The sequence below is a fragment of the Leptodactylus fuscus genome, chromosome 3 (assembly GCF_031893055.1).
Source record: "Leptodactylus fuscus isolate aLepFus1 chromosome 3, aLepFus1.hap2, whole genome shotgun sequence".
Classification (NCBI taxonomy): Eukaryota; Metazoa; Chordata; class Amphibia; order Anura; family Leptodactylidae; genus Leptodactylus; species Leptodactylus fuscus.
Genome location: NC_134267.1, coordinates 201,845,446 through 201,917,534, shown reverse-complemented (window position 1 = coordinate 201,917,534; position 72,089 = coordinate 201,845,446). Strand labels below are relative to the sequence as shown.

General features: G+C 45.1%; 1 protein-coding gene across 1 annotated transcript; it reads left to right on the top strand.

The window, feature by feature from the left end:
* Positions 1–39,779: 39,779 nt before the first annotated feature.
* LOC142196810 (alpha-1,4-N-acetylglucosaminyltransferase-like) lies at positions 39,780–57,359 on the top strand. Its single transcript, XM_075266789.1, has 2 exons — positions 39,780–40,259; positions 56,772–57,359. Exons 1-2 carry the CDS (start codon positions 39,780–39,782, stop codon positions 57,357–57,359), a joined length of 1,068 nt encoding a protein of 355 aa, XP_075122890.1.
* The last annotated feature ends 14,730 nt before the right edge of the window (positions 57,360–72,089 follow it).

Sequence of the window (72,089 nt, the reverse complement as noted above, 5' to 3'; positions counted from 1 at the left end):
CATATACCTGCACATTATAAGACTGTGAAAGCAATTCATCAATCAATCCTATTCAGGCTAAAGACTAAGGGTATGTTCACACATCAGTATGCCATCCGTCCGTTTGAATTCAGTTTGACACTTTAAAACGGACTGATGCACATACTAATTGCATACTGACATCTTTTTATGATGATAGCAAACGCTCTCATCCCCTAGAGGGCAGATAAGGGGATTACAAGTAGCAATTGTAAACAGAGTAGAGATAAGGAATAGAGATGAGCGAACACTAAAATGTTCGAGGTTCGAAATTCGATTCGAACAGCCGCTCAATGTTCGTGTGTTCGAACGGGTTTCGAACCCCATTATAGTCTATGGGGAACAGATACTCGTTAAGGGGGAAACCCAAATCCGTGTCTGGAGGGTCACCAAGTCCACTATGACACCCCAGGAAATGATGCCAACACCTCTGGAATGACACTGGGACAGCAGGGGAAGCATGTCTGGGGGCATCTAACACACCAAAGACCCTCTATTACCCCAACATCACAGCCTAACAACTACACACTTTACACACTCAATACCACCTCTCTGACAGTAGGAAAACACCTTGAAACATGTGTATTTGGCACTTGCAGTGAGGAGAGCTTGTCACCAGCAGTGAATTTGGCCCTTGTAGTAAGTTGAGGTTGGCACCAACATTTGTTTTGAAAATCAGGGTGGATTGAGCCTCTAACCAGCAGAGTTTGGGCAAATTCATGGTGGAGGGAGCCTCTAAACACCCCAGTTTGGGCAAATTCATGGTGGAGGGAGCCTCTAAAAACCCCAGTTTGGACCAATTCATGGTGGAGGGAGCCTCTAACCAGCCCAGTTTGGGCAAATTCATGGTGGAGGGAGCCTCTAAAAAACCCAGTTTGGACCAATTCATGGTGGAGGGAGCCTCTAACCAGCCCAGTTTGGGCAAATTCATGGTGGAGGGAGCCTCTAACCAGCCCAGTTTGGACCAATTAATGGTGGAGGGAGCCTCTAACCAGCCCAGTTTGGACCAATTAATGGTGGAGGGAGCCTCTAACCAGCCCAGTTTGGACCAATTCATGGTGGAGGGAGCCTCTAAACAGCCCAGTTTGGGCAAATTCATGGTGGAGGGAGCCTCTAAAAAACCCAGTTTGGACCAATTCATGGTGGAGGGAGCCTCTAACCAGCCCAGTTTGGACCAATTAATGGTGGAGGGAGCCTCTAACCAGCCCAGTTTGGACCAATTCATGGTGGAGGGAGCCTCTAAACAGCCAAGTTTTGGGAAATTCATGGTGGAGGGAGCCTCTAACCAGCCCAGTTTGGACCAATTCATGGTGGAGGGAGCCTCTAAACAGCCAAGTTTTGGGAAATTCATGGTGGAGGGAGCCTCTAACCAGCCCAGTTTGGACCAATTCATGGTGGAGGGAGCCTCTAAAAAACCCAGTTTGGACCAATTCATGGTGGAGGGAGCCTCTAAACAGCCCAGTTTGGGCAAATTCATGGTGGAGGGAGCCTCTAACCAGCCCAGTTTGGACCAATTAATGGTGGAGGGAGCCTCTAAACAGCCCAGTTTGGGCAAATTCATGGTGGAGGGAGCCTCTAACCAGCCCAGTTTGGACCAATTCATGGTGGAGGGAGCCTCTAACCAGCCCAGTTTGGACCAATTAATGGTGGAGGGAGCCTCTAACCAGCCCAGTTTGGACCAATTCATGGTGGAGGGAGCCTCTAAACAGCCCAGTTTGGGCAAATTCATGGTGGAGGGAGCCTCTAAAAAACCCAGTTTGGACCAATTCATGGTGGAGGGAGCCTCTAACCAGCCCAGTTTGGACCAATTAATGGTGGAGGGAGCCTCTAACCAGCCCAGTTTGGACCAATTCATGGTGGAGGGAGCCTCTAACCAGCCCAGTTTGGACCAATTCATGGTGGAGGGAGCCTCTAAAAAACCCAGTTTGGACCAATTCATGGTGGAGGGAGCCTCTAAACAGCCAAGTTTTGGGAAATTCATGGTGGAGGGAGCCTCTAACCAGCCCAGTTTGGACCAATTCATGGTGGAGGGAGCCTCTAAACAGCCAAGTTTTGGGAAATTCATGGTGGAGGGAGCCTCTAACCAGCCCAGTTTGGACCAATTCATGGTGGAGGGAGCCTCTAAACAGCCAAGTTTTGGGAAATTCATGGTGGAGGGAGCCTCTAACCAGCCCAGTTTGGACCAATTCATGGTGGAGGGAGCCTCTAAACAGCCAAGTTTTGGGAAATTCATGGTGGAGGGAGCCTCTAACCAGCCCAGTTTGGACCAATTCATGGTGGAGGGAGCCTCTAAACAGCCAAGTTTTGGGAAATTCATGGTGGAGGGAGCCTCTAACCAGCCCAGTTTGGACCAATTCATGGTGGAGGGAGCCTCTAAACAGCCAAGTTTTGGGAAATTCATGGTGGAGGGAGCCTCTAACCAGCCCAGTTTGGACCAATTAATGGTGGAGGGAGCCTCTAAACAGCCCAGTTTGGGCAAATTCATGGTGGAGGGAGCCTCTAACCAGCCCAGTTTGGACCAATTCATGGTGGAGGGAGCCTCTAACCAGCCCAGTTTGGGCAAATTCATGGTGGAGGGAGCCTCTAAAAAACCCAGCTTGGACCAATTCATGGTGGAGGGAGCCTCTAACCAGCCCAGTTTGGGCAAATTCATGGTGGAGGGAGCCTCTAAAAAACCCAGTTTGGACCAATTCATGGTGGAGGGAGCCTCTAAACAGCCCAGTTTGGGCAAATTCATGGTGGAGGGAGCCTCTAACCAGCCCAGTTTGGACCAATTAATGGTGGAGGGAGCCTCTAAACAGCCCAGTTTGGACCAATTAATGGTGGAGGGAGCCTCGAACCAGCCCAGTTTGGACCAATTAATGGTGGAGGGAGCCTCTAACCAGCCCAGTTTGGACCAATTAATGGTGGAGGGAGCCTCTAACCACCCCAGTTTGGACCAATTAATGGTGGAGGGAGCCTCTAACCAGCCCAGTTTGGACCAATTCATGGTGGAGGGAGCCTCTAAAAAACCCAGTTTGGACCAATTCATGGTGGAGGGAGCCTCTAAACAGCCCAGTTTGGGCAAATTCATGGTGGAGGGAGCCTCTAAACAGCCCAGTTTGGGCAAATTCATGGTGGAGGGAGCCTCTAACCAGCCCAGTTTGGACCAATTAATGGTGGAGGGAGCCTCTAACCAGCCCAGTTTGGACCAATTCATGGTGGAGGGAGCCTCTAAACAGCCAAGTTTGGACCAATTCATGGTGGAGGGAGCCTCTAAAAAACCCAGTTTGGACCAATTCATGGTGGAGGGAGCCTCTAACCAGCCCAGTTTGGACCAATTAATGGTGGAGGGAGCCTCTAACCAGCCCAGTTTGGACCAATTAATGGTGGAGGGAGCCTCTAACCAGCCCAGTTTGGACCAATTCATGGTGGAGGGAGCCTCTAAACAGCCCAGTTTGGGCAAATTCATGGTGGAGGGAGCCTCTAACCAGCCCAGTTTGGACCAATTCATGGTGGAGGGAGCCTCTAAAAAACCCAGTTTGGACCAATTCATGGTGGAGGGAGCCTCTAAACAGCCCAGTTTGGGCAAATTCATGGTGGAGGGAGCCTCTAAACAGCCCAGTTTGGGCAAATTCATGGTGGAGGGAGCCTCTAACCAGCAGAGTTGGTGGAAATCAGGGTGGAGGGAGCCTCTAACCAGCAGAGTTGGGGGAAATCAGGGTGGAGGGAGCCTAGTATTAGCAGAATTGTGCAACGCTTATGGTGGATGAGTATGAGGATGCGGAGGAATTGGAGAGGTTGAGTACAGACATGGAGTTTCATGTTGGGGTGCTTTACACAGGTGGGCACAAAAATGACGGCTCTACCCAGTGGTGGTTCATTTTTATCAAAGTGAGCCGGTCGGCACTCTCAGCTGACAGACGGGTGCGCTTGTCAGTGATGATGCCACCGGCTGCACTGAACACCCTCTCAGATAGGACGCTGGCGGCAGGACAGGACAGCACCTCCAAGGCATATAGGGCAAGTTCAAGCCACAGGTCCAACTTCGACACCCAATACGTGTAGGGCGCAGAGGGGTCGGAGAGGACAGGGCTGTGGTCGGAAAGGTATTCCCGCAACATGCGCCTATACTTCTCACGCCTGGTGACACTAGGACCCTCCGTGGCGGCACTTTGGCGAGGGGGTGCCATCAAGGTGTCCCAGACCTTAGACAGTGTGCCCCTCGTTTGTGTGGACCGGTGAGAACTTGGTTGCCTACTGGAGGAACTGCCCTCCCTGCCGCCAACGTCACATGCTGGAAACATCTCCATCATATTCTGCACCAATTGCCTGTGGCAAGCATTGATGCGATTGGCCCTCCCCTCTACCGGAATAAAAGACGAGATGTTGTTTTTATACCGGGGGTCAAGGATAGCAAAGATCCAGTACTGGTTGTCCTCCATGATTTTGACAATACGCTTGTCGGTTGTAAAGCACCCCAACATGAACTCAGCCATGTCTGCCACAGTGTTAGTTGGCATGACTCCTCTGGCCCCACCGGAAAGTTCAATCTCCATTTCCTCCTCATCCTCCATGTCTACCCATCCGCGCTGCAACAATGGGACGATTCGAAGTTGCCCGGAAGCCTCCTGTATCACCATCACATCATCGGACAACTCTTCTTCCTCCTCCTCCTCCTCCTCCTCCTCCATTAAACGCAGTGAAGCGGACAGATGTGTGGACCTACTCTCCAGCTGTGACGGATCGGATGCTATCCCTAACTCCTCTGTGTGATCTGAGTTATCCCTGATGTCAATCAGGGATTCTCTCAGAACACACAAGAGCGGGATTGTAAGGCTCACCATCGCATCCTCAGAGCTCACCCTCCTTGTGGACTCCTCAAAGACCCGTAGGATGTCACAAAGGTCTCTCATCCATGGCCACTCATGGATGTGAAACTGAGGCAGCTGACTTTGTGGCACCCTAGGGTTTTGTAGCTGGTATTCCATCAAAGGTCTCTGCTGCTCAACCACTCTATTCAACATCTGAAACGTTGAGTTCCAGCGTGTGGGGACGTCGCACAAAAGCCGGTGTTGTGGCACATGCAGGCGTTGCTGGAGAGATTTTAAGCTAGCAGCGGCTACTGTCGACTTGCGAAAGTGGGCGCACATGCGCCGCACTTTCACCAGTAGCTCTGGAACATTGGGGTAGCTCTTTAGGAAACGTTGCACCACTAGGTTGAAGACGTGGGCCAGGCATGGAACATGTTGGAGTCCGGCAAGCTCCAGAGCTGCTACCAGGTTCCGGCCGTTATCACAAACGACCATGCCTGGGCCCAGGTGCAGCGGCTCAAACCATATTGCCGTCTCATCGAGGAGGGCATCCCTCACCTCGGAGGCAGTGTGCTGTCTGTCCCCCAAGCTGATCAGCTTCAGCACAGCCTGCTGACGTCTACCAACGCCAGTGCTGCAACGTTTCCAACTCGTAGCTGGGGTCAATCTAACAGCGGAGGAGGAGGCGGTGGCGGAGGAGGAGGCGGTGGCGGAGGAGGAGGCGGTAGAGGAGGAGGAGGAGGGGGGTGTTCTTCTCGTGTCCCTGCCAGGAATGTTAGGCGGGGAGACGAGGTACACCGGGCCAGTTTGGGAAGCAGTCCCAGCCTCAACTACATTCACCCAGTGTGCCGTCAGTGAAATGTAGCGTCCCTGTCCGCATGCACTTGTCCACGCGTCGGTGGTCAAGTGGACCTTTGTGCAAAGCGCGGAACTAAGGGCCCGCCTGATGTTGAGTGACACGTGCTGGTGCAAGGCGGGGACGGCACACCGGGAGAAGTAGTGACGGCTAGGGACGGCATAGCGAGGTGCCGCAGTTGCCATCAGGTCCAGGAAGGCGGGAGTTTCAACAAGCCGGAACGCCAACATCTCCTGGGCCAGCAGTTTAGCGATGTTGGCGTTCAAGGCTTGCGCGTGTGGGTGGTTAGCAGTGTATTTCTGCCGCCGCTCCAATGTCTGAGAGATGGTGGGTTGTTGTAAAGAAACGCCTGATGGTGCCTTTGATGGTGCAGGAGAAGGAGATAAGACAGGACCAGGGGAGGATGAGGTAGAAGTCAACAAAGTGGCGGAGGCAGATGAAGTGGTGTCCTGGCTCGTCCTCTGGAGTGCATCGCCAGCACAGTCAGCAGTGGCAGTGGCAGAGGCAGTGGCAGAGGCAGTGGCAGTGGCGTGAACGGCAGGCGGCCTTTGTCCTGCCGTTGCTGCCTGCCACTGATTCCAGTGCTTGGATTCCAAATGACGGCGCATTGAAGTGGTGGACAGGTTGCTCTTCTCAGAGCCCCTAATCAATTTCGAGAGGCAAATTGTGCAGACAACACTATATCTGTCCTCGGCGCATTCCTTGAAAAAACTCCACACCTTCGAGAAACGTGCCCTCGAGGTGGGAGTTTTTCGGGGCTGGGTACGAACTGGAACATCTTGGGAGATTCCGGGTGTGGCCTGGCTTCGCCTAAGCTGCTGACCTCTGCCTCTGCCTCTAGCTACCCTTTTTGGTGCTGCACCTGCCTCAACATCCACACTACTTTCCCCGCTTGACATCCCCCCTGTCCAGGTCGGGTCAGTGTCCTCATCATCCACCACTTCCTCTTCCAACTCCTGTCTCATCTCCTCCTCCCGCACAATGCGCCGGTCAACTGGATGCCCTGACGGCAACTGCGTCACATCATCGTCGATGAGGGTGGGTTGCTGGTCATCCACCACCAAATCGAACGGAGATGGAGGAGACTCTAGTGTTTGAGCATCTGGACACAGATGCTCCTCTGTTAGGTTCGTGGAATCGTGACGTGGAGAGGCAGGTTGAGGGACAATGAAAGGAGCGGAGAACAGCTCTGGGGAGCAGGGACAGTTTGGGTTATTGTTCTGTAAAGCTTCGGAATTTTGGGAGGAAGGAAGACAAGACTGTTGGGTAATAGGAGGAGAGGAGGCAGAGTCTGACTGGCTGCTGGACAATGTGCTGTAAGCGTTCTCTGACAGCCATTGCAAGACCTGTTCCTGGTTCTCGGGCCTACTAAGGTTTGTACCCTGCAGTTTAGTTAATGTGGCAAGCAACCCTGGCACTGTGGAGTGGCGCAATGCTTGCTGCCCCACAGGAGTAGGCACGGGACGCCCTGTGGCTTCACTGCTACCTTGCTCCCCAGAACCATTCCCCCGACCTCGCCCACGGCCTCGTCCACGTCCCTTTCCGGGAGCCTTGCGCATTTTGAATTCCTAGTTAGAAATTGGCACTGTATACCAGTAGTAAAAATTGTGGGTGCACGTAACCCCAATATATTCTTTGAATTCCCAGTCAGACACTGGCACTATATGGCAGTAGCAAGAAATGAGGGTATTTGTATTCCCAATATACTCTTTGAATTCCCAGTCAGACAATGGCACTGTATACCAGTAGTAAAAATTGTGGGTGCACGTAACCCCAATATATTCTTTGAATTCCCAGTCAGAAACTGGCACTATATGGCAGTAGCAAGAAATGAGGGTATTTGTATTCCCAATATACTCTTTGAATTCCCAGTCAGACAATGGCACTGTATACCAGTAGTAAAAATTGTGGGTGCACGTAACCCCAATATATTCTTTGAATTCCCAGTCAGAAACTGGCACTATATGGCAGTAGCAAGAAATGAGGGTATTTGTATTCCCAATATACTCTTTGAATTCCCAGTCAGACAATGGCACTGTATACCAGTAGTAAAAATTGTGGGTGCACGTAACCCCAATATATTCTTTGAATTACCAGTCAGAAACTGGCACTATATGGCAGTAGCAAGAAATGAGGGTATTTATAACCCCAATATATTCTTTGAATTCCCAGTCAGACAATGGCACTGTATACCAGTAGTAAAAATTGTGGGTGCACGTAACCCCAATATATTCTTTGAATTCCCAGTCAGACAATGGCACTGTATACCAGTAGTAAAAATTGTGGGTGCACGTAACCCCAATATATTCTTTGAATTACCAGTCAGAAACTGGCACTATATGGCAGTAGCAAGAAATGAGGGTATTTATAACCCCAATATATTCTTTGAATTCCCAGTCAGACAATGGCACTGTATACCAGTAGTAAAAATTGTGGGTGCACGTAACCCCAATATATTCTTTGAATTACCAGTCAGAAACTGGCACTATATGGCAGTAGCAAGAAATGAGGGTATTTGTATTCCCAATATACTCTTTGAATTCCCAGTCAGACAATGGCACTGTATACCAGTAGTAAAAATTGTGGGTGCACGTAACCCCAATATATTCTTTGAATTCCCAGTCAGACAATGGCACTGTATACCAGTAGTAAAAATTGTGGGTGCACGTAACCCCAATATATTCTTTGAATTCCCAGTCAGAAACTGGCACTATATGGCAGTAGCAAGAAATGAGGGTATTTGTATTCCCAATATACTCTTTGAATTCCCAGTCAGACAATGGCACTGTATACCAGTAGTAAAAATTGTGGGTGCACGTAACCCCAATATATTCTTTGAATTACCAGTCAGAAACTGGCACTATATGGCAGTAGCAAGAAATGAGGGTATTTATAACCCCAATATATTCTTTGAATTCCCAGTCAGACAATGGCACTGTATACCAGTAGTAAAAATTGTGGGTGCACGTAACCCCAATATATTCTTTGAATTACCAGTCAGAAACTGGCACTATATGGCAGTAGCAAGAAATGAGGGTATTTGTATTCCCAATATACTCTTTGAATTCCCAGTCAGACAATGGCACTGTATACCAGTAGTAAAAATTGTGGGTGCACGTAACCCCAATATATTCTTTGAATTCCCAGTCAGACACTGGCACTATATGGCAGTAGCAAGAAATGAGGGTATTTGTATTCCCAATATATTCTTTGAATTCCCAGTCAGACAATGGCACTGTATACCAGTAGTAAAAATTGTGGGTGCACGTAACCCCAATATATTCTTTGAATTCCCAGTCAGACACTGGCACTATATGGCAGTAGCAAGAAATGAGGGTATTTGTATTCCCAATATATTCTTTGAATTCCCAGTCAGACAATGGCACTGTATACCAGTAGTAAAAATTGTGGGTGTATATAGCCCCAATTCTATTGCTAGGGGACTTGCAGGGTATTTCTGGGGTGAAGGTGGGGGGGCACACCGTTGGAACGGGTATCGGGGTATATATCGGGTATACGGGAATACACTGACAGTGTATTCCATTCAGGATCCTGGGAAAGCTGGGTTGCGGCGATTGAGCCCGTCAGTGCCACGTTACACTGACAAGCTTCTCCCTGGAATTTAGCTCTTATAAGAGCTGTTGTGGTTGTCTTCTCCTTCCTATCCTAGCCTGTCCCTGCCTACCCAGAATCTAAGCCCTAGCTAGCTGGACGGAAACCTCCGTCCTCGGTGAATTGCAAGCTCAGAATGACGCGAAGCTGGGCGTCGCTGTTCTTTTAAATTAGAGGTCACATGTTTTCGGCAGCCAATGGGTTTTGCCTACTTTTTTCAACGTCACCGGTGTCGTAGTTCCTGTCCCACCTACCCTGCGCTGTTATTGGAGCAAAAAAGGCGCCAGGGAAGGTGGGAGGGGAATCGAGTAATGGCGCACTTTACCACGCGGTGTTCGATTAGATTCGAACATGCCGAACAGCCTAATATCCGATCGAACATGAGTTCGATAGAACACTGTTCGCTCATCTCTAATAAGGAAGACATAGGGACATTTATTATATCTCCTTATCTCTACTCTGTTTACAAGTGCTACTTGTAATCTCCTTATCTGCCCTCTAGGGGATGAGAGCTTTTGCTATCAGCATAAGAAGGTGTCAGTATACATTCAGTATGTGTATCAGTCCGTTTTAAAGTGTCAAACTGAATTCAAATGGACGGATGGCTGATACACATACACATACTGATGTGTGACCATACCTTAAGGCCTCATGTTGCTGAAACGCAGCTTTTTTTATTGCATATTTTGTTGTGGTTTTTTGAACCAAAGCCAAGAATGGCTATACAACAAATCAGAAATATATAGAAAGATCATATACTTCTATCTTCTGCTCAATCTAGTCCTGGCTTTGGCTCAAAAACCGCAAAAAAAAAAAAAGCTGTATTTCCGCAATGTGAGGCCTTGGCCTAAGACCCCACATTGCAAATTTTTTGTGACAGATTTTGCTGCGGTTTTTTTTAGCCAAAATTAAGAGTTGATTTACCAGAAGATAAACGTCTTGGACCCTCCTTTATATTTCCATTCCTATTCAAGCTACTCCTTACCTTGACTTAAAAAAAAAAAAAAAAAAAAAAAAAAAAACAGCAAAATCTGCGACAAAAAAACACGACGTTTCCTGGAGCCTTAGCCTAAATCTGTTATGTAATGAACTTTGACAAGTGTTTTACTATTATAATTTATTAACAATTTGTGAATCTTATAAGTTTGCTTTTCACTGTTAGGGCCTGTGCACACTGAGTTTATGTGCGCGCATTTTAGCATAATACATGTGTATAGAATACACGTGTAAAAATAGCAGTCCCATTGACTTCAATGGAATATTTTACATGTGTAAAAAACGCATCACGTTTTTTGACGCGTTTTTTACATGTGTAAAAATTTCCGTTGAAGTCAACGTAAACTCCGTGTGCATGGGCCCTTACAATGTTCTATATCAGGGGTAGGGAACCCTCAGCACTCCAGCTGTTGTGAAACTTCAACTCCCAGCCTACATACTTGCTCTGCTGTTCTTGGAACACCCATGGAAGTGAATGATGCATGTGATAATAATAATAAGAATTAATAATAATGATAATATTTTTTAACCCTTAAATACTATCATGGTGTCTATCATATACCACTACTATAGACATATCATTATGATAGAAACCATGATAGTACTTAAGGGTTAATGATAATCATTATGTTACTATTCACACAATATTTTAATTATGGTAAAAAAAAAAAAAAAAAAAAAGTTTTACCTGGTTTAGGATCTGGTAGTTTTTTTTATATGGACATCAGAACTTTTCACATGCTTTGTGCTTATTTATTCAAACAATTCTTTCCATCTTGTTTTCTGATAAATAAGGGTTCATGTTTGTGCTGTGTGTAATACGTATCTGCTTTATCAGCATTGTGTGGATCCACAGAAGCAAAGTAACCCTTTTATGATTGCATCTAGGTTAAAGTGTGCGTGGTGAGTAAAGTGTATGGATAACCCAACAAATTGGTATACAGTGAGTGGATATTTAATGGCTGACTCCAATCTGTGACATGATGATAACACATGTTCAGCTTGCCTGCTCCCAGCTTCCATTTATCCACTTCCAGTGGATACATCTCATTCATGTGATGGACACAGTTGCATTGCTCTTATTACTGTGCAGTTGCTGTGCACTTGTATGTCCATCACTTGACCATGGACTGTCTATCACATAAACATATCTTCAGATTGCCTTCACTTAGCCAAAACTAAATGTACTTTGTTTCAGTACAACAGTTCATCAGATATTTCTATAAAAGATTGTTTCTATGGCTGTGCAAGGTTAAAGAGAAGCCAGCCCTAAAAGGGTCGTATGTTCTCAGCAAATAAATGCTATGGTTGGAATAATAAAAAGTTAGACGATCTTCCAATATACTTTCTATGTCAGTTCCTAATGGCTTTGTAGATCTCTGCTTGCTGGGATTAATTGTTTACTTCCAGTGAATAAATCTCAGTCCATGGTCATGTGATCTACAGTCTATGGTACACAGCTTGTTACCAGGTAGATCAGATTACTATGCAGTGACTGAAACGAGCTGTGCACCCGTGTGTACATCAGATGACCATGGACTGTAGATCACATGACCATGGATCGTACATCACATGACCATGGACTGTATATAACATGACCATGGACTGTACATCACATGACCACGGACTGTACATCACATGACCATGGACCAGGGGTAAACCTACCTTTTTTGCCGCCCGAGGAGGACGACAGAAAGCCACCCCCCCCCTCCTCCGGGAGGGGGCGGAGCGAAGGGGGGCATGGTGGAGCGAAGGGGGGCGTGGCAGAGCGGCGTTAGCAGGCAGAGAGCAGGCAGGGAAAGGACCTGCTCTCTGCCTGAGCGTGAGGGGAGGCCGCTGAAGCAGCGCTGCATCCACAGGGCCTCCCCAATCCACCGCTCGGTGACGATGACGCTAAGTCAGTCCAGGACAGCTTGTCCTGGACTGGCTTAGGTAAGCAAAAATGCCGTTCCCCCCCCCCCCCCCCCCCCCGCCATGGACCATATATCACATGACCATGGATTAAGATTTATCCACTGGAAGTAAACAAAGAATGACAGCAAGCAGAGATCTACAAAATCATGAGGAATTGATACAGAAAGTCTATTGGAAAACTGTATAAGTTTTCATTATAGTAACAATAACATTTATTTGCTGAAACTGGACATCCTGTTTAAAGAGGACCTGTCACCATGTACATGATGTTAAATGACATTCCCTGGAAAAAAAAAGTCATAATACTGTGTGCAGCGTCCACTATGGGACATAATACTGTATGTGCACAGGCCACTATGGGGCATAATACTGTTTTCAGGGGCCACTATGGGGCATAATACTGTGTTCAGGGGCCACTATGGGGGATAATACTGTGTGCAGGGGACACTATGGGGGATAATACTGTGTGCAGGGATCACTATGGGACATAATACTGTATGTGCACAGGCCACTATGGGGCATAATACTGTATGTGCAGGGGGCACTATGGGGCATAATACTGTGTGCAGCATCCACTATGGAGCATAATACTGTATGTGCACAGGCCACTATGGGGCATAATACTGTATGTGCAGGGGGCACTATGGGGCATAATACTGTGTGAAGGGGCCACTATGGGGCATAATACTGTGTTCAGGGGTCACTATAGGGCATAATACTGTGTGCAGCGTCCACTATGGAGCATAATCCTGTATGTGCACAGGCCACTATGGGGCATAATACTGTATGTGCAGGGGGCACTATGGGGCATAATACTGTGTGCAGCGCCCACTATGGGGTATAATACTGTATGTGCAGGGGGCACTATGGAGCATAATACTGTATGAGCAGGGGCCACTATGGGGCATAATACTGTGTGCAGGGGCCACTATGGGGGATAATACTGTGTGCAGGGGCCACTATGGAGCATAATACTGTGTGCAGGGGCCACTATGGGGCATAATACTGTGTACAGGGTCCACTATGGGGTATAATACTGTATGTGCAGGGGGCACTATGGAGCATAATACTGTATGTGCAGCGCCCACTATGGGGTATAATACTGTATGTGCAGGGGGCACTATGGAGCATAATACTGTATGAGCAGGGGCCACTATGGGGCATAATACTGTGTGCAGGGGCCACTATGGGGCACAATACTGTGTGCAGGGGCCACTATGGGGCATAATACTGTGTACAGGGTCCACTGTGGGGCATAATAGTATGTGCAAGAAAGCGGGGGGGGGGGGGGGGAGAGGTCGGTCGGTTGGGGTCTTCCACATTGGTCAGGGGGGCCCCATGTCAAAAGTTCATTCCTAGTTACTCTACACACATGTTTGGCATGGTATTGTTTGACATTGCAGACCTTGTGTAATGCTCTTTCAACTGAGCAGAAGAAAATAGATATACACACACACACACACACACACACACACACACACACACACACACACACCACCAGCTAATGCTGTGTCCTTTTTAGATTGCATATCAGATCTACACAATATGAAGCCACTGAGGTAAATATTTTAGGACTGGTCTTCATAATCCCTTCTCTGGAGGAGGATGCACCTGACTATTGATGACGGGCCCACTACTGATACTGAAGGCTAACCTGACTATGAGGATATATGCACATGCATCAGATTTGTTGCCGTATTTCATATGAATGGATTTGCAGAAATTCTTGACTTTCACGCCCAATAGTCCAACCCACTATAATAAATTTGTCAGGAGTCGTGACTGATCCTTTTAAAACAGTCTTTCCACCTTTGCATTCATAATTTTTAGAGATGAGCGAACACTAAAATGTTCGAGGTTCGAAATTCGATTCGAACAGCCGCTCAATGTTCGTGTGTTCGAATGGGTTTCGAACCCCATTATAGTCTATGGGGAACAGATACTCGTTAAGGGGGAAACCCAAATCCGTGTCTGGAGGGTCACCAAGTCCACTATGACACCCCAGGAAATGATGCCAACACCTCTGGAATGACACTGGGACAGCAGGGGAAGCATGTCTGGGGGCATCTAACACACCAAAGACCCTCTATTACCCCAACATCACTGCCTAACAACTACACACTTTCCACATTCAAAAAAACCTCTATCAAAGTGGGAAAATACCTGGAAACCTTCTTTACTCCCCAAATGGATGGACACAAACCCCAATTTAAGCTCAACAAACAGTAACAACCTCCCCTTTAAATCACGTTCCCCATGACAACCACAAATGGAATAGGCAATGGGAATTCCAAAAGCCCTCACCCTTAACTGTCATTTTGAGTGTGTGTGTGTGTGTGTGTGTGTGTGTGTGTGTGATGTGGTAAGACCTTCCAAAATTCACTTTTCTAGCCCTTAACATGAGCCCTTCCAAACAAAGTTACATGACCTTAAGCTGAGCTACCAGCAGAGATTGAGGCCCTTGGCATGAGTAGAGCCTTGCACCAGCAGTGTTTTTGGCACTTAGGGTGAGTTGAGCCTTGTACCAGCGTGTGTCCCTTAACATCAGGCGGGCCCTAAGTTCTGCGCTTTGCACAAAAGTTCCACATTAACTAGGCTGAATGGTACAAAGATTAGTAGGCCCGAGAACCAGGAACAGGTCTTGCAATGGCTGTCAGATAACGCTTAAAGCACATTGTCCACCAGCCAGGCAGCCTCTACCTCCTCTTACCCAACAGTCTTGTCCTCCTTCCACCCAAAATTCCCAATCTTCCCAGAACAATAACCCCAACTGTCCCTGCTCCCCAGAGCTGTTCTCCCTTCCTTTGACTGTACCGCAACCTGCCCCTCCATTTCGCGATTCCACGGACCTAACAGACGAGTATCTGTGTCCAGATGCTCAAACACTAGAGTCTCCTCCATTCCATCTCCGGTCGATTTGGTGGCGGATGACCAGCAACCCACCCTCATCGACGACGATGAGACGCAGTTGCTGTCAGGGCAGCCAGTTGACATGCGCATTGTGCAGGAGGAGGAGGCGAGACAGGAGTTGGAAGAGGAGGTGGTGGACGACGAGGACACCGACCCCACCTGGACAAGGCAGATGTCAAGCTGGGAAAGTAGTGTGGATGTTGAGGCAGGTGCAGCACCAAAAAGGGTAGCTAGAGGCAGAGACATGTCCAGAGGCAGAGGTCAGCTGCTTTGCCGAAGCCAGGCCAGACCCGGAATGTCCGAAGATGTTCCCTTTTGTACCCAGCCCAGAAAAACTCCCCCATCGAGGGCACGTTTCTTGAAGGTGTAGAGTTTTTTCAAGGAATGCGCCGAGGACAGATATAGTGTCGTCTACACAATTTGCCTCTCGAAATCGAGTAGGGGCCCTGAGAAGAGCAACCTGTCCACCACTTCAATGCACCGTCATTTGGAATCCAAGCAATGGAATCAGTGGCAGGCAGCAACGGCAGGACAAACGTCGCCCGCCGTTCATGCCACTGCCTCTGCTCACAGTGCTGGCGATGCACTCCAGAGGACGAGCCAGGACATCACTTCATCTGCCTCCGTCACTTTGTTGACTTCTCCCTCATCCTCCCCTGTTTCTGTCTTATCTCCTTCTCCTGCACCATCAAAGGCACCATCAGGCGCTTCTTTACAACAACCCACCATCTCTCAGACATTGGAGCGCTGGCAGAAATACACCGCTAACCACCCACCCACGCAAGCCTAGAACGCCAACATCGCTAAACTGCTGGCCCAGGAGAGGTTGGCGTTCCGGCTTGTTGAAACTCCCGCCTTCCCGGACCTGATGGCAACTGTGGCACCTCACTATGCCGTCCCTAGCCATCTCAACTTCTCCCGGTGTGGCGTCCCCGCCTTGCACCAGCACGTGTCACTCAACATCAGGTGGGCCCTTAGTTCCGCGCTTTGCTGCAAGGTCCACTTGACCACCGACACTTGGACAAGCGCCTGTGGTCAGGGATGCTGCAGTGCTTATCTTTAATGACAGGCAGGGTGAATGTGGTGGAGTCTGTTCCCCGGGTGCAAACTGGGGTGGCCTATCTCCTCTCCCAGGCCAAAATTCATGGCAGGAGTAGACTGAAACCCTACGACGCTGCAACCTCCACCACAGCTACTAGCGGCAAACGCTAAAACACTGGTGTGGGGAGACGTCAGCAGGCGGTGCTGAAGCTCATCAGCTTGGGGGACAGACAGCACAGTGCCTCCGAGGTCAGGGATGCCATCCTGGCTGAGATGGCATTTTTTTTTCCCTGCTACACCTGGGGCCTGGCATTTTTACGCCTGTGATAATGGCTGGAACCTGGTAGCGGCTCTGGAGCTTGCCAGCCTCCAACACGTTCCATGTTTGGCCCACGTCTAACCTAGTGGTGCAAAGTTTTTTAAAAACATACCCAAATGTACCGAAGCTACTGTTGAAAATGCGGCGCTTGTGCGCCCACTTTTGCAAGTGCACAGGAGTCGCTGCTAGCCTAAAAACACTCTAGCAAGGCCTACATCTGTCCAAACACAGGCTGTTGTCCGTCATTCACACACGCTGAAACCCTACAATACCATATCTTGAGCAGGGTGTGTGAGCTGCACAGACCTTTGATGGAGTTCCATCTACAAAACCCAAGGGTTCCTCAAAGTCAGCAACCAAAGTTTCTGCACCATGAGTTTCCAGGGGTGGCAGAGTTATGGCTAGGGGAAGAGGCATGGATAGGGATGATGTCTAGGGGCAAAAGCAGTGTGGATGTGGAGGCAAGCTAAGCAGGAAAAACTGGGGGTACAAGCTAAGGCATGGACTGGGGTGATGTCTAGGGGCAAAAGCAGTGTGGATGTGGAGGCAAGCTAAGCAGGAAAAACTGGGGGTACAAGCTAAGGCATGGACTGGGGTGATGTCTAGGGGCAAAAGCAGTGTGGATGTGGAGGCAAGCAAAGCAGGGAAAATGGTGGCTAGAGGCAAAGGGATGTCCATAGGCAGCAAGGGCAAAGATGCAAAACTCTCCCGTTTCAAGAATTTTCCTGACTTGTTTCCCCACAAAACATTCCTGGGAGGAGGGCTGAAACACCACCCTCCTCCTCCTCCGCTGTTAGATTGACCCCAGGTACGAGCTGAAAACGCTGCAACACTGGTGTGGGGAGACGTCAGCAGGCTGGGCTGAAGCTCATCAGCTTGGGAGACGGACAGCACACTGCCTCTGAGGTCAGGGATGCCATCCTGGATGAGATGGCAATTTGTTTATCCCCGCTGCCCCTGGGGCCAGGTTTTTTAGCTTGTTGGAGGACTCTGGAGCTTGCCAGCCTCCAACACGTTCCATGCCTGGCCCACATGTTCAATGTAGTGGTGCAATGATTTTTAAAAACATACCCCAAATTAGCTGAGCTAAGGGTGAAAGTGCGGCACTTGGACACCCACTTTCCCAAGTCTACAGTACCTGGAGCTAGCCGCAATACACTCCAGCAAGGCCTACATCTGCCTGAAGCACCTACTGTTGTGCGAGGTCACCACACGCTCTAACCCTAGATACCGTATGTTCAGCAGGGTGTGTGAGCAGCAGAGACCTTTGATGGAGTACCAGCTACAAAACCCAAGGGTTCCTCAGAGTCAGCTCCCTCACTTTCTGCACCATGAGTTTCCATGGGTGGCAGACTTATGGCTAGAGGCACAGGCATGGATAGGGGTGATGTGTAGGGGCAAAAGCAGTGTGGATGTGGAGGCAAGCTAAGCAGCAAAAACTGGGGGTACAAGCAGCCGGTGACATCATCACTGACAAGCACAGCTGTCTGTCAGCTGACAGGCTGACTTTCACCAAAATGAACAGACAATGGATAGACTCATCATATACATGTCAGTTACATGACAAATTTAGTGCAATTTGCAAGTCCAAGATGGTTTGGAGATCTGTGGAGAGGAATCTCACCACCTCTTGCGGGTGCCATCATTTGGAAGGCAAGCCCTGGGCTCAGTGGGTGAGAGCAAGCGCAGGATAATCGTCGTTTGGCCTGGCGGCCACTGCCTCTTCCACTGTTGACAGGGCTGGCGCTGCAGTCCAGACCAGGAGCCAGGACACCTCCACATCTGCCTCTGACACTTTGGGGAGTTCACCCTTATCCTCACCTTTTCCTGCCATTTCTCCTTTTGCCCGCGCCATCATGCGCCTCTTCCCAGCAACTCCCCATCTCCCAAGCCTTTCATTTCATGCTAAAGTACAGCGCAACCCACCCACATGCCAAAGGCTTCAACGGCCTCATCTCAAGAAATCTGGCCCAGGAGATGTTGGAATCCTGGCTGGGGGACACTCTGCCCTTTTTGGGCAGAGTGTCTACTGCGCCACCGCACTGTGCCGTCCACACCAGCACTTTCCCCCAAACATGAGGCGGTCCCTAAATTCAGCGCTTAGCCCTAAAGTTCCATGTGACCAGTTACGAATGGACAAGTGCATGCGGACAGGGACGCTACCTTTCAATTTGGGCACAGTGGTTGAATGTAGTTGAGGCGTGGACCGGGTCGCAAAATGTGGTGGCCTGACTTGTCTCCCCACACAACATTCCTGGGAGGAGGGCTGAAACACCACCCTCCTCCGCTGTTAAATTGACCCCAGCTACGAGCTGGAAACGCTGCAACACTGGTGTGGGGAGACGTCAGTGGGCCGTGCTGAAGCTCATCAGCTTGGGGGCCAGACAGCACACTGCCTACAAAGTGAGTCATGCCATCCTCGATGAGACGGCAATGTGGTTTTTGCCACTGCACCTGGGCCCAGGCATGTTGTCATGTGTGATAATGGCCGTAACCTGGGATTGGCTCTGTAGCTTGGCAGCCTGCAACATATTCCATGCCTGGGCCACGTTTTTAACTCATTGCTGCTAATCTTTTGAAAAAGGTACCCCAATGTTCCTGAGCTACTGGTGAAAGTGTGGCGCTTGTGCGGATAGTTTTTAAAGTGTATAGTTGCCGCTGCTAGCCTCTATGCACTCCTACAACGCCTGTACCTGCTGGAACAACGGCTGTTGTGCGACGTCTCCACACTGCTGGCACTAAACATATCATGTGTTGAGCAGAGTGTGTGAGCAGCGCAGACCTTTGATGTAGTTCCAACTCCAAAACCCTCGGGTTCGTCAAAGTCAACTCCCTCAGTTGCTCAACCATGAGTGGCCATGGGTGGCAGACTTATGTGAAATCCCATCCCATCCATTGCACTGGACACGAAACATTAGCATGCGCTCAGCACAACTTCGGATATGGCAGATGCGTTAAGCAGGGTGCAGGGTACAACACAGACCAGGCCCGAGCACCAGGAACAGGTGTTAGAAATACTGCAGCATCTGCCATTTCCTTCCAATTTTGGGGTTTTGGACCCGCCACCGACTTGTCTGGACCTAAGTGGGGATCATGAGACACAGTTGCCATCAAGGCAAGCTGTGGTCATGTGCGGTTTGCAGTAAGGGGGCAGTGCGCAATTGGAAGAGGAGTTGGTGGATGACGAGGCCACCGACCCCACATGGACAGGGGTGATGTCTAGGGGCTAAAGCAGTGTAGATGTAAAGGGAAGCTAAATCAACAAAAAACCTGGGTAGAAGCAAAGGCATAAACTGGGGTGATGTTTAGGGGTGAAAGCAGAGTAGATGTGGAGGGAAGCTAAGCAGCAAAAACAGTGGGTAGAAGCAAAGGCATGCAAAACTCTACCCTGTTGGAAGACTTATTCCTAGGTCTGGAACACGTTAATGGCCCCCCTGGACAAATTACTGCCACTCAGGGGCCTAGTGTCACCAGGAGGGACAAGTATAGGCGCATGTTGTGGGAATACCTGGCCGACACCAGCTCTGTCCTCTCCGATCCCTCTGTGCTCTACAGCCTAAACTTATTTTCTCATCTTTTTTTCTGAACTGCACATCTCTTGCCTGCTTCCTTTGGGATCTTAGAAATGGTGGTCCACTTCCACAGATGGTAACTTCAATAGACAGTGTAACGGGAGTAGCTGAGGGATCGCTGTCTTAACCACTTTTTGGCACAAAATTAACTTCCAAAGCCAAATATGGTGCAAGTATATGATGCAAGGACACCTACACACCTATCTCTGACACATTGGGGAGTTCACCCTCATGCGCCCTTTTGGCCTGCACCATCATGCGCCTCTTCCCAGCCACTCCACATTTCCCAAGCTTTTCATTGCAGGCAGAAGTACAATACAACCCACCCCCATGCCCAAGCCTGTAACAGCCTCATCGATAAACTGCTGGCCCTGGAGATGTTGGTGTTTGTTTATGCTTCTGGAGACCCAGACCTTCCGTCAGCAGATGGCAGCTGGGGCACCTCCCTATGCTGGGCCTAGCCGTTACTACTTCTCTTGGTGTGCTGTCTCTGCCTTGCGCCTGCATGTGTCCCATAACATCAGTCGGGCCCAGAGCTCTGCGCTTTGCTGCAAGGTCCACTTGACCACCGACACATGGACAAGCGCCTGTGGTCAGGGATGCTGCAGTGCTTATCTTTAATGACAGGCAGGGTGAATGTGGTGGAGTCTGTTCCCCGGGTGCAAACTGGGGTGGCCTATCTCCTCTCCCAGGCCAAAATTCATGGCAGGAGTAGACTGAAACCCTACGAAGCTGCAACCTCCACCCCAGCTACTAGCGGAAAACACTGTAACACTGGCATGGGGAGATGTCAGCAGGCCGTGCTGAAACTGATCAGCTTGGGGGACAGACAGCACAGTGCCTCCGAGGTCAGGGATGCCATCCTGGCTGAGATGGCATTTTTTTTTCCCTGCTACACCTGGGGCCTGGCATTTTTGCGCCTGTGATAATGGCTGGAACCTGGTAGCAGATCTGGAGCTTGCCAGACTCAAACACGGTCCACGCATGGCCCACGTTTTCCAACTTGTTGGTGCCATGTTTCTTTGAAACCTACACCATTGTGCCTGATATACAGGTCAAAGTGGGGCCATTTTCGTAAGTGAGAACTAGCCTCTGCTAGGCAGAAAACATTCAGAGCACACTCCTCTCATCTTCGCACCGTTGGCTGGCGGAGGAAGACGAGGGGGTTGGAGTGGCATCTGATGTCCCTATCCCACACGAGGCTAGAGGGTGCACTTCAGTGCATCCCATTGCTTCACCACAAATGGTGTGAAGGGGAGTGGAAAATGGAGGAAATGGAGAGTGACCCTTACAGTTGGGGCCAGCAAAGGCATGCCAAGTAACACACTGGCACACATGGCTGACTTCATCTTGGGTTGCTTTTCAACACATATTTCACATCATGAAGAACAAATAATACTGGATTTTTTCAAGCCTCGAACCCCGGTCTAGGTCTAATGTCTGTTCCTTTCTTATATTAGGGGAGAGGGAAAAAAAATTACTTCAGTGATACGTTTAGCGTACATAGACTGACTATTAATGTGTATCCCACTTAGTGTTGTTAGGGTTACACACCGTCACAACCTGGCTAAAGCTTCTATAGCTGTTAATAAAGTCAACATAACTTTACGGTATCCAAAAAGACAGCTGGTACCGACAGAGAGCAAGACAAATGTCACCCAAAGCTGTGAGCTCTGAACACCCACAGTGACTTTGGCGTCATCATCATTATAAGGGAGCGGGTGGTAATAAATAACTTGGCAGTGCCTAAAACCCAAAAAGCTTATGCAACTATATTTACATTAAGATACACAAATGAAACTTTTCAGTAGCATGTCATGAGACAAGCTGATAAGCTCTTCCTTTGTGCAGTGCTATTTGAAAGTTAAACGCTGCCTTTATTTTAATTCTGGAGAAGGTGCAGACATTAGATTTATAACATGTTGTCTTCATTGTCCAAATCCTCTATATAGGTAACGTGTTTTTCGGGCCGAGCTGTCTGGGAACGAGCTGGTGCAGCACTGACAACCTGGGTGAATATGGCAAGAGCCTGAGATGTAGGGTGAATGAATCCCCAAATTATTTGTGGAATTCCCAGTGAGACAATGGCACTGTATACCAGTAGCAAAAATTGTGGGTGCACATAACCCCAATATATTCTTTGAATTCCCAGTCAGACAATGGCACTGTATACCAGTATTAAAAATTGTGGGTGCACATAACCCCCATATATTCTTTGAATTCCCAGTCAGACAATGGCACTGTATACCAGTAGTAAAAATTGTGGGTGCACATAACCCCCATATATTCTTTGAATTCCCAGTCAGACAATGGCACTATATACCAGTAGTAAAAATTGTGGGTGCACATAACCCCCATATATTCTTTGAATTCCCAGTCAGACAATGGCACTGTATACCAGTATTAAAAATTGTGGGTGCACATAACCCCCATATATTCTTTGAATTCCCAGTGAGACAATGGAACTGTATAGCAGTAGCAAAAATTGTGGGTGCACGTAACCCCCATATATTCTTTGAATTCCCAGTCAGACAATGGCACTGTATACCAGTAGTAAAAATTGTGGGTGCACATAACCCCAATATATTCTTTGAATTCCCAGTCAGACAATGGCACTGTATACCAGTATTAAAAATTGTGGGTGCACATAACCCCCATAGATTCTTTGAATTCCCAGTGAGACAATGGAACTGTATAGCAGTAGCAAAAATTGTGGGTGCACGTAACCCCCATATATTCTTTGAATTCCCAGTCAGACAATGGCACTATAAACCAGTAGTATAAATTGTGGGTGCACATAACCCCAATATATTCTTTGAATTCCCAGTCAGACAATGGCACTATATACCAGTAGTAAAAATTGTGGGTGCACATAACCCCAATATATTCTTTGAATTCCCAGTGAGACAATGGCACTGTATAGCAGTAGCAAAAATTGTGGGTGCACGTAACCCCCATATATTCTTTGAATTCCCAGTCAGACAATGGCACTGTATACCAGTAGTAAAAATTGTGGGTGCACATAACCCCAATATATTCTTTGAATTCCCAGTCAGACAATGGCACTGTATACCAGTATTAAAAATTGTGGGTGCACATAACCCCCATATATTCTTTGAATTCCCAGTCAGACAATGGCACTGTATACCAGTAGTAAAAATTGTGGGTGCACATAACCCCAATATATTCTTTGAATTCCCAGTCAGACAATGGCACTGTATACCAGTATTAAAAATTGTGGGTGCACATAACCCCCATAGATTCTTTGAATTCCCAGTGAGACAATGGAACTGTATAGCAGTAGCAAAAATTGTGGGTGCACGTAACCCCCATATATTCTTTGAATTCCCAGTCAGACAATGGCACTATATACCAGTAGTAAAAATTGTGGGTGCACATAACCCCAATATATTCTTTGAATTCCCAGTGAGACAATGGCACTGTATAGCAGTAGCAAAAATTGTGGGTGCACGTAACCCCCATATATTCTTTGAATTCCCAGTCAGACAATGGCACTGTATACCAGTAGTAAAAATTGTGGGTGCACATAACCCCAATATATTCTTTGAATTCCCAGTCAGACAATGGCACTGTATACCAGTATTAAAAATTGTGGGTGCACATAACCCCCATATATTCTTTGAATTCCCAGTGAGACAATGGAACTGTATAGCAGTAGCAAAAATTGTGGGTGCACGTAACCCCCATATATTCTTTGAATTCCCAGTCAGACAATGGCACTGTATACCAGTAGTAAAAATTGTGGGTGCACGTCACCCCAATATATTCTTTGAATTCCCAGTCAGACAATGGCACTATATACCAGTAGCAAAAATTGTGGGTGTATATAGCCCCAATTCTATTGCTAGGGGACTTGCAGGGTATTTCTGAGGTGAAGGTGGGGGGGCACACCGTTGGAACGGGGATTTGGGGTGTATATATGGGGTATACGGGAATACACTGTCAGTGTGTTCCATTCAGGATCCTGGGAAAGCTGGGTTGCGGCGATTGAGCCCGTCAGTGCCACGTTACACTGACAAGCTTCTCCCTGGAATTGAAGTTATATGTAAGCCCAATATATTCTTTGAATTCCCAGTGAGACAATGGCACCATATGGCAGTAGCAAAAATAGTGGGTGTATATAGCCCCAATCCTATTGCTAGGGGACTTGCAGGGTATTTCTGGGGTGAAGGTGGGGGGGCACACCGTTGGAACGGGTATCGGGGGTATATATCGGGTATACGGGAATACACTGACAGTGTATTCCATTCAGGATCCTGGGAAAGCTGGGTTGCGGCGATTGAGCCCGTCAGTGCCACGTTACACTGACAAGTTTCTCCCTGGAATTTAGCTCTTATAAGAGCTGTTGTGGTTGTCTTCTCCTTCCTATCCTAGCCTGTCCCTGCCTACCCAGAATCTAACCCCTAGCTAACTGGACGGAAACCTCCGTCCCCGGTGAATTGCAAGCTCAGAATGACGCGAAGCTGGGCGTTGCTGTTCTTTTAAATTAGAGGTCACATGTTTTCGGCAGCCAATGGGTTTTGCCTACTTTTTTCAACGTCACCGGTGTCGTAGTTCCTGTCCCACCTACCCTGCGCTGTTATTGGAGCAAAAAAGGCGCCAGGGAAGGTGGGAGGGGAATCGAGTAATGGCGCACTTTACCACGCGGTGTTCGATTCGATTCGAACATGCCGAACAGCCTAATATCCGATCGAACATGAGTTCGATAGAACACTGTTCGCTCATCTCTAATAATTTTATCTCACCCGCCACTCTTACTATTAACCATTCATGTATACATGGTATATATCCCAACTCGAGTCATTATGGTAATTCAGCAATATTATACTGTAGTTAAAGACCCGGCACCCGCCCTGGTGTCTATATGCCGGGTCCGGGTGCCGGGTCTGTAACTATATCTCCCTATCTTATAAAAATGAATTCTTGTCTGTCTGTCTGTCTGTCTGTCTGTCTGTCTGTACTCTAATGCGAACCAAACGACTGGACCGATCTTCACCAAATTTGGTACAGAGATTCTTCAGGTATCCGGGAAGGTTTAAGACAAGACTCCAACTCGCTCGGACGTACCGTTGCTGAGATACAGCATTCCAAATACAGTGCCCCCCCCCCTTAGCCAATACAAACCTGCAAGTCTTTCACTCATATTCCAACTGCAATACACACGGTCACTCCACATGCACAATACAACACTGATATCCAAACTGAGATACACGCATCAGAGGATTAGATACACAGATCAGCACACAGTATCACATGCCAGAGGATTAGATACACGGGTCTGCACACAGTCCCACACACCAGAGGATTAAATACGCATTTCTGCACACAGTTCCACACACTGAAGGATTTGATACGTGCATTTGCACACGTTTTCACATGCCAAAGGATTAGATACAGGCATCTACACACAGTTCCACACTCCAGAGGATTAGATACGTGCGTCTGCACACATTTGTACACGCCATAGGATTAGATACACGCGTCTGCACACAGTTCCACATTCCAGAGGATTAGATATGCACGTCTGCACACAGTTCCACATTCCAGAGGATTAGATACGCACATCTGCACACAGTTGTACATGCCATAGGATTAGATACACGCGTCTGCACACAGTACCACATGCAGTAGGATTAGATACGCGCGTCTACACATAGCTCCACACGCCAAAGGATTAGATATGCACGTCTGCACACAGTACCACACGGGGGAGGATTAGATACGCGCGTCTACACACAGTACCACATGCCATAGGATTAGATACGCGCATCTGCACACAGTACCACATGCCGGGGGATTGGATACGCGCGTCTACACACAGTTCCACACGCCGTAGGATTAGATACGCGCCTCTTCACACAATACCATACAGGGGAGGATTAGATACACGTGTCTTCACATAGTTGTACACGCCATAGGATTAGATACACGGGTCTGCACACAGTCCCACACACCAGAGGATTAAATACGCACTTCTGCACACAGTACCACATGCCATAGGATTAGATACGTGTGCCTGCACACGGTTCCACATGCCAAAGCATTAGATACAGGCGTCTACACACAGTTCCACACTCCAGAGGATTAGATACACAGATCAGCACACAGTATCACACGCCAGAGATTAGATACACGGGTCTCCACACAGTCCCACACACCAGAGGATTAAATACGCATTTCTGCACACAGTTCCACACACTGAAGGATTTGATACACGCGTCTGCACACGGTTCCACATGCCGAAGGATTAGATACAGGCGTCTACACACAGTTCCACACTCCAGAGCATTAGATACGTGCTTCTGCACACATTTGTACATGCCATAGGATTAGATACACGCGTCTGCACAGAGTACCACATGCCGTAGGATTAGATACACGCGTCTACACACAGTTCCACATTCCAGAGGATTAGATACGCGCGTCTGCACACAGTTGTACACGCCATAGGATTAGATACACGCGTCTGCAGACAGTACCATATGCAGTAGGATTAGATATGCGCATCTACACATAGTTCCACACGCCAAAGGATTAGATACGCGCCTCTTCACACAATACCACACTTTGGAGGATTAGATACGTGTCTCTGCACACAGTACCACAAGCCAGAGAATTAGATACGCGTCTCAGCACACAGTATCACACAGGGGAGGATTAGATACGCGTGTTTACACACAGTACCACACGGGGAGGATTAGATACGCGCGTCTACACACAGCTCACATGCCATAGGATTAGATATGCGCATCTGCACATAGTACCACATGCCGGGGGATTGGATACACGCCTCTACACAAAGTTCCACACGCCGTAGGATTAGATACGCGCCTCTTCACACAATACCACACAGGGGAGGATTAGATACACGTGTCTTCACACAGTTGTACACGCCATAGGATTAGATACACGCGTCTGCACACAGTACCACATGCCGTAGGATTAGATACATGCGTCTACACACAGTACCACATGCCTTAGGATTAGATACACGCGTCTGCACACAGTACCACATGCCGTAGGATTAGATACGCACGTCTACACACAGTACCACATGCCGTAGGATTAGATACACGTGTCTACACACAGTTCCACACGCCGTAGGATTAGATATGCGCCTCTTCACACAATTCCACACGCCGTAGGATTAGATACGCGCCTCTTCACACAGTACCACACGGGGGAGGATTAAATACGTGCGTTTGCACACAGTACCACACGCCAGAGGATAAGATAAGCGCATCTGCACACAGTACCAAATTCCGTAGGATTAGATACGCACGTCTGCACACAGTACCACATGCCATAGGATTAGATACCCACGTCTACACACAGTTCCACATGCTGTAGGATTAGATACACGCCTTTTCACACAATACCACACAGGGGAGGATTAGATACGTGCATCTGCACACAGTACCACATGCCAGAGTATTAGATACGCGCATCTGCACATGGTACTGCACGCCAGAGTCATTAGATATGCGCGTCTGCACACAGTTTCACTTACTGGAGGATTAGATACGCGCCTCTTCACACAATACCACACGGGGAGGATTAGATATGTGCATCTGCACACAGTACCACACCAACAAGGATTGGATACTTGCATCTAAACACAGTACTACACGGGGAAGGATTAGATACAGCTTTACTCCAGGTATCCATAACAACTGATCACAGGTTTTTCACTGACATCCAAAATGAGATACACATAATCACATGACGCTTATGGACATACACACAAACAGCATACAAAATACACCAGTGAAAAATTGGACAATTCTTATGGGGCCACTACACAAACATAAAATATAATATACCCGTGTGAAGCCGGGTCCTCCCTCTAGTATATATATATATATATATATATATATATATATATATATATATATCTCCCTATATTATAAAAATGAATTTCTTTCTGTCTGTCTGTCTATCTGTCTGTCTGTCTGTCTGTGCTCTAATGCGAACCAAACGACTGGACCGATCTTCACCAAATTTGGCACAGAGATACTTCAGGTATCCGGGAAGGTTTAAGACGAGACTCCAACTCGCTCGGACGTACCGTTGCTGAGATACAGCATTTCAAACACAGTGCCCCCCCCCCCTTAGCCAATACAAACCTGCAAGACTTTCACTCATATTCCAACTGCAATACACACGGTCACTCCACATACACAATACAACACTGATATCCAAACTGAGATACACGCATCAGAGGATTAGATACACAGATCAGCACACAGTATCACACGCCAGAGGATTAGATACACACGTCTGCACACAGTCCCACAAACCAGAGGATTAAATACGCACTTTTGCACACAGTTCCACACACTGAAGGATTTGATACGTGCGTCTGCACATGGTTCCACATGCCGAAGGATTAGATACAGGCGTCTACACACAGTTCCACACTCCAGAGGATTAGATATGCGCATCTGCACACATTTGTACACACCATAGGATTAGATACACGCGTCTGCACAGAGTACCACATGCCGTAGGATTAGATACACACGTCTACACATAGTTCCACACTCCAGAGGATTGGATACGCTCGTCTGTACACAGTTGTACACGCCATAGAATTAGATACACGCGTCTGCACACAGTACCACACTTTGGAGGATTAGATACATGCCTCTGCACACAGTACCACAAGCCAGAGAATTAGATACGCATCTCCGCACACAGTATCACACGGGGGAGGATTAGATACGCGCGTCTGCACACAGTACCACACGGGGGAGGATTAGATACGCGCGTCTGCACACAGTACCACACGGGGGAGGATTAGATACGCGCGTCTACACACAGTACCACATGCCATAGGATTAGATACGCGCGTCTGCACACAGTACCACATGCCGGGGGATTGGATACGCGCGTCTACACACAGTTCCACACGCCATAGGATTAGATACGCGCCTCTTCACACAATACCACACAGGGGAGGATTAGATACACGTGTCTTCACACAGTTGTACACGCCATAGTATTAGATACACGCGTCTGCACACAGTACCACTTGCCGTAGGATTAGATACGCGCATCTACACACAGTTCCACACTCCAGAGGATTAGATACGCGCATCTGCACACATTTGTACACGCCCTAGGATTAGATACACACGTCTGCACAGAGTACCACATGCCGTAGGATTAGATACACGCGTCTACATACAGTACCACATGCAGTAGGATTAGATACGCGCGTCTACACATAGTTCCACAAGCGGAAGGATTAGATACGCGCGTCTACACATAGTTCCACAAACGGAAGGATTAGATACGTGCCTCTTCACACAATACCACACGGGAGGAATAGATACGTGTGTGTGAACACAGTACCACAGTTTGGAGGATTAGATACATGCCTCTGCACACAGTACCACAAGCCAGAGAATTAGATACGTGTCTCAGCACACAGTATCACACGGGGGAGGATTAGATACGCGCGTCTACACACAGTACCACATGCCATAGGATTAGATACACGCGTCTACACATAGTTCCACACACCAAAGGATTAGATATGCGCCTCTTCACACAATACCACACAAGGGAGGATTAGATACATGTGTGTGCACACAGTACCACACTTTGGAAGATTAGAAACATGCCTCTGGACACAGTACCACATGCCGGGGGATTGGATACGTGCGTCTGCACACAGTACCACATGCCGGGGGATTGGATACGCGCGTCTACACACTGTTCCACACGCCATAGGATTAGATACGCACCTCTTCACACAATACTACACAGGGGAGGATTAGATACACGTGTCTTCACACAGTTGTACACGCCATAGGATTAGATACACACGTCTGCACAGAGTACCACATGCCGTAGGATTAGATACACGCATCTACATACAGTTCCACACTCCAGAGGATTAGATACGCACGTCTGCACACAGTTATACACGCCATAAGATTAGATACACACATCTGCACACAGTACCACATGCTGTAGGATTAGATACGCGCGTCTACACACAGTTCCACACGCCAAAGAATTAGATACATGCGTCTGAATACAGTACTACACTTTGGAGGATTAGATACATGCATCTGCACACAGTACCACATGCCAGATAATTAGATACGCATCTCAGCACACAGTACCACACGGGGGAGGATTAGATACGAGCATCTGCACACAGTACCTCACGCCAGGGATTAGATACACCTGTCTGCACACAGTACCACACGCCAGAGGATTAGATACACGCGTCTGCACATAGTACCACATGCTGTAAGATTAGATATGCACGTCTGCACACAGTTTCATTTACCGTAGGATTAGATACGTGCCTCTTCACACAATGCCACACGGGGGAGGATTAGATACACACATCTGTACACAGTACCACACCAACAAGGATTAGATACTTGCGTCTAAACACAGTACTGCATGGGGAAGGATTAGATACAGCTTTACTCCAGGTATCCATAACAACTGATCACAGGTTTTTCACTGATATCCAAAATGAGATTCACATAATCACATGATGCTTATGGACATACACACAAACCACATACAAAATACACCAGTGCAAAACTGGACAATTCTTATGAGGCCACTACACAAACATAACATGTAATATACCCGTGCGAAGCCGGGTCCTCCTGCTAATATATATATATATATATATATATATATATATATATATATACTAGCAGGAGTATATATATATATACAGTCCTATGAAAAAGTTTGGGCACCCCTATTAATCTTAATCATTTTTAGTTCTAAATATTTTGGTATTTGCAATAGCCATTTCAGTTTGATATATCTAATAACTGATGGACACAATAATATTTCAGGATTGAAATGAGGTTTATTGTACTAACAGAAAATGCGCAATATGCATTAAACCAAAAGTTGACCGGTGCAAAAGTATGGGCACCTCAACAGAAAAGTGACATTAATATTTAGTACATCCTCCTTTTGCAAAGATAACAGCCTCTAGTCGCTTCCTGTAGCTTTTAATCAGTTCCTGGATCCTGGATAAAGGTATTTTGGACAAACAATTCAAGTTCAGTTAAGTTAGATGATCGCCGAGCATGGACAGCCCGATTCAAATCATCCCACAGATGTTCAATGATATTCAGGTCTGGGGACTGGGATGGCCATTCCAGAACATTGTAATTGTTCCTCTGCATGAATGCCTGAGGATTTGGAGCGGTGTTTTGGATCATTGTCTTGCTGAAATATCCATCCCCGGCGTAACTTCAACTTCGTTACTGATTCTTGAACATTATTCTCAAGAATCTGCTGATACTGAGTGGAATCCATGCGACCCTCAACTTTAACAAGATTCCCGATGCCGGCATTGGCCACACAGCCCCAAAGCATGATGGAACCTCCACCAAATTTTACAGTGGGTAGCATGTGTTTTTCTTGGAATGCTGTTTCTTTTTGGACGCCATGCATAACGCCTTTTTTTATAACCAAACAACTCAATTTTTGTTTCCAAAATGAAGCTGCCTTGTCCAAATGTGCTTTTTCATACCTCAGGCAACTCTATTTGTGGCGTACGTGCAGAAACGGCTTCTTTCTCATCACTCTCCCATACAGCTTCTATTTGTGCAAAGTGCGCTGTATAGTTGACCGATGCACAGTGACACCATCTGCAGCAAGATGATGCTGCAGCTCTTTGGAGGTGGTCTGTGGATTGTCCTTGACTGTTCTCACCATTCTTCTTCTCTGCCTTTCTGATATTTTTCTTGGCCTGCCACTTCTGGGCTTAACAAGAACTGTCCCTGTGGTCTTCCATTTCCTTACTATGTTCCTCACAGTGGAAACTGACAGGTTAAATCTCTGAGACAGCTTTTTGTATCCTTCCGCTGAACAACTATGTTGAACAATCTTTGTTTTCAGATCACTTGAGAGTTGTTTTGAGTAGCCCATGATGCCACTCTTCAGAGGAGATTCAAATAGTAGAACAACTTGCAATTGGCCACCTTAAATACCTTTTCTCATGATTGGATACACCTGGCTATGAAGTTCAAAGCTCACTGAGGTTACAAAACCAATTTTGTGCTTCAGTAAGTCAGTAAAAAGTAGTTAGGAGTATTCAAATCAATAAAATGATAAGGGTGCCCATACTTTTGCACCGGTCAAATTTTGGTTTAATGCATATTGCGCATTTTCTGTTAGTACAATAAACCTCATTTCAATCCTGAAATATTACTGTGTCCATCAGTTATTAGATATATCAAACTGAAATGGCTGTTGCAAACACCAAAATATTTAGAACTAAAAATGATTAAGATTAATAGGGGTGCCCAAACTTTTTCATAGGACTGTATATATATATATGGTATCTACCTATCTATAGGGTATAGTGCTCCTATTCCATCGGGAAGGGGTTAATAGGAGCACTGCAGATCCCCTATATTCAGCCAGGCTGAATTCCAAGTGGGGGGTAAAAACTCCAGTCCCAAGCTCATGGAAGACAACCAAAACACCCCCTCCCCTTCCCCTATCCCAGCATCTACTGCACCCAAAAACTCTGACCATTTTAATTTTTGAAATTTTCCAGCAGCTGCTGCATTTCTTCCCCTCGGCTTATACTCGAGTCAATAAGTTTTCCCAGTTTTTTTGTGGTAAAATTAGGGGTCTCGGTTTATATTCGGGTCGGCTTATACTTGAGTATATATGATAATACTAGATATAACTACAGTATAATGCCCCCTTAAAAAACCTATAGAATGTAAACCAGGAACCAGTAATGGTTTCTAGTCAAGTCTTTGGTGCCCAATGCCATAATAGTATGGCATAAGAAGTGTTTCTCTAATTTACCTTGCGGTGCTATTATGACTTTGATACGGTGCTCACTCTGAAACTGATTGGATACCATCTACTCTTTCCTTTTTTTGCATTTTCCTCTTCTTATTTCTTGATTTCTTCCTTTTAATCACAAAAAATGCTGTTTGATATGTTTTTTTGTAATTGTTTTGGGAATATTTGTATTCTTATCACAATTAATTTGCAAGTTATATTGGCTTTTGTTGTCTTAAAAAAAAAATTCTCAATAGACATTTTTGGATCTATAGATATATCTATCTTGGAATCTCTCTGGTCATGCCTGATATTCTTTTTCTATGGAAGATTTATTGCAAATATGAATCACTGGTTTAGATTTATCAAAAATGGTGAAGGAATTTCACTTACAACAAAATTATTTGTTTGATGTAGTTTGTGAAGTTTTTGGACAGTATCATTTATGGTACAAATAGTTTCAAGTGTGATTTTACTCATCTCGTTTTTGTAAGGGATTCTGTCCGTAGGAGTCCATTTACACGGAGGAAAATGGTGAGGAATTTGGTGTGGAATTTTAGTGCTGAAAAAAAAACCTCCCATTGACTTCAAAGGGTTCCTTTTTCTGCTAGCATCCATTGGAGTCAATGAGAAGCTTTTTTTCAGCACTGAAATGCCACACCAAATTCCTCACCATTTTACTCCTTGTGAATGAATACTTAATGTATTTATTTTTTTATTTTTGATCTCCTCCCTTTTTGTATTTAATACACACTTTTATGCTATGTGACAAAGCTTCCTTCACAGTTTCTTCAGGCTGAAGCCTCACGTTGCAGAAATGCAGGTTTTTTTTTTTCAGATTATGCTATGTTTTTTTGAGTTTAGGCCAAGAATGGCTACAAAAGGAATGGAAAATATGTAGGAAGTTCTTATACCTCTGCTTAATCCACTCCTGGATTTGACTGTGTAATTTAAAAAAAAGTTTCATTTCCGCAATGTGGAGCCTTAACCTCAATGGGGCACATTTATTAACCCCTTCCCGACATATGCCGTAATAGTACGGCGCATGTCGGGTCTGTAACTATGGCGACCGCCCGGGAGCCTGGCAGCCGCCATAGCCGCCGAGTGTCCCCGGACCGATCGGAGGCATTAACCCCTCCGGCGTCGCGGTCAAAGGCGCCGGAGGCGCCATTTTCCCGGCGGCACATGGGCGCTGCCATTTTGCCCGGGGTCGCCGGCTCCTGGAGCATGCTCCAGGGCCGACGTCATGTTGCCATTACAGCCGGGAGCCTGTACAAGGCTCCCAGGCTTGTCTGCAAATTCTCTCTTTTGCAGGCTGGTCTATGTAGCCTGCAAAAGAGAGGATGATTTTTTGCAATGCCTTGCAATGCATTAGCATTGTAATGCATTGCATTAGTGATCAGACCCCCTGGGGTTCAACACCCCTAGGGGTCTAATAAATGCAAAAAAAAATTTTTTAAAAAAAGTAAAAAAAATATAAAAAAATATAAAAAGTATTAAAAGTTCAAATCATCCCCCTTTCCCTAGAACACATATAAAAGTACTTAAAAACTGTGAAACATATACATGTTAGGTATCCCCGCGTCCGAAATCGCCCGCTCTTCAAATCTGTAAAAATATTTTTCCTGTTCGGTAAACGCCGTAGCGGGAAAAATAGTCAAAAGTGCCAAACCGCCGTTTTTTCACTGTTTTGATTCTGATAAAAATTTGAATAAAAAGTGATCAAAGCAATAGCATTTCCCAAAAATGGTAGAACTAAAAATTACACCCGGCCCCGCAAAAAAAGACGCCCTATGCAACCCCGTACACTTACGTATAAAAAAGTTACGGCCGTCGGAATATGGAGACTTTTAGAAAAAAATTTTTTTAACACAGTTTTGGATTTTTTTTAAGGGGTCAAAATGTAAATAAAACCATATAAATTTGGTATCCCTGGAACTGTACAGAAACACAGAATATAGGGGACATGTCATTTTGAATGCCGTAAAACCAAAGCCCGTAAGAAAGTCGCAGAAATGCATTTTTTCTTCAAATCCACCCCATTCTGAATTTTTTCCTGCTTCCCAGTACATTATATAGACTAATTAATGATGGCATCATGAAGAAAAATTTGTCCCGCAAAAAATTAAGACCTCATATGGCTCTGGGAGCGGAGAAATAAAAAAGTTATGGAGTTTAGAAGAAGGGGAGTCAAAAACGAAAAACGAAAATCAAAAAATGCCATCGGCGGTAAGGGGTTAATACTGTCTATCTTTGCAGTGTCTTAAACTATGAATCCCATTTATGAATCTATCATATGGACCTTCATAAATAAGGATGGTTTCTCGAAGCTCCAAAGTTCGGACTCACTGTGAGAGAAATATTTAAGGGTCCATTCACACGGAGGAAAATGGTGTGAAATTTGGTGTGGAATTTTAGCACTGAAAAAAAGCCTCCCATTGACTTCAATGGGTTCCTTTTTCTGCTAGCTACAGTGTTGGACAAAAGTATTGGCACCCCTGCAATTCTGTCAGATAATACTCATTTTCTTCCAGAAAAGGATTGCAATCACAAATTCTTTGGTATTATTATCTTCATTTAATTTGTCTTCAATGGAAAACCACAAAAAGAATTGTCAAAAAGCCAAATTGGATATAATTCCACAGCAAACATAAAAAAGGGGGTGGACAAAAGTATCGGCACTGTTTGAAAAATCATGTGATGCTTCTCTATTTTGTGTAATTAACAGCACCTGTTACTTACCCGAGGCACCTAACAGGTGGTGGCAATAACTAAATCACACTTGCAGTCAGTTGAAATGGATTAAAGTTGACTCAACCTCTGTCCTGTGTCCTTGTGTGTACCACATTGAGCATGGAGAAAAGAAAGAAGACCAAAGAACTGTCTGAGGACTTGAGAAGCAAAATTGTGAGGAAGCATGAGCAATCTCAAGGCTACAAGTCTATCTCCAAAGACCTGAATGTTCCTGTGTACCGTGCGCAGTGTCATCAAGTAGTTTAAAGCCCATGGCACTGCGGCTAACCTCCCTAGATGTGGACAGAAAAGAAAAATTGACAAGAGATTTCAATGCAAGATTGTGCGGATGGTGGATAAAGAATCTCAACTAACATCCAAACAAGTTCAAGCTGCCCTGCAGTCCGAGGGTACAACAGTGTCAACCCGTACTATCCGTCGGCGTCTGAATGAAAAGGGACTGTATGGTAGGATACCCAGGAAGACCCCACTTCTTACCCAGAGACATAAAAAAGCCAGGCTGGAGTTTGCCAAAACTTACCTGAGAAAGCCAAAAACATTTTGGAAGAATGTTCTCTGGTCAGATGAGACAAAAGTAGAGCTATTTTTTGAAAAGGCATCAACATAGAGTTTACAGGAAAAAAAAAAAAAAGAGGCCTTCAAAGAAAAGAACACGGTCCCTACAGACAAACATGGCGGAGGTTCCCTGATGTTTTGGGGTTGCTTTGCTGCCTCTGGCACTGGACTGCTTGACCATGTGCATGGCATTATGAAGTCTGAAGACTACCAACAAATTTTGCAGCATAATGTAGGGCCCAGTGTGAGAAAGCTGGGTCTCCCTCAGAGGTCATGGGTCTTCCAGCAGGACAATGACCCAAAACACACTTCAAAAAGCACTAGAAAATGGTTTGAGAGAAAGCACTGGAGACTTCTAAAGTGGCCAGCAATGAGTCCAGACCTGAATTCCATAGAACACCTGTGGAGAGATCTCAAAATGGCAGTTTGGAGAAGGCACCCTTCACATCTCAGGGACCTGGAGCAGTTTGCCAAAGAAGAATGGTCTAAAATCCCAGCAGAGAATTTTAAGAAACTCATTGATGGTTACCGGAAGCGGTTGTTCGCAGTTATTTTGTCTAAAGGTTGTGCTACCAAGTATTAGGCCCATTTTCGGAGTTTTGTGTAAAACTCGCTGTCGCTGGGCCCCCTAATGCCCCGGGCCCTGTGGCAGCTGCCTCTGCTGCTACGGCGGTAGTTATGCCACTGGATAGCTGAGGTAATGTTAGCTGAAGCCATCTTGTTATGTGACAAGGCAAAGTCCCAATGACTATCTACTATTAATTTTATCTGTACTGTATTAATAGACGTTTATGACTTTATTATGATCTGGTTTATTATCTGGGTGTACCAGTCACTCTGCACAAATTCTGACTAATATGGAAGATGGGTCAGGCTGACCTGGAGAGAAGCATGCTACAATCTTAAGTATTATTGAAAGAATGTATACACATATAGGAAATATATATGAATGTATTCATTTCCCTATCACAGCTCAGCACACAGTTCCACATGCCAAAGGATTAGATAAGCGCGTATGCACACAATTCCACATGCCAGAGGATTAGATACGCGCATCTGCACAAGGTACCACATGCTGGAGGATTAGATACACACATCTGCATACAGTTCCACATGCCGCAGGATTAGATACAAGCCACTACACACAATACCACATGCTGGACGATTGGATACACGCCAATGCAAACAGTTACAAATGCCGCAGGATTAGATACGCGCATCTGCACAAAGTACCACATGCCAGAGGATTAGATACGCATGTCTTCATACAGTACTACATGCCGGAGGATTAGATACACACGTTTTCACACAGTAACACACATCGGAGGATTAGATATGCACATCTTCACACAGTTCCACACGCCAGAGGATTAGATACGCACAACTGCACACAGTTCCACATGCCAAAAGATTAGATACGCATGTTTACACACAGTTCAATAGGCCGGAGCACTAGATACTCGCATCTACACACAGTTAGTTCCACACGCTGGAGGATTAGATACTCGCGTCAGCACACAGTACTATACGTGGGGGGATTAGATACACATGTCTTCACGCAGTGCTACACACCATAGGATTAGATATGCGCATCTTCACAGAATACCACATGATGGAGAATTAGATATGTGCCACTGCACACAGTACCACATGCTGGAGGATTAAATACACAAGTTACCACACAGTATCACATACCAGAGGATTAGATACACGCATCTGTACACAGTACCACAAGCCGGTGAATTAGATATGTGTGTCTTCACACACTACCACACGTTGAAGGATTAGATACATGCATATTATTATTAGTATTATTAATTATTATTATTATTATTATTATTATTATTATTGTTTATTTATATAGCACCATTAATTCCATGGTGCTTTACATTTGGGGGTTACATACAATTCACAAAATATACAGGTACATATCATACTAACAGTGATCGGCTGGCACAGTGGGGTAGAGGGCCCTGCCCACGAGGGCTTACAATCTATGCATATGCTCACAGTACCAAGCGCCAGATTAGATACATGTGTCTTTACACAATACCACATGCCAGAGAATTAGATATGCGCCACTGCACACAATACCACACGCCAGAGGATTGGATATGTGCCTCTGCACACAGTTCCACACTGAAGGATTAGATATGCGCCACTGCACACAGTACCACATGTCAGAGAATTAGATATGCGCCACTGCACACAATACCACACGCCAGAGGATTGGATATGTGCCTCTGCACACAGTCCCACACTGAAGGATTAGATATGCGCCACTGCACACAGTACCACATGTCAGAGAATTAGATATGTGCCATTGCACACAGTGCCACACACTACAGGATTAGATACACGCCACTGCACACAATTCCACACCCAACCACTATTATGCCCCATAGTAGTCCGCCCATGAACAATTTTTTCAGACCCAGAGTATAATAATCGGAGACTCAGGGGAGGTGAAGAAACATAAAAAAAAAAAGACTGTTAGTAACTCACTTCTCCTTGATCTGGTGTTACTCCTAGAACAGACCTTGGGCCTTTATGGTAATGTCCCAAACGTCACGTGGACAGTCCACGTAACATCTGGGACATTATTATAAAGTCCCAAAGCCTGCTAGGATTAACACCAGATCCAGGCGAGTTGAGTAACAGTGTGTTTTCTTATGTTTATTTAACTCCCCTGAGTCTTTAATCATTATACTCCGTGTGCTGAAAAGAGCCACTTCTACTCCCCTCTTCTGCATTCTATAGCAGAAGGGGAAGCGGGGGACGGCCATGAGCAGGACTGGGGATAGGTAAGGAAATAGGCCATTCATTACCTGCTGGGGATATTCCATCAGGTAGCAGACTATTAAAAAAAACAAAAGGCATTCTCACTCACCTATCTACGATCCCAAGAAAGAGATGGAGCCTCTGCGCCACCACCGCCACCTCTTCTTCTCCCGGCCGCACAAAAGATGTCTGCATCTCAGTGATGATGTCTTATCATCACCACCTGCGCTGAGACACAGAGGTCTAAGCCAGCACAGGACAGGTCCAATAAGTTTTGTTTTCAGAGCAGCCTGTTTTGGATTAGTTGAGAAAAAAAATGGTAAAATTGTCAATTATCTCAGAAAGTGCTGCCTTAGGCGCCGACTCACCTTGCCTCATTAGCAGTGCGCCACTGACACCACGTTATAGATCTTGGCAGTCAGCACTCAGGCACAGGATCCATGATGCACAGGATCAAGCACTGATTTCAGAGTTCACCTGTGGTTTGGGGGTATGCAAGCAGGTTACAGAATATACAGGCAGGTTTTAGGGTACCTCAGATTCAGACATGATACAGACTCATGTAACAGAGTATACTTCAGACTTTGGCATGTACATGATCTAGCAGGTCACACCGTGAAAAGAAAATCAGGCAGGACTGAAACCAAGAGGTAGAACCCAAATATGAAAACATGACTTACAGACCCAGGTCCAAATATCAGGAACAGGATAATCCAGGAATTTTGCTGTGTACATGAGACTTCATGAAGTCCTTTCTTTTTTATATTAATATATTATTATCTGAAGCAATAATTTATGTATTTTTTATTTCCACAGCTTAAGCACTGAATATTACAACTATGTTGAAACATCTAAAGATTCTCACTTTTGTGCTGTGTGTGGCAGCAATAAGTTTCTTCACTAAAACTTTCTTGAATCAAAACAGCTCCTACATATTAAATTTCCTCATTTCTAAAGGTAGTTTGCCAATCACAGAAAAAGATTATTACCAAATTTTCAAATCAGAAAACATACCTTCATATAATATAAGTCCAAGCGATGTTCTTCAACAAGGAAATGGTATCTTTTTTTTGGAAACCACGGATAGGATGGAGGAACCATCCTTGGTTTTGTGCTCAATTGAATCAGCGGCTCGGCTATATCCAGACAGACCAGTCGTCTTCTTCATGAAAGGACTAGATGACATTGTCAATGTGGATGATGAGAAGAAAGCCCGCGAACGTTTCCCAACTCTCTCATTTTATAAGAATATCTACATTTTCCCATTGCGAATGGAGAAGGTATTCGCTGACACCCCACTTCTTGCTTGGTATGAAAAGGTAATGGTTGGAAAACACATGAAGAGTTCTATTTTATAGATAATAATAATAATAATAATAATAATAATAATAATAATAATAATAATAATAATAAATATAATCCTACTAATATTATAATTATGAAAGTTTGTGTGCTTGTGTGTTTGGAGGTTTGTGTGTTTGTGTGTTTGTTCCTCAATCATTCAAAAACGGCTGAATGGATTTGAATTAAATTTGAAATATAGATTGTTTTTAATCTCGATTAAAACATAGGCTACTTTTTATCCCAGTAAATAACATGGCTTCACGACTGTTATGAATTTATGTTCACATACTATTTTAAACAGCTCTCGGCAGCAGCTTATCTCAGGTTCTGATAAAGCCAGGTTTGTTATATCTCTATGTAAACGCTCAGCTAACCCTCATCCCATTGTGTACATGTATTTGCATATTATCTGATCTGCACCAGGCAGTGCTGACACACTAGATGGGAAAACACCTATAATCCAAATTGGCAGTTTGCTACTTTTAAACATGCTGGGAAAAAGAAAATCTAATTTGTTGCAAAATTCTAAAACAGCGACAGCTATGAAGGTAGCCAGAAGTTCTCAAGCGGAGCTGAGTGGGATCATTGGCACCAAAAACGCGCTCATTATATGGCGTCCAAGCAAGTTGTTGAGATGCCGTAACAATCATGAGTACAGTGCAAGATACGAGTTTAGTGGCAGGCCAGCTTGACAGCTGCCAAAACGCCAGAGCAGGTGGATTATCAATGCCAACAACACACTCATTATATGGCTTCCCAATGAGCTGCTGAGATGCCAGAACAATCACGGACACAGCGCTAGGAATGAGTTCAGCGACAGGACAGCTTAAGAGCTGCCAAAACACCGGCGCAGGCAAACCATCGACGGCAGCAATTTGCTCAATATAGGCGGATCATCAATGCCAACAACACGCAGATGAAGTCGCAGGCAGAGGCTAGTAATTGTCACGGTTGTGTCAATGCCCAAGCAACCGTGATACTGAATGCTTCTTGCACCTCTATGGAAATGGGGTAGGAAGGCTGTCCCTGGCACTACGATGGCTGACTAAGCCCTGCCTGAGGGTGTTGGTCAGCAGTACCCAAGCTAAGTTTGGCCCCGACAACTACTAGCTCTCTAAACGTGAAGACCTGACAGACAGATGGGGTGAGAGCTTCCCGCCAAGGGCAAAAAAAACATGGAGTTGGTGTGTTCTCCCAGTGTTTGTATGGATTTCCATCCCATATTCCAAAGACATACTGATAGGGAAAAAATGTACATTGCTCTATGTGGGGCTCACAATCTACATAAAATAAAAAAAAAGATGGGGTGACAGCTGAAAGAGGCTAGGGACTGGGATACTGGAGGTGGTCACCCCTAACCAAAGAATAGGTGCAGCTGCAAACAGTAACAACTAGGATGGGACGTACTGGAGAAGTATAGGTGCAGCACAACCATAAAAACACAACAGAAATAGAGGAGAGGAAAAGTGGAGCAGTAATAATAATAATAAATTTTATATATATAGCGCCAACAAATTCCGCAGTGCTGTACAATTTTTAGGGTTCAAATACAGAACCACTGCATTCAGAATAGATTGTAGAGGGGAAAGTTTAGTGAGGGGAAGACCGATTAGTAAGGAGTTACAGTAGTCAAGGCGAGAATGAATCAGAGAGACAATAAGTGTCTTTAGTGTATCTCTGGCAAGGAAAGGGTGTATTCTGGAGATGTTTTTGAGGTGGAGGTGAAATGAGCATGCAAGTGATTCAATATGAGGGGTGAAGGAAAGGTCTGCATCAAACATGACCCCGAGGCAGCGGGCCTGCTGCCTAGGAGTTATAGTAAGGCCTGAGACTACAATGGATATATCAGGGACAGATCTATTAAATGGTGGAAACAGTAGTAGTTCAGTCTTGGAGAGATTTAGTTTCAGATAGAGCGAAGACATGATATTTGAGACAGCAGAGAGACAGTCGCTGGTGTTCTGTATGAGTGCAGGGGTGATGTCACGGGAAGATGTGTATGATTGGGTGTCATCAGCATAAAGATGGTACCTGAAGCCAAATCTGGCGATGGTTTGTCCAATGGGGGCTGTGTAGAGAAAAAAAGAGCAGGGGGTCTAGGACCGAGCCCTGAGGAACCCCAACAGCAAAGGAAAAAGGGGAGGAAACAGAGCCCGCAAGTAGTGAGGAAAGGGTATCACAGGACAGGGGCAAAATAAATCTGAAGCCCTTAAACAAAAAACACTAATACCAAAACAGTGACAGGCAACCAGAAATGCAGGACAGGGGTTGAGTAGAAATGTTTAGGGTAAAACAGACTCTCACACAGAACAAACTCAAACTACTTCCAATCCAGCTCCTGAGACCGTGCAACTCCCACAAAATACTCCTACCAAACTGGGCCAAGAATCCTAGTTGGTAAAAACAAAAACCATCTAGGACTGAAGCCAGCAGTCAGCCTTATACAGACCCCGGAAAGACTTGATAGGTTGATGACAATGTCAAACACCTGAAGCTCACATCTACTTAGACACCAAGCCAGCTCAAGTATACACTGAGGCAGATGCCAAACCACAAACTAAACAGTTCAGTGGCAAAGAGAACAACCACCGGCTCAAATCCCTAAACAAACACCACTGGAAAATACACAGCAATTTAATAAAACAACTCAGGTACTGACAGTAATATAGTAAGCGACTAAAGGAAGAATATATCTATAGTAAATCTTATAAAAACTAGATTACATCAATTTCAAGCTTTTCATTCTTAATCCAAGAGGAACCAGTGGAAAGAATTAACCCTGCTTTAAAATGGCAGTTAACCATAACTGGAGATAATTCTTCCCTGACCTCTGCTGGCAGACACACAGACCTTGGTTAACTCTGTATATTATCAGCTTCCTGACATCCACAATACTATTATGGAAGATGTCGGGTCTCTGAATAGGTCACCCACCTGGTAAGAATGCCCATGATGACAGTTCACTCTGTATGTGGCCATTACTTTCTTCTGAGTACCCAATTTCCCCTATAGAAATGCCAAGCACAAGTCCGAGATCAAGGGAGCTAAACTAATACCATGAAGCCTTATGAAGGCTCCCAGGCCTGTCATAAGAATTTAGTTATTGAGGCTTGTCTGTGGCAGGCCTAAATAGCTTAGTAGTGAATTTCCCATAGACTGTAATACAGTTCTATTCTATGGCTTCTGCAATATCTCCATTACCTGTGGCTTTCGGCTTCTGTTTCTGTTACCTGTTGCCTTTGGGCTTCTTCTACCTGTGCTATGTCTTTTCATGGGTTCCTGTTTTAGTCATGCCCTCTTATTAAGAGAGGCAAAAAGTGTTTTTAACATGCATAATAATAGTGATACCAAGCATTTACATCAGCTAATTCTTTATACAAAGTAAAACAGAATTCCAGAATTCTTAGCCAGTATTAATTTCACATGACTTGACCCCTTTAAGAGGGCACAGATACCTCCCCCTGCGTGTTTTTTTTCTGTCCTGTATGAAGGACAGGATAGGTGGGGAGAACACTCTGTCCTCTTTATAAAAAAAAAAAAAAAAAAAAAAAAAAGGGAGGAAAAAAGAAAAAGCATCTAGACCAGCATGTCTTACCTGGTCTTAAGTCTCACTCTTCACCTGGAGTCGCTCTGCTGTCCTCTCTGCTTCTAGCATCTTGAATTCCCTGAAAGATTAGTAAGTAAGGGCCCCTTCACACGGAGTATACGCTGGCTGATTTTGAACGTGTATACATTCCAAATCAGCATTTAAAACAGGTACCATTGCTTTCTATGGGAGCCGGCATACGTGCGCTCCCCATAGAAATGAATGGGCTGCTTTTTCCCATTCATTTCTATGGGGAGCGCGTATTCCAGCTCCCATAGATAGCAATGGGACCTGTTTTAAACGCTGCTGATTCGGAATGTATACACGTTCAAAATCAGCCAGCGTATCCTCCGTGTGAAGGGGCCCTAAGTGCTATGTCTTCCCTTTCTCTGCTACCATTGCAATGGCAACTTACTGGACAGTTGCCGTGGAACGGTCACAGTCCAATGGAAAGTTGATCTTGGAGGAGGGGCCATGGCGTACTGCGTTGGTCCGGGTGAGCACTTATCAGAAGCCGTGCTGGGGTCCAGCTAGTTTGGCGGAACTCTTGTTTCCCTCTGATGTTCCGACCGGTTGCCTGTGCAGAGGCACGGGGCTGCGGTCCACTTCCGGGTCAGAAGTCCGTGAAGCTACAGCCGCTGCTCTGCTCTGGGGCCACGCAAAATACACTCAAAATATAGAGGAAAGCACCTGCAGATGGAAGGAAAAGCCAGAGTATACAGCAGAGTAGAACAGAAGAGAGGGAAAGGGGAAAGTAAAGTAGAGCTAATTACGCCCCTTCCGCTATGGGAAGATAAAAGGACGGAAAGTCAGTACTCTCATTGCCTTCTGGTTTTACTGGTGGGTTCCCTAAGTCCTAGTCAACCTGTAGAGTCTTGTGCTTTTTTGAGCTGTAAGGTGAGTTTCTAAAGCAACTCTAAGGAAACTTGGTAAGTTCCGTCCTAAGTCTCATCACAGTGGGTAAGTTCTGCAGTATTATTTTTCCTAAAAAATGTACTCCGCTCCATGTCTTATGTGCAGATTTTTTTTTTTTACCGGCAAAACCTCTCGTGGGATTGTAAAAAATGTCTTCCTCCACTACACCTCCCGGTGATCAACGGAGGAGGAGAAAGTCTTCAAAAAGAAGACATCCGGCATGCATTGACTGCGATATACCATTGCCTGACGGTAGGTGGTGTTTTTTTTCCTCAGTCGGAGAATTTTCGCCAATTAAGGCAATTCCTAACACCCAATTCTGCCTTTAGGCTATGACTGGCCGCGCTGCCATCAATGCAGAGGACCTCCTCAGGAGGAAACCTCCAATAGAGATATAGTGGAATGGGTCAAGGCGTATATGGTGAATACGGGAGCCGTTATGTGGGGGTGGCACACACTGGCTTTTTAAAATAATCCTTTCTTGCAGGATAATTCCTTGAAAGATATACGTACTTCACTGGCTCAGCTCACTAAGAAGCAGCGTGTAGAAAGACATTCCACTTTGTTACTCTCTCTGGAGCGGTTACACGTGGAAGACGAATCCACTTAATCGGATAATCAGTCCTCGATTTCCAGCAGACCCATATTCCATCGGGATAAGACTAACAAACAACTGAAGGCCATTCGGTCGTGGGACCAGGATGGTGAGGGGGAAGCCTGTGCATCCACCTCTGAAACATGGAGGGCCTTTCAAGTGGATGCCTCCAAGGCCTTCTTGATGGATGCTTTTCAAGAGACAAAGGCATAGTTCACATCATGGAGAGCAAACAATACTGGATTGAACAAAAAACTGGACTGAGCTTATATAGCATGACTGCATTGCTGTGTCTCCCACTTAGCTTTTGGGAGGTAGACCCTTAAAAATTGGATTGAGCTTATATAGCCTGACTAAATTGCTGTGTCTCCTACTTAGCTTTACTAACTTACTACTTACTCTGTATCTCTGTTAGGTGTTTGGGGGTACACTGCCTGGAAAGCTGGGTTGAGCGTATATCGCTGGACTGAATTGCTCTGTATCCCTGTTAGGTGTTTGGGGGACACTGCCTGCAAAGCTGGGTTGAGCGTATATTTATGGACTGAATGCTCTGTATCCTTGTTAGATGTTTGAGGGGACACTGCCTGCAAAGCTGGGTTGAGCATATATTTCTGGACTGAATTTCTCTGTATCCCTGTTAGGTGTTTATGGAGGGGACACTGCCTGGAAAGCTGGGTTGAGCGTATATTTCTGGACTGAATTGCTCTGTATCCCTATTAGGTGTTTGGGGGACACTGCCTGGAAAGCTGGGTTGAGCGTATATAGCCTGACTGAATTGCTCTGTATCCCTGTTAGGTGTTTGGGGGGACACTGCCTGCAAAGCTGGGTTGAGCGTATATTTCTGGACTGAATGCTCTGTATCCCTGTTAGGTGTTTGGGGGGGACACTGCCTGGAAAGCTGGGTTGAGCATATATCGCTGGACTGAATTGTTCTGTATCCCAGTTAGGTGTTTGGGGAGACACCGCCGGTAAAACTGGGTTGAGCATATATCGACTCCTCTCCCTGTAGTATATAGCTCTTAAAAGAGCTGTTGTTTTTCTTCCGTTTTTCCCTGCCTATCTGAAGCTAATCCCTATCTAGCCCTCAGCAGCACGTCTGTTCCTATGTCTGAAAGCCGGAAAATGAAACGAACATGGCGCTGGCTATTCTTATGAATCAGAGTTCACATGTTTTCGGTAACCAATGGGTTTTTTAAATTTTTTTCAATGCCTCCATTCTCATAGTTCCTGTCCCACCTCCCCTGCACAGTTATTGGTGCAAAAAACGCACCAGGGAAGGTGGGAGGGGATACAAATTTTTACTGCGTTTGCGGCGTGTCTATTCGATGGAATCGAATACCTTGAATGGCCTGATATTTGATTGAATACCTATTTGATCGAATGGTGTTCGCTCACTTCTATTAATTATAAAGTAAGACATTCCGAAAAATATTCAAAAAATATAGCAATATAGTTTAATGGGAGGATATCTTGTTCTGCTTGATCTATCTATCTATCTATCTATCTATCTATCTATCTATCTATCTATCCCTGACACAGTGTCAATGCACCCCATGTAATGTCTGTACCCCACTACACACTGTACAGTGTCAGTGACCAAGTCCATTGCAGACATTCTGTGACCAAGTCCAGTGCAGAGAGTCTGACTATCCCGCACCTCGTGCAGTGCCTGTGACCAAGTCCAATCCAGAGTTTCTGTGACCGTGTCCCACACTCCGTGCAGTGTCTGAGAAGAAGTCCAGGCCAGTGCGTCTGTGACTGCAACCCGACAATCACGCAGTGCTTGCGACCATGTCCAGTTCAGAGTATTAGCGACTGTTTCCCGCACCCAACGCTGTGTCTGTGGCCGGCCAGTCCAGAGTGCCAGTGACGGTGTCCTGCATCCCATGCAATGCTAGTCCATGTCCAGTCCAGAGTATCTGTGTCTGCGTCTCACACCCCACAAAGTGTCTGTGACCAAGTCAAGTCCTGGGTGTCTGTGACTGTGTCCTGCACACTGGGCAATGTCTGTCATCAAATCCCTTTGTGTCCAGTGTCTGTCACCACGTTCAACATCTCATTGTCTGCGAGCAACCCACCTACATTGACCAGGCCCACTTCCATGTTGTTTTCAACTTTTGTCATGAGTAATATAAAATGTGAAGTTGTGGCAAATGGGATGATTCACAAATAATTTAGGGTGCATTCTATATAACAAAACCATAACTAACTGGAATGGAATGGAAACTACTGAGTGTAGAGTGTAGACATGTAGTAGAGCTGAGTGTGCGCTGAGCTCTGTTACACCAGAGCTGTGTGTGACAGGAGGAGTAGCTGGAGGCATGGTTGGGTGTAGTGCAGAGCTGTGTGTGTGACAGGAGGAGTCGCTGGAGGGATGGTTGGCAGTAGTGCAGTGCTGTGTGTGTGACAGGAGGAGTAGCTGGAGGGATGGTTGGCAGTAGTGCAGAGCTGTGTGTGTGACAGGAGGAGTAGCTGGAGGGATGGTTGGCAGTAGTGCAGAGCTGTGTGTGTGACAGGAGGAGTAGCTGGAGGGATGGTTGGCAGTAGTGCAGAGCTGTGTGTGTGACAGGAGGAGTAGCTGGAGGCATGGTTGGGTGTAGTGCAGAGCTGTGTGTGTGACAGGAGGAGTAGCTGGAGGGATGGTTGGCAGTAGTGCAGAGCTGTGTGTGTGTTAAATATCAGTACCTGGCTCGATACTGTTAAATATCTTGTATTTGCCGGTGAGACTTGTGTCCACTGTTAAATATCCTTGAAATTGTGGGATAGACTTGTGTCATGTGTTGTAGGCCTTATCCACGATAGGAAGAAGTCAGCTTGTTATAAATCAGTGTAGAGGTTTATTAATATCTTGAAGGAAAACACAGGAACAGGGAAAATGTCCAAATAACACAAATATCAGTCAATTGTCAATAGCTTACATCTCCAGAGAAGTTAAATCATCTGGATATCTTGTAGTTACAGCTTGGTTCATGCTTGTCATCTGGTTGGTGGACTTGGGCTGGTTATGACGTCCATGGATGTCCATCTGCCTGGACCACCCACCCTGATATTCCCAAAGACAGACCTCCTGGTCTTCCCGTGGTCTTCCCAAAGACAGACCCTCATGGATGACAACCCCGACGTGTGTGTCTGTCACTCATTTATGTTCATGAGAGTGGGCTGTTACCTTCCATCTTACAGCTATGTAAGGACATTTCTAAAATGGTGTACTCTAACCGCACCCATGTCCCCAGAATATAACAAATATGATGTCAGTAGAGTGTTAACCCCATGTCTGCTAGAGAATATTGTAAATATATAATATTTAACATTTCCCCCTTTTGAGAGTGAAATATCTGTTTGAACTCTCAAGATATACCATATCATACGACAATATTCATACAATTAGATTATATCTTCTTTCTTCTTTGCTGAATACTGGAACTTAATTTTCATTGATTGTCCATGTAACAATAATTTCATTAATTTGCAATACATTTTGTCATTAATAAATGTTATGGTATGTTATGGTAAACTGTGATCAAAGATGAAAACAATTTGATACACTATCTAACCTACACCTAATGAAGGCTCTTCTTTCATCGTCTGGTTTTCTGGTCATCTTCTTCCATCATAATAGAAGGCTTACCACAAATGTAGTTCTTGACTTAAAGTCCTTTATAGATTTCCTCTGTGTTGTGCAGATATTATAACATTGTCCATTAACCCCTTCCCGACATGCGCCGTAATAGTACGGCGCGTGTCGGGTCTGTAACTATGGCGACCGCCCGGGAGCCGGGCGGCCGTCATAGCCGCCGGGTGTCTACTGCTTTAAGCAGTAGACAACCGGCTCTAATGCCTCTAACCCCTCCGGCGCTGCTGTCAAAGGCGCCGGAGGCGCCATTTTCCCGGCGGCGCATGGGCGCCGCCATTTTGGCAAGGATCGCCGGCTCCTGGAGCATGCTCCAGGGCCGACGTCATGTTGCAGTGACAGCCGGGAGCCTTGTTAAGGGCTCCCAGCCAGTCTGCAAATTCTCTCTTTTGCAGGCTGGTGTATACAGCCTGCAAAAGAGATGATGCTTTTTTGCAATGCATTGCAATGCATTAGCATTGTAATGCATTGCATTAGTGATCAGACCCCCTGGGGTTCAACACCCCTAGGGGGTCTAATAAATGCAAAAAAAAAAAAAGTAAAAAAAAATATAAAAAAATATAAAAAGTATTAAAAGTTCAAATCACCCCCCTTTCCCTAGAACAAATATAAAAGTAGTTAAAAACTGTGAAACATATACATGTTAGGTATCCCCGCGTCCGAAATCGCCCGCTCTACAAATCTATAAAAATATTTTTCCTGTTCGGTAAACGCCGTAGCAGGAAAAATAGTCAAAAGTGCCAAACCGCCGTTTTTTCACTGTTTTAATTCTGATAAAAATTTGAATAAAAAGTGATCAAAGCAATAACATTTCCCGAAAATGGTAGAACTAAAAAGTACACCCGACCCCGCAAATAAAGACGCCCTATGCATCCCCGTACACCTATGTATAAAAAATTTACGGCCGTCGGAATATGGCGACTTTTAGAAAAAATTTTTTTTAACACCGTTTTGGAATTTTTTTTAGGGGTCAAAATGTAAATAAAATCATATAAATTTGGTATCCCTGGAACCGTACCGAAACACAGAATACAGGGGACATGTCATTTTGGCTGCACAGTGAACGCCGTAAAACCAAAGCCCGTAAGAAAGTCGCAGAAATGCATTTTTTCTTCAAATCCACCCCATTCTGAATTTTTTTCCTGCTTCCCAGTACATTATATAGAATAATTAATGGTAGCATCATCAAGAAAAATTTGTCCCGCAAAAATTAAGACCTCATATGGCTCTGGGAGCGGAGAAATAAAAAAGTTATGGGGTTTAGAAGGAGGGGAGTCAAAAACGAAAAACGAAAATCAAAAAATGCCATCGGCGGGAAGGGGTTAAAGTTCATATTATGAAGATATTGATATAACAACAAAGTATAAGACTGTAGAGGAGTTTCCTTTGGCAATTACCTTGACCACCTGTCACTGTAGAACAACAATGTGACACTTCTGGAGCAATACTGCAAAAGCAAGGCAAGTGTGAATTCTGACATCATCCCTGCTGCTTGTCAGTAAGGTTCAGTCCTGGAATCTCAGTCTCTTGGATACACACTATCTGTGTTTGGGTTTTATCATTCATAACCCTTTTGCTTCACCAAACAACTTGAAGTCTTGAAATAGAGAGGATTCCACCAAACATTGATGAGGACGTCTTTATATCTGTCCAATCATCAGCTGATCAAAGGTTCCAAACTCCAGCAATAATTTTTAAACACAGTTCTTGGCATAAGCTTAAACATATAGCTTTCATACCTTCAGATTTTGTCTTTTCCCGCACATCTTCTTCTTGTAACTGTTAAAGTCTTTTTATTAACATTTGATATCAAACTCTATCATAATCTTGGACTTGATTGAAGATAAGTTTTCTTTCCCTAATAACTAAGCCAAACTAGGCAATTTACTAAACTATAATATCACAGTGTACCATACCATTCATTTATAGATCAGACTTCTCTTTACATTGTATCAATATTTGACTTATAAAAATATTGATATTCAATACGTTTATCAAACTATCAGATAATAGTACTTTGGATAAAATAATCTATATAAACATCATATATCAACATATATATCTTTATATCTATATGTATGAATATATATGTGTACTTTACTTGTGATGACAATTTGCAACATAACTTTGACATACAATGTGATTTCATTATTAATTACCATTCTATAGACAATCACAATATTTATTCTTTAGTTAGAATTTTTCACCAATTATACTAAACATATGTTCCTATATGAATGTGTTATCATACTTAATCATACATTTTCTAAAGTTTAATCACTTTATTATCCTTTTTAATAAGAAATAATTTTATTTTGAACATTACTTTATTAATTATCATTGTGTTCCTTATCTGAGACACAATATTAACCCTTTATTCATAAAAACTTATGTGACTAAAGTTTCCTCTTAACACCTCGTCTCTTCACAGACTCCTGTGACCTTTTTCACCTTTCAGATACCTCCAATACCAAGAATAGAGACAAGACTTAACACACTTGACTCTGCTAAGACACAAATGTAAAAATACATTATTTTTAAACTTAACTGTATATATTCTTGTGTACTGGCTGTATGTGAACACCATATATATGAAATAAGTATATAAATCATAAACATTTCAAAATATGTCACATCCTATAATCAGAAGTGTAAAGAATAAACCAGAGACTATCACTCTTGATATCCCATATACCTCTCCCTTCATGAAGATGATTAGCGTATCTCATTTGCATATAAGACATTTATGTTTTCCCGATGTTTGTAGATGTTGATGTGTGTAAGTGTATGCAAGTGTGTGTGTACATGTAAGAATACATAATGAATAATCAATAATAATATAATAAAACAATAACTATAGCTAACTAGATTTTCCCACCATAAACCTAATATATTTATTATCCCACGATCCAATTACCCCAATAAACCTTTATTATTTGTTAGGTTTGAACAAATATATTGAAGAGCTATCTATATCATAGTCAAAAGCTTCTTCTTTTGCTACAAAATATTCACAAACTAAAATAACCTTCACCCTAGTGCAGCTGTCACCTTTTCCTCAGCTCATGTGACTTGAACACTTGGTTTTCCTGTAGGTATAAACATGAAATTCCTTTTGATGGATTTCTAATATATTTGCTAATTTCCTGATTTAATATAGAGGATCACATAAGATAAAAAATAGAAAATAGAAAGAAATAGAAAAAGAAAATAGAAAATAGAAATAGACGTCTTTGTTGGATATATTTTCCTTTTTTCCTTGTTGGATGCATCCTGATTTTCTTAGGCCTAGTGTGTGACGTCACAGATCTGTTGTATACACCAGTTGACACATAACACACATAACTCTTATACTGACCAGCCCATCAGGGTCACAGGTCATAATGTGTTGCTGTCAATCAACCGACCACATGAACGGACATTGATTCACAATAAGTAAGAGCTCCATGCCTAGCTGCATGCCTTTAAACAAAATGGATTATACATGAAAATCCTAAAAACATGGACTTTACATGAAACTATTGAAAAACATGCTTAAGGTAAGTTATAACTTATATCACTTTATCATGCATTGTTATTAGTCACACCATGTTAATTAGTTTACTCATTAATAGTTAGACACTCCATGTATTCTTTTAGCTAGAAGAAAGAATGATGAATGAATGGACATCACTGATTGAACTGATCCATTTTTCCATATATGACATTTCTGATCTGAAAAATAGATAAACTTTAGCAAAAACCAAATGAATACAATAATGATTAACCAATGGAAAGTTTAATAACTTTATGGACTCATAATACTATTTGATCATATTCACATATTGTACATAACATGTTCCTCCTCTCTCTGCATCCAGAGAGTGGGCTATGACAAAAATCTGTCACCACACATCAGGCTCTCCTCCTGTGTGTGTGTATATATAATAATATGATCCATAGTATTATTCACAATAGCACAATTAGGATTATTTATAAACATCATCACATAATCATGTGGATTATACCTGATCATTGGACTTTTCCTCATATAAAAGGGATTTCTCTTTACATAGCCAAATAATACATAAGTAAAACTCAATAGATAGTCATTCCTTCAGAGATACTTTTAAATTTGATCCCTGACCTCCTTTCAGATATATATTTTTAAGTTAAACCCATGAACTTCCTGTCAACACGTCCATCCATAATAGCCTCACCAGGTCATGAGAGAATGCCAAGCTTGCCCTTTTCCTAAGAATATAAGACAGGTCAGATGCCATTGGGTTACTGGAAAGATCTGACATTTTGGGGACATTCTTTTGGCTATCAATAGCAATATTGCTGGCTGAACTGGCTGGCTGAACCAATTTCTCTGTATTTTCAATTGACAATGGAATCGACTTGGGTTTAGGTCCAATCAATGTTGGAACTTTACTTTGTGGATTCTGCATAAAATAAGGCTTGTAAACTACATGCAACCTTCTGCGCTTCTCATAGATTTTGTCACTTTGGCCAATAGCTTTCCTCCTACAAATAGGGGACACTACAACCTGATTTGACAGATGTCTCTTAATAGGCTTTGCTTTTTGCTTTGGACATACTTGGTTTGCATTTGACATATGTTTCTGATGTCTTCTGGCCACGTCCAATAAACTAGCAGCTTCAAATAAAGACTTTTTATCTGAGGCACTGGCAAGGGTGACTGCATCCAAAAATTTGAACTTTTTAACAAAACTTTTCACCATAGATGAATAGTTCACCTTTGGAATGACAGTTTTGTATGTTCTCTCAAATTTAGACATGAATGCATATGTGCATTCTTTTTTGCCAATCTTTATCTCATTCAGTATGTCAGGTGTTGGCATGCTGTCACCTCTAGTGCACCAGATTAGTTTCTTTAATCTATCCACATCACTGTCTTTTAACCATTCATTTGACTCATTATCATAAGACATTTTTGCAGACAAACGTTCTGTAAAATCAATAGGAAGCCATATTCTAAACAATTTATTTCTCTGTTCAATATTTAGATCAAACTTCTCTGCATGGCTTTCAAAAATTTCTGAGTTTCTACACACATGCATCTTTACATCATATGTGGGAATGGCTTTACTCAGATTCATCAAATATTCCTGAGATTTTAATTTCAATTCAGTTTCTTGTATCATTTGTTCCTCACCATCTATGGCCATTACTGCCACATGGTGCTCTTTATCAACATGTTGAGATTCCTCGTTATCTGTCTGAACAGATTTATGCATACTATTACTTAATTTCTTCTCTGTTACCACATCATTAAAAATCTTTACCAAAGAAGCTATATTCCTAAATACCTGCTTCTCTTTTGTAGAACAAATTCTATTTTCAATCTTAGAATTTGCCTGCTCACATTGTGTATATAAATCTTGCCATATACTCTCTATACTGTCACTAGACACAATTTTAAACTCAAAGTTATACTTTTTAGACAATGACTCTAATTTTTCCATACTTTAAAAGTAAAATCTTTACTCACCACTGTAGAAAGCTTCACCTTTAGCTTATCCTTGGAACAGCTGGTCCCTGTCATCAGAACGTCTCAGTACGTCTGGCACTTGTGGTCCTTCTGTGTTTCCTCACAGGCTTTCCTCACACAGGCTTCCGTATCATATAACACGTGCAACAGTCATCTGTATCTCACCAATATAAGTTCTTTTTCGAAGTCTTCCTGAATCTTGCAATTCATACAACTTGCAAAATACTCCTCTCTTCCCCCTTAATTGCAAGTGAATGGAAAAACAGGAAAAAACGACCGTGCTTGGCTCGCCACTGTTAAATATCAGTACCTGGCTCGATACTGTTAAATATCTTGTATTTGCCGGTGAGACTTGTGTCCACTGTTAAATATCCTTGAAATTGTGGGATAGACTTATGTCATGTGTTGTAGGCCTTATCCACGATAGGAAGAAGTCAGCTTGTTATAAATCAGTGTAGAGGTTTATTAATATCTTGAGGGAAAACACAGGAACAGGGAAAATGTCCAAATAACACAAATATCAGTCAATTGTCAATAGCTTACATCTCCAGAGAAGTTAAATCATCTGGATATCTTGTAGTTACAGCTTGGTTCATGCTTTTCATCTGGTTGGTGGACTTGGGCTGGTTACGACGTCCATGGATGTCCATCTGCCTGGACCACCCACCCTGATGTTCCCAAAGACAGACCTCCTGGTCTTCCCGTGGTCTTCCCAAAGACAGACCCTCATGGATGACAACCCCGACGTGTGTGTCTGTCACTCATTTATGTTCATGAGAGTGGGCTGTTACCTTCCATCTTACAGCTATGTAAGGAGATTTCTAAAATGGTGTACTCTAACCGCACCCATGTCCCCAGAATATAAGACTATGATGTCAGTAGAGTGTTAACCCCATGTCTGCTAGAGAATATTGTAAATATATAATATTTAACAGTGTGTGACAGGAGGAGTAGCTGGAGGGATGGTTGGCAGTAGTGCAGAGCTGAGCTCTGCTTCATCTCCGGTGTCCAGAGTAGTCGAGCTGAGTGCACGGCTAGCTCTGCTTCATCTCGCCACAGGAATGCATTGACCAGTGTTGATTGGCCAATCAACGCTGGTTCTGCTGGAGGAGGCGGAGTCTAAAATCGGACCAGAATGGAAACTGCTGTGGACGGATCTTAGACTCCACCTCCTCCGGCAGAACCAGCGTTGATTCGCCGAATGCTGTACACTGGCCAATCAACGCTGGTCAATGCATTCCTATGGGAAAAAGTCAGCTCCAGCATATCGCAAACTGACAGGGGATCCCAACATAATAAAAGTATTTGATGCCCCCAGGCATGCTTCCCCTGCTGTCCCAGTTGCATTCCAGGGTGTTGGCATCATTTCCTGGGGTGTGATAGTGGACTTGGTGACTCTACTGAGTCGAATGGTGGGATCCCCTGTAGCGAAGCATTATTCCCCATAGACTATAATGGGGTTCAATATTCAATCAAATAGTCGAATATTGAGTGGCTATTCGAAACGAATATCGAACATTTTACTGTTCGCTCATCTTTAAGGGTGCATTCACACTACGGATACGCTGACTGATTCTGAACGTTTAAACACGTTCAGAATCAGCACGTATAAAGCAGATCCCATTCATTTCAGTGGAAGCCAGCATACGAGCGCTCCCCATTGAAATGAATGGGCTGCTTTTTTCTCTACGAGTGCTCCCATTGAAGTGAATGGGAAGCACTTGCGTGTTCATCTTGGAATGAGCCGAGCGAGCCGTACACATGAGCGCTTCCCATTCACTTCAATGGGTGCACTCATAGAGAAAAAAGCAGCCCATTCATTTCAATGGGGAGCGCTCGTATGCCGGCTCCCATTTAAATGAATGGGATCTGCTTTATACGCGCTTTTAACGTGTTTTAGCGTTCAGAATCAGTCAGCGTATCTGTAGTGTGAATGCACCCTAATAGTAAGGCCTGCCTCACTTATGGAGTCCAGTGGTACCTGCACCTTACATATAGTACTAAGACTGCACCCAATACATAATGGTGAGAGATGCAGATTAAATTGGGACATTTGTTTGAATGTATTACTTTAATGATGAAGAATGTTCTGTAAATTGGGACCTTTCTTCTCTACAATTTTGTGGAGGGAAAAGTGCAAATATTTGGTACTAGAGCATATAGGCAGGGGTTGTCTTCTTGTGACTCTCCTTTACTGTCTTGAATGTATTTATGTAACTCACTATTTACTTGATATTTTTCTTCCTTTCTTATTGTATCTTAGGTAGACCCAAAACGAGAAGATTACTGGACACATGTTAAATCAGATGCTTGCAGATTAGCCTTGATCTGGAAGTATGGAGGTATTTATATGGATACTGATTTCATTTCAATTCGACCCATTCCTGAAGACAATTTTCTAGCTCCTGAGCATGCCACATCCATGAGCAATGGTGTTTTTGGTTTTTCTCCGCGTCATAATTTAATGTGGGAGTTTATGGAAAACTTTGTACAGAATTATAGAGGAAATGTATGGGGACAACAAGGACCAACACTTTTTACACGTGTTGTGAACAAGTATTGTGGAGTTCTGAAGTTTACCTCCGTGGATCATATCAAGTGTGCCAATGTCTCCTACTTTCATCCTGAACGATTCTATCCCATACAATATAAATCCTGGGAAAAGTACTTTGAGGTTTGGAAAGATTTACCAACTTTTAATAATTCTTATGCTCTTCACCTCTATAACTTCGCGAATCAAGGAAGAAAGTTAATGATGGTCGGCAGTAAAACACTAGTGGAACATCTCTATCAACAATACTGCCCCTTCACCTACGAAAGCATTTTAAAGAATGTAACCAGTCACCATTAGTGTTTGTCATTCCAAATGGATCTCATAATGCAAATATGTGTTTGCTTTGTTATACAAGATACATTTACACTTTGTTAAAGGGATTTCCAGGAATCTGGTATTTATGGCCTCTCCTTAGCTAAATGGGCTGATTTCAATGTCCATCCTGTATACAACACAGGGCTGGAAATAGTTGGGTCCTTGTTTTGTGTAGTGGTCAGGTGCTGGTACTGCAGCTCAGCTCCCATTAAAGTTAAAGAAAGCTGAGCTATGAGATATTTGTAGCCTGTCCTAAAGACAGGCTGTAAATTATAGGTTGCTGGATAACCTCTTTAAGCTGTTGAACAAGAAAAAAAGCCACACCGGGGAAAGGGAGATTAGTAGAGATGAGCGAACAGTAAGGGGGCGTTCACACTACCGTTGGTGTCCGATTGCAGTGTCCGTTGCTATTGTCCATTCAAGATTTTAGCAACAGACACTAGTTGTGTCCGTTACAATTTCCATTCATTTCAATGGGATTTCATCTGTTGTCCGTTTGTGTCCGTTTGTGTCCTTAAGGGTCCGTTAACAACCGTGTCCGTTTTTTCAAGCGGACAGAGAAATCACACATGCAGGATTTTTTTGTCCGTTTGAAAAAAACGGACAGAAAGTGTCCGTTTTTTTTAACATTGAGGTCTATGGGCAACGGACATATAACGGGCAGTAACTGATGGCCATCAGTTACAGTCCGTTATTTTCTGTCCGTTTATTTTCTGCACATGCTCAGAAAGTATAAACAGCAAAAAAGAAAAAACGGACAGTATAAAAAACGGACACTAACTGATAACTGATACTAATGTGTCCGTTTAAAAAAACGGACGCATTAACATCAGTTAGCATCAGTTAGTGTCAGTTAATGTCCATTATGATAGGTGTCAGTTTTTTTTCTTTTAAACGGACACCTTCATAACGGACACCAATGGTAGTGTGAACGCCCCCTAAAATGTTCGAGGTTTGATATTCGTTTCGAGTAGCCCCTCAATATTCGACCACTCGAATCGAATATTGAACCCTATTATACTCTATGGGGGAAAATGCTCGTTTCAAGGGTAGGCAACATTCGATCAAATTATACTTACCAAGTCCACAAGTGAGGGTCGGGCTGGATCCTCCAAGAAGTCTTCTCCTTGCAGCGTCCCCGCGGCGTCTTCCGGCTCTGAATTCACTCTGCCAGGCATCGGGCCTGGGCAGAGCCGACTGCGCATGCCCGCACTACAAGCGTGACATGCGCAGTCGGCTCTGCCCAGGCCCGATGCCTAGCAGAGTGAATGAAGAGCTGGAAGACGCCGCGGGGAAGCTGCACGGAGAAGACTTCTAAAGGTAAGAGAAGAACCAGCGTTGATTGGCCGACTGTATAGCATTCGGCCAATCAATGCTGGTTCTGCATCGAACTTTTACATTTGAATAGCGAGTGGTACTCGATCGAGTACGAGTATTTCGAATACCTACTCGATCGAGTACTACTCGCTCATCTCTAGAGATTAGCAAAAATTATATAATTCATATCAGCCAGTTATCTCTTGACTCTCAATAGCGAAAACCATAATTATGTCCATGTTGATCCCTAAAATTACGTTTTGTTTTTTTTTTTCAGACTATAAGATGTAATTTACTATAAGACACCGCTATTTTTTAGGCAAAAGGAAGTAGGAAAAATCTCATATTAAACTTCCCTGGTGATCAAAATATGTGTCAGGGTTAAATAAGTTGTCCAAACTTTCTCACATTCCTCCCAAATAAGAACTTTATTTCCTTTTCAGAAATGCATAGATCATTTGTGGCTGGGTGTGGAGGCTTTACCTTCTAAGATCATACTATTCTAAGTCATGACTGTTGTATAATGTTACTACTGTTTGCTGTGCATAGATGGAAATTCTAATAAAATGTAATATTAAAAGAAAATGAATAAAGTAAAACATATGTTCTCTATCAATCACTGTACCACAACTTCCCACTTGTACAATACTTTATTGACCTGCAGCTAGCATGTCTTTTGGAAGATAAGGATTTGCATTTTTCCTCTTAGGTTCAATTCACACAGAGGAAAATGGTGAGGAATTTGGTGTGGAATTTCAGCGCTGAAAAAGAAGCCTCCCATTGACTTCAATAGGTTCCTTTTTATATGATTTTTGCAGTGGCGTAACTACCGTGGTAGCAGCAGTAGCAGCTGCCACAGGGCCCGGGCCATTAGGGGGCCCGGTGACAGCCGCTACCGCTGCGTTTTTTTTTGTTTTTTTTTAAATAGGCTGTTACGGGCCCTATTCACTTGCCCATCCTGGCTGGGCCGGGATCGGCAAGTGACACCGCGGGCCCCACAGGAGCTATCATTATACTCGGGGGTCTTTGCAGACCCCCGAGTATAATGACCGGCGGATCGGGAGTGGTAAAGGAACATAAAAAACTGTTACTTACCTCTCCGCGATCCTGCCAGGCCTCCGTCCTACTGTTGTCTGACGTCTCTGACGTCACATGAACCCGGCATGCTTCCCAGGTCATGTGACGTCCGACGTCATTAACGAAGGACGCGAGCGATGGTCAGCACAGGAGGACAGCACAGCACAGGAGCCGGGGAACAGGTAAGAAGCAACAGTGTTTTTTTTTTTTTATGTTTTTATTCCCCGGGTCTCCGATTATTATACTCTGGGGTCTGAAAAGACCCCAGAGTATAATAATTGTTTATGGGTGTCCGCAGAGGGACACTATTGGGGTTAATACTGTGTGCAGGGGCCACTATTGGGGTTAATACTGTGTGCAGGGGCCACTATGGGGGATAATACTGTGTGCAGGGGCCACTAAGGGACATAATACTGTGTGCAGGGGCCACTATTGGGGTTAATACTGTGTGCAGGGGCCACTATTGGGGTTAATACTGTGTGCAGGGGCCACTATGGGACATAATACTGTGTGCAGGGGCCACTATTGGGGTTAATACTGTGTGCAGGAGACACTATTGGGGTTAATACTGTGTTCAGGGGCCACTATTGGGGTCAATACTGTGTTCAGGGGCCACTATGGGACATAATACTGTGTTCAGGGGCCACTATTGGGGTTAATACTGGGTGCAGGGGACACTATTGGGGTTAATACTGTGTGCAGGGTCCAGTAAGGGACATAATAGAGTGCGGAGGAGGGGGTCGGTCGAGGTCTTCGGCGTCAGTTGGGATGGGGGGGGGCCCATGTCAAAAGTTCGCCCCGCCATTCCTAGTTACGCCACTGGATTTTTGCTTATATGATTCAGTGACAAAATCCTCACCAAAAAGCTCTGTGTGAACTGACCCTCAGATTGTTTTCAGAAAATTGTTGTCAGAAAATAATATTGGAACCTCAGTCATGAATTCTCTTTGCAACTGCAATACACATCACAAAATAATGTTTTCCATTGACCCTTTTGCATTGCTGGAACTTTTGATGTCCAATTCCTTACATACAGGAGGAACCCGATTGTTATGTAAACTAAAAAAAGATTGTCTTAAATCGAGGAAACTTTGAGAAAGGGAGGTAGAAGATACTTGGACCATTTAACTTAGTCCGTAGACTACAATTCCTTTATTTTTATCTACCGTGTTTCCCCGAAAATAGGACGTACCCCGAAAATAAGGCATGGCAGACATTTTGCTGCCTTGCCTAATATAAGGCGCCCCCCGAAAGTAAGACATAGTGAATAGAAATGAATGGAAGTAGCCGGCAAGCAGGGGGTTAATCGGCGTGCCGGGCGCTTCCATTCATTTCTATGGGAGCGTGTGTGGGCACCAACCGGAGGCATTAGCGCTGGATGTCTGCTGACACCAGCAGATACCAGGCGGCTATGGCGGCCGCCCGACTCCCGCTCCTGCTGGGTGTTTAACTATGCCGGCCACCCGGGAGTCGGGTGGCCTCCATAGCCGCCTGGTGTCTGCTGGTGTCAGCAGACATCCAGCGCTAATGCCACCGGTCGGTGCCCACAAAAGAAATGACGATTTTTTTGCAATGCAATTGCAAAGGTCTGATCACTAATGCATTGCATTAGTAATCAGACCTTTGCAATTGCATTGCAAAAAATCGTCATTTCTTTTGAAGGCAGGTTGCCTGTCTGTAATGTATTACAGGGGGTTAATAAATGCAAAAAAAAAAAAAAAAAAAAATTTATATATATATATATATATATATATATATATATATATATATATATATATATATATATATACCTCCCCCACAATATATATATATATTGTGGGGGAGGTAGGCTCAGCGGTAGCAGCAGCGGACCCAGACAGTCAGAGACAGACACCAAAATCAGTTTCAACAGGGTTTAGCCCTGTGTGTTTATTTTGCAACAAAAGTTTAAAGGTGTTGTCAAACAAAATAAACAGGCCTTTACTTCAGGCAAAAACAGAAACACAAATACCTGCCCGGCTAGGCGACTAACTACACAGAAGCAATCTGTCTATACGTGTGGCTTGCTTCAACCACACGGACAAAACTAATCAACAAAAAATACAAGCTGTGGAGCACCCACTGGTCTCACCAGCTTTCAGATTGGATGGCCAGGACCTGGCTCCACCACTCTCCCCCCAGGAACTGCCCAGGACTGAAGTCTGGAGAGGCTTTATAGGCCTGTGATTAGGCCTAACTGTTCCCACCTGTGCACGCCAGCTCCTTCCTGCAGTAGGATGAGAAGAGGTTAATACTGACCGATGCCTTGCTACAGCTATATGAAGCCCTCACTCACCACACATATGAGAGGACTCTGGGGGAGACATAGCGTCCTTCCAGGACTTTTCCTGTCACTTTCTTACAATATAAAAAGTATTAAAAATTCAAATCAACCCAATTCCCTAGAACACATATAAAAGTATGTAAATACTGTGAAACACATACCGTACATGTTAGGTATCCCTGCGTCCAAAATCGCCTGCTCTACAAATCTATAAAAATATTTTTATACTGTACAGTATTTAATAAATGTGAATTTTTATATTTAGCAATATATGTGAATTCTTCTTTGAAAAAAATAATACACCCCCTGAAAATAAGACATGGTGCATCTTTGGGAGCAAAAATTAATATAAGACACCGTCTTATTTTCGGGGAAACAGGTTAATATCAAATATCAGTCCTCCTAACTGTTCATGGTGGAAATGATCCATAGGATATGATTCTGCCTGTATATCAGAAGTTATTAGATTGATGTATTAGGCCCTATTTACATACTGTAACATTACAATTAGAGATGAGCGAACAGTGAAATATTCGATATTTGTTTCGAATAGCTCCTCAATATTGGACTATTCCAAAGAATATCGAACTCCATTATATTCTATGAGGAAGAAATGCTCCTTTCAGCGGAAACCACTATTCGACTCAGGAGGGTCACCAAGTCCACTATGACACCTCAGCAAATGATGCCAACACCTCTGGAATGCAACTGGGACAGCAGGGGGCGCATGTCTGGGGGCATCTAACACGCCCAAGTCACAGTCTTACCCCACTTTCACAGACCATCAACTACACACTTTCCACACTCCATACAATCTCTATGGAAAGTGGAAAAATACCTGGAAACCTTCTTTCCTCCCCAATTGTATGTACAAAAACCCAATTTTTAAGCTAAAGAAACATTATCAAGCCCCCCTTTAAATCACATTGCCCATGACAACCACAGATGAAATAGGCAACTGGAAATCCAACAGTACTCACCCTGAACTGTCATTGTGGTTGTGTGTGTGTGTTAGGAGTTCATCACAAGGCTGACAGACCCAACTCCAAATGATGCAGCACAAGCAACCAGCAGACAGCCTAAGATTGTCTCTTCTTCAAGTAAGACACAAGATTCTTTGGAACCAGAACAGGAAAAGCCAGTGATTGCCATTGCAGCAGTGCCTAGGCCATCTTTCTGAGCAGTTCATTCAGAGATTGAATTGGAGAAAAATAAGAACATTTACTGTGATCGAGTCTTCATGCATATTAGTGGGCATGGACAACCTAACGTACAAGATCCTCATGCTGAGCTGGCCACATTACTGAACACAATCAACCAGGATAATCAGGGCTGGAATCAGCCATCAGATCTTACCAAAAGGAAACACCCTCAGTTTGGAAAGAAGCCATCTAAATATTACACCTTTAATTGAGTTGATCATTGCACCAGCAGAATATTAGACCCTTTGGGTGAGTTGAGCCTTGCACCAGCAGAGATTTAGTTTTTGGCCCTTTGGGTGAGTTGAGCCTTGCACCAGCAGTGTTTTATTTTTTGGCCCTTGGGGTGAGTTGAGCCTTGCACCAGCGTGTTTTTGTCCCTTGTGGTGAGTAGAGCTTTGCACCAGCAGTGTTTTATTTTTTGGCCCTTGGGGGGAGTTGAGCCTTGCACCAGCAGTGTTTTTGGCTCTTTAGGTGAGTTGAGCCTTGCACCAGCAGTGTTTTTGGCTGTTGGGGTGAGTTGAGCCCTGCACCAGCAGTGTTTCTGGCCCTTGGGGTGAGTAGAGCCTTGCACCGGCAATGTTTTTAGCTCTTGAGGTGAGTTGAGCCTTGCACCAGCAGTGTTTTTGGACCTTGGGGTAAGTTGAGCCTTGCACCAGCAGTGTTTTTGGACCTTGGGGTAAGTAGAGCCTTGCACCAGCAGTGATTTTGGCCCTTGGGATGAGTTGAGCTTTGCACCAGCTGTGTATTTGGCCCTTGGGGTGAGTAGAGCCTTGCACCAGCAGCAGTGGCATAACTAGGAATGGCGGGGCCCCGTGGCGAACTTTTGACATGGGCTCCCCCCCTTCCTGACTGACACTAAAGACCTTGACCGACCAACCTCCGCTGCATTATTGCATGCTCTATTATGTCCCATAGTGGCCCCTACACACAACATTTCAGACCCCAGAGTATAATAATTGGAGACCCTGAAAGTAACCACTTTTTAATGCGTATAGGTTTCTGTTTGGGGAGTCCCAAGCAGACTCCATGAACAGAAACCTGAACGCAGATGTGAACCGGGCTTAAACATCACATTATAAAATACAATTGTAGTATATATAATGGTAGACACGTCTAGAAGCAAATACAGATAGATAGATAGATAGATAGATAGATAGATAGATAGATGATAGATAGGTAGATAGATAGATAGATAGAGACATTGATATGCTGTATATACTTACACATATACACATACATTAATATACAACATATACACACACCTATCTACACACATACAGGACTCACACAGTATATAAGACACATAATGTAAACACATATACATACCTATACATATTTTATCCAAAAATATATTTACATGTGGCTGTGCAGCTCTGTCTAGCAGTGAAGAGTAGCTACTGTAGACTTGCGAAAGTGGGTGCACAAGCGACACACTTTGACCAGTAGCTTAGGCACATTGGGGTAGGTTTTTAACAACCTTTGCACCACCAAGTTGAAAACTTGGGCCAGGCATGGAAAGTGTTTTGAGTCTGGCAAGCTCCAGAGCTGTTACCAGGTTCCGGCCATTATCACACACGACCATTCCTGGGCCCAGGTGCATCGGTGAAAATCACATTGCCATCTCCTCTAGGATGGCATCCCTCACCTAGGAGCAGTGTGTTTTCTGTCGCACAAGCTGATGAGCTTCAGCATGACCTGCTGACGTCACCCCACCCCAGTGCTGCAGTGTTTCCAGTTCGCAGCTGGGGTCGATGTTACGGCAGAGAAGGAGGCTTTGTGAGAACCCCTGCCAGGAATCTTGGGCCGGAAGAGGAGATAGGCCACCACAGTTTGCGACCCAGCCTGTTGTTAGAGAGATGCAATGTCCTTGTCCGCATGCGCTTGTCCAGGCGTCGGTGGTCAAGTGGACCTTAGAGCAAAGCGTGGAACTCAGGGCCTGACTGATGTTATGGGACACAGTGGAAGAGTCATTGATGGCAACGCAGGATGACGATTGTCCTGCGTTTGCTCTCTCCTACTGAGCCCAGTGCTTGCCTTCCAAATGACGGCGCATGGCTGAGGTGGTCAGGTTGCTTTTCTCAGAGCCCCTATTTAGTTTGGAGTTGCGCCAGTGTGCAAACTGCACTCAGTTTGTCCTCCGCGCATATGTTGAAAGATCTACACACCATCGAGGGATGTGGCCTCGATGGGTGAGTTTTGGGCGAGTGGTTAGTACAGGGAACATCTTGGGCCTTGCTGGCTCAGGCCTGGCTACTGCGAAGCAGCTGTCCTGTGCCTCTGGACGTGCCTCTGCCTCTAGTCACCTTTTTTGGTACTGCACTTGCCTCCACATCTACACTGCTTTCCCTTCTAGACATCACCCCTGCCCAGGTCGGGTCAGTGGCCTCGTTGGACACCACCTCCTCTTCCAATGCCTCACTCTGCTCCACCTCCTGCACACCGCACATAACCACAGCCTGCCCTGATGGAAAATGTGTCTCGTCATCATCACTGAGGCCGAGAAACGCTGATTGCGGGGCCACAGCCACAAAATCGTCAGGAGATGGTGGATGCTCCAGTGTCTGGGCATCAGGACAGAGAAATTCGTCTGTTAGCTCCTTGGATTCGCAAAGTGGTTGAACAGAGTCCAAGAGTGGAAAAGGACCCGAAAACAGCTCCTGGGAGGGGGCAAGGGTGGGATGACTCTGCTGGGAAGATTGGGCATGTTGGGAGGAAGGAGAAGCAGACTCTTGGGTAGGAACATGACTGGAGGTAGTGGCTGACTGGCTGCTGTAAATGCAGCTGGAAGCATTATCCGCTAGCCATTGTAACACCTGTTCCTGGTGCTCGGGCCTCGTCTGCGTTGTACCCTGCACCCTGCCCCTCACCAGTAGACATTGGATCCACAGTAACTTGACCTCGGCCTGGGCCCGAGCTGGATTTTCATGCCCCCCGTCCTTGTCCTCTTTCTCCAGTCTTACGCATTTCAAGATGTATTCAAGTGTAGTGTATTGCAAGTATACGCGGTATATATTTTGATCATACAGCAAGTACGGTCTATACTGTATGGCAAGTATACTCCTTGCTTCACACGCGTATGGGACAAATATATTGGGCGCACAAACCGATGTATAAAAGCGGAGTCTATTACAAGTATACGCGGTATATATTTTGAGTGTATAGCAAGTAAGGTCTATACTGTATGGCAAGTATACACATTGCTTCACACCCCTTTGGGACAAGTATATTAGGCGGATGCTTCAGTGTTTAGGCATCAGGACACAGAAATTGTTCTGGTAGCTCCTGCAGGCAGGGGAACGTATAAGATAGGTACATACTTGCTGGCACTCCGGAGTGTATCTTTACCTTGATGGGATAACACAGCTATCCAAGTTTTTTGATTAGACTATCTCTCTGTCTCATTAACCATGTGTACCCTCTATGAATAAGTGATGGATGAGCGACATACGTATGGATGAGCGGTATTGTTCCCCTACTGCAAATGTATACGCTTGAATCGGGCATTAGTAATTGGCATTCTGTTGTTATTTACCCCTGATGAGTGGGTGTATTTTTGAGCACCATACACAACGAAACTTGCATGTTGGGTTACATTATTTTGACTGAATGCAGCTCAGTGACTGCATTAATCTATTCCTTTTGTGTGCATGTATTCTTTGAAAGAGTTATTTCGGGACATATCCCTAGTTAGGGTGAGGTTCGGGACAGGGCACTTGCTGAATAGGGCGATGACCCTGTGTTCAGGCTTTAGGGGCATTCACACGGAGTAATGCCGGGCGTGTATCACAGCCGTACACGCCAGCGTTACGACAGACTGCCGAACACTTCCCATTCACTTCAATGGGAGCGCTCGTAAACGCCGCTGTTGCGAGCGCTCCCATTGAAGTGAATGGGAAGTGTTCGGCAGTCTGCTGTAACGCCGGCGTGTATGGCTGTGATACATGCCTGGCGTTACTCCGTGTGAATGCCCCCTTAGGGTGATTTTAGTCCCCTCCTTATACTGTAACGTAGGGACTGTTTTTTCCTTTCACACATTTCACCCGGTTTTCACTACGGATTGCCTGCTTGAAATAATCCCTTCCAGACCCTCTTTGAAATATCCTGCCGTCTGTTGGATTAGGGAAACTCTGATTGGTTACCTTGATTTGGGACTGCTGTGTCCCTATTTGAATATTTTCATAGGTGTGGATTTTTCATTGCTTTTATAACTGTAAAGGTCATTTGTCTTATGTGTGACTTCTTACTGGTGTTTTTTCATGTTTACCATATTTTACCTAGTACTATTAAAGGTTAAATTTTATTATTCTGATTGCTCTTTAGGATTGACCGCTATCCAAGTAAGCTGAATAAATAAATAGCTATGGCACTCAATCAGGATAAACTTACACTGGGAGGTTCAACTCACACTGCCCAGTGGAGAAGCTAATGCAGGATGGGTATGTTTAGTGATGATACAGCAGTGCTAAGCAGTAGCGTAACTAGGAATGGTGGGGCCCCGTGGCAAACTTTTGACATGCCTCCCCCCCTTCAAACTGACGCGAAGACCTCGACCGACCCCCTCCAGTATTATGTCCATTAGTGGCCCCTGCACACAGTATTATGTCCCTTAGTGGCCCCTGCACACAGTATCATCCCCAATAGTGTCCCCTGCACACACAGTATTAACCCCAATAGTGTCCCCTGCACACAGTATTAAAAATACACAACAATACAACACACAATAGTGTCCCCTGCACGCATAGTATTAACCCCAATAGTGTCCCCTGCACACAGTATTATGTCCCTTAGTGGCCCCTGCACACAGTATTATCCCCAATAGTGTCCCCTGCACACAGTATTATCCCCATAGTGGCCCCTGTACACAGTATTATGTCCCTTAGTGGCCCCTGCACACAGTATTATGTCCCTTAGTGGCCCCTGCACACAGTATTATGTCCCATAGTGGCCCCTGCACACAGTATTATGTCCCATAGTGGCCCCTGCACACAGTATTATCCCCAATAGTGTCCCCTGCACACAGTATTATCCCCATAGTGGCCCTTGTACACAGTATTATGTCCCTTAGTGGCCCCTGCACACAGTATTATGCCCCATAGTGGCCCCTGCACACAGTATTATGTCCCATAGTGGCCCCTGCACACAGTATTATGTCCCGTAGTGGGCACTGCACACAGTATTATCCCCATAGTGGCCCTTGTACACAGTATTATGTCCCTTAGTGGCCCCTGCACACAGTATTATGCCCCATAGTGGCCCCTGCACACAGTATTATGTCCCATAGTGGCCCCTGCACACAGTATTATGTCCCGTAGTGGGCACTGCACACAGTATTATGTCCCTTAGTGGGCCCTGCACACAGTATTATGCCTCATAGTGTCCCCTGCACACAGTATTATGCCCCATATTGGCCCCTGCACACAGTATTATGTTCCTTAGTGGGCCTTGCACACAGTATTATGCCCCATAGTGGCCCCTGCACACAGTATTATCCCCTATAGTGGCCCCTGCACACAGTATTATGCCCACTGTGGACACCCATAAACAATTATTATACTCTGGGGTCTGAAAAGACCCCAGAGTATAATAATCGGAAACCCGGGGGAATAAAAACATTAAAAAAACAGAAACAGTTGCTTACCTGTCCCCCGGCTCCTAGGCTGTCGGCCGCCGCTCTTGTCCTGCTTTAATGACGTCGGACATCACATGACCCAGGAAGCAGACCTGGGTCATGTGACGTCAGAGACGTCAGACACAAATGACGGAGGCCTGGCAGGATCGTGGAGAGGTAAGTAACAGTGTTTTTTACGTTCCCTTACCTCTCCCGGTCTGCCGATCATTATACTCGGGGGTCTGCAAAGACCCCCGAGTATAATGATAGTGTTTGTGGGGCCCGCGGTGTCACTTACCGATCCCGGCCCAGCCAGGATCGGCAAGTGAATAGGGCCCGTAACGGCCTATTGAAAAAAAAAAAAAAAAAACGCAGTGGTAGCGGCTGTCACCGGGCCCCCTAATGGCCCGGGCCCTGTGGCAGCCGCCTCAGCTGACTCTATGGTAGTTACGCCACTGGTGCTAAGTAATAGAAGAAAACTCCCCCTGTGCTCCAAAACACTCATTCTAAAAAAGAATAAAAGTGCTTTTTTATGCATCCATGGGGCTCTGATACATAAGAAAGGCATGGTTTTTATTCTGCTAGCAGCACCTACAGCACTATGGGAATGGTTTAAAGTAGCTGTGGAAAGTGATAGACTCCCTTTAAGTCATCTGTCTATTTCCATTGTGGGGAAGTTAGCTTGGTAGAAGCAGTGATACAGACCTAAATAGTCAAGACAGGGACAAAAAATATGCAGCAAACTGATTTATTTAGGGTGCGTTCACACTACCATCAGTGTCCGACAGGTAGTTTCCGCTCCTACTGGACTTCATCAGCGCAGCCTAGAGAGAATTGATTTGGTTTCAGTGAGAGGCTGAGAGACCAGATTATGGGGATAACATCTATCATTAGGGAGAGACCACCTTCTCAGGTGTGTGGAGACTTATACAGCCATAGTTGCTCCACTGCAAGGGAAAATGGGAAGAATATGCAAATCTGTCTCCCAAGATGTAAACCAAATCATTTCTCTCTAGGCTGCGCTGATGAAGTCCAACTAGACAGAAACGGTGCCGTCCGTAGCTGAGAAATTGATTTGGTTATAACCTCGCATTATGCAGTGAAGGCTTCTGGGAAGTCGGGCATGTTGTTCAGGGTGCTTGCTATAGAGGGCAGCATAACAGAGGCACTGTCTCCCTGTTTATATCTTGGGAGACAGATTTGCATATTCTTCCCATGTAAACAGAACTGATAACCTAACTATACATGTAGCTTACTTCCAGGCACATGAACAAAACAAGCGCAATATTGTCTCACTGGAGTCAGGGTTACAGGACAGAACCACGCTCCTACTTTCATCTCATGGAATTGCCCTTAAATGCAAGATCTGCAACCTTTTCTCTGGCCAAGTAATGAGCCAAGGATCTTCACCTGGACTAAGGCCTACTCCAGATGTGCCCTGGACCACACATATGTCAGAAACCCTAGAACATATCACTTTCTTCTCTGTCTCACAAATAAAGTTGCTATCATTAATTAGTAATTTAAATTGTATTTAATGGGTTTCTCCAGGAATAGGCCAAAAACTTAAAAAAAAAACTAAAAAAACCCTAAAAAACTGAGTACCTGCTCTGATACGTACCTGTATCTTCTTTGTATGAGTCAAGAACTGGTTTTGCTTCTATAGGTATGATTGTGGAGAACAAAATATAAGATACTGCTCTTCTCTATGTAAAACCCATTCTGGAGTGGTTCCCTGCAGTTGGAGTGAAGGGGCAGAGTCAGAGCAGGGTTGTGTGGATTCATATTGAGAAATGTATGACTTTTCGATCTTTTATTCAAAGTGACCAAAAACTGGACATTTGAGAACTTACAGTCTGGCTTCAGGCACGGGTGGAATGATGCTGAATATGGTGCTCACCTGGGCACATCCAGCCCCAATGTCTTCAGCATTCGTTTAGCCACCTGCTTGACTGGCATTCAGGGAGCAATGACCAAACTGCACTATCCATTGTAGACATACCTCCCAACTTTTGAAGAACCGAAAGAGGGATAAGATGTGCGGCGCGCGTAGCAAATTTAGCCCCGCCCACTTTTGTGTTGACTCCGCCCGCTCGTTAATTTTTCATGTGCCCGCACACAGTATAATCCTCCGACAGTCACCCGTAAATTATATGTCCCCCCTCTATCTCTCCCCAAGTTTCATATACACCCTTTATCTGCCCCCAGTTTCATGTCCCCCTTCCATCTCTGCCCCCAGATTCATGTTCCTCCATCTCTGCCCCCAGTTTCATGTCCCCTCTATCTCTGCCCCCAGTTTCATGTCCCCTCCATCTCTGCCCCCAGATTCATGTCCCTCCATCTCTGCCCCCAGTTTCATGTCCCCTCTATCTCTGCCCCCAGATTCATGTCCCTCCATCTGTGCCCCCAGATTCATGTCCCCCCATCTCTGCCCTCAGATTCATGTCCCCCCATCTCTTCCCCCAGATTCATGTGCCCTCCATCTCTGCCCCCAGATTCATGTCCCTCCATCTCTGCCCCCAGATTCATGTCCCCCATCTCTGCCCCCAGATTCATGTCCTCTCCATCTCTGCCCCCAGATTCATGTCCCCACATCTCTGCCCCCAGTGTCATGCCGTCCTCTCCATCTCTTCCCCCAGTGTCATGCCGTCCTGTCCATCTCTGCCCCCAGTGTCATGCCGTCCTCTCCTTCTCTGCCCCCAGTGTCATGCTGTCCCCTCCTTCATCTGCCCCATGTCATGCCGTCCTCTCCATCTCTGCCCCTAGTGTCATGCCGTCCTCTCCATCTCTGCCCCCAGTGTCATGCCATCCTCTCCATCTCTGCCCCCAGTGTCATGCCGTCCTCTCCTTCATCTGCCCCCAGTTTCACGTTCCACCTCCACATTACACTTACCTTCTCCTCCGCTCCCTCGCAGCTCTCTGCGCGCCTCTCTCGCTGACACATATGCGGCTGAAGCAAGGAGCTGACACAGGTCAGCTCCTCGCTTCGCCGCTGCGCGCCTCTCTCGCTGACACATATGCGGCTGAAGCGAGGAGCTGACCTGTGTCAGCTCCTTGCTTCACCGCTGCCGCCGGCTCTCGCTTCGGTCAGCTCCTCGCTTCAGCCGCATATGCGTCAACGAGAGAGGCGCGCAGCGGCGAAGCGAGGAGCTGACCTGTGTCAGCTCCTTGCTTCAGCCGCATATGTGTTTCCCGCGGAAATCGGG

What these genes read in the sequence shown, in the direction of transcription:
- LOC142196810 (XM_075266789.1), top strand. Translation starts at nt 39,780, where the DNA reads ATGTTGAAACATCTAAAGATTCTCACTTTTGTGCTGTGTGTGGCAGCA. An exon ending in TTCTTGCTTGGTATGAAAAG is followed by an intron (nt 40,260 to 56,771) that starts GTAATGGTTGGA and finishes ATTGTATCTTAG; the next exon opens with GTAGACCCAAAACGAGAAGA.